The 72089-nt window shown below is 38.3% G+C and overlaps 1 pseudogene; it reads right to left on the minus strand.

Moving 5' to 3' along the window:
• Positions 1-48987: 48987 nt before the first annotated feature.
• Positions 48988-50755, minus strand: LOC140651460 (uncharacterized; annotated as a pseudogene).
• Between the last annotated feature and the right edge of the window lie 21334 nt (positions 50756-72089).

Genomic DNA, 72089 nt, shown 5'->3' on the forward strand with positions numbered 1-72089 from the left:
TTCTCTAGCTGGAAGCCCAGCAGCCTCAAAACTTAAGGTGGCCAAGGCCATCATAGCCTCTAAATTATCCTCAAGTATTTATTTCCACATTCTCTTGGTCATAACATTCCCAGAGATATTGAGGTGTAAACAGGCTTCATAGCAGAAGCACTGGAGAGGGCTTGATCTAACTGTTCATATTAGAAAAGCTTTTGGGACTTCAATGGACCATGAGCTGTGGTCTTCTAGCATTGCTAACAGCTTGACAATTCCACACTGAGGAATGGCTTTGTCAACCTAAATTTGATGAGTTTCATGGCTAAAAATGGTAACACCGTTTTGAAGTACAATGCTTCTACTCAAAGACTTCAGGCTCGGCCTTAGGCCTGGTACTACGTGCAAAGAGGGCCATTTTCCTCTGGGGTCTACTTTACTGTAAAGCTAATGCAACCTACAGATGCAAAAGGATGGGAAGCCGCATGGTAAGACTCAACTCAAACATTGCTTGAGGGAATATATGTCAGCTCTTGATAATTTCTTTCTTCCTTACTGCGTGGACTTAATCAGAAAAAAATCAGAGGACTTTGGAAAGGCTCTGAAACACTCCAAGTCAGTAGCTGCATCTGCAATGTATTGACTAATGTATATCAGCATTATACTAATGATAATGATAATAGCATTATACTAATATACTAATGATAATGACTAATGTATATCAGCATAATGTATATCAGCACTGTTCATAAAAAAAAAATTCTGAAATTTCAATAATGGAAATATCATAGTTTTTAATTTAGAGTGTCAAGTTATTGACCCCACTTTGCCTTCTTTCCTTATTTCTTCAGATCACTGTTTATACAACAGTGGAGGTTCAAACTTGACATTAGGAAGTTCAGACTTGATATTAGGAAACTTTTCTTTACCAAGAGGGTAGTCAAACACTGGAACAGGCTTCCTAGAAACATGGTTGATGCTCCATGCCTATCTGTTTCAGAGGCATTTGGACAGTGTGCTTAATAATATTCTTTAAATTTTGGTCAGCCCTGAAGTGGTCAGGCAGCTGGACTAGAAGATTATTGTAGGTCCCTTCCAACTATTCTATTCTATTCTAGCCTAGTCTAGTCTAGTCTAGTCTAGTCTAAAGAAATTATATCTGGGTTTTATTTTTCCCTGTTTTAATGTATTTCTTCACTGCAAAGTTCTTAGACCTTAGTTGAATAAGATGACATACATAAATAGCTGAAGAAATGCTGTTCTTTTGAGATTAAAAAAGACAGTAAACACCCAAAAACAACCAAAAAAGAAGAATTAAAAGACATAATTAGTTGTTTCTCAAAAATATGGAAATGTACTTGAAAATTTAATCAGAAATTTTGGAGTTTGACAAACAGAAAGAATTTTAAAAAGTTTTTTACCTTGAAGTAGAGAATAATTTTTTTAATCAAGAACATTTTGTAGGCCATGTACAAGTTTATCAGAAATAAAAGTTGAAGGCAGCTTTTAAATATGGAACAGTTGAAAAGACTATCCAGGTTCTCTTATCCAGTAACTTTTAACAGAATATTGTCAGTGAACAGTATACTGTATGTGATATGAAAAAGTTTGTCTCCTGAAAGGGAGAAGGTTCACGTGGTTTCAAATTATCTTAGAGGAAGAAAGCAGCATCAGGTTGTCACAGTGTTTCAAAGATATGAATACAGTGACACTATACTTAATGTTTCTAGATTGATTTCTAATGATTTCTAGGCACATCTTTAATGTGACATTTACAGTGCTGTTTCACCCTCTCTCTCAAATGCTTGTGTGCAGTTTATTCTGAAAAGTTACTCAGCTAAAAAAATACTGCTCTATTTGATCAGAGGAAAATATAGAATCATAATTGTAAACTTTTTTTTTTTTTTTTTTTTTTTTGAGAGAGAGGGAGATAATTCCAGCTATGTGCAATCAGGGAACTCAGTGGAGTTATTTTATATTTATGCAGGGACATATAGAGACAGAATCTGGAATCACTAGTAGAAGAAAGAAAAAAAGTTTATTTATATACTAAATATTATGTTTTCTGAAGGCCTACTGCAATAAACGATATCTACTTTTAGATGTCAAAGTCATTGCTAGAAAATAAATGACTGAAATACTTATTAAATCTGAAATACTTCTTTTAAATCATATTTAAAAGAAGTGGTGACTCTGGCCATAACAGATTTGAGCTGAGAAATTGTAATGATTTTGCTGCAATGTGTAAAAAGCAAAGAGGAAAGCCTCACTTTTTCATGCCCTACCTTAATGATATGATGTAATATTGCTCACTTTGTTGCCTATTATGCACTAGATGTTTTAGACTGGCCATTTCTTGATGAGCTGATGATAAGAGAAAGACTTGTAGGAAAGAATTGTCCTTTTTCTTTTTTTCTTACTACCTTCTCATGGTATTACATATTCCATAGTTTTTGCTATTGCTGTAAAAAATGAAAACTTGAGAAAGGATTCCATCAATCCATATAAAAAAACTTCATCCTTACTCCCAATGAATGTCAGTTGCTGATCTCCCACAACTCACAAGTGAAGAATTATCTCAGTCATCATCTGGAAACCGTATGCACCAGAAAAAACAAAAGTCAGCCAATCTCTGGGAGGTGAGATTTCATATATATTTTTAAGTATATACATATATATTTAACTGAGATAAATTTTTTTTTCTCATCAGCAGTGCCCGTATGTAAGAAAACCATACTTACTGTAATTTGTACACAACAAAAGGTCAATCTGATTAGATAAAATGGAACAAGCCCAATACTATATTCTAGTAGACCTAACTGTTATTATTATAGTAGGATGAAAATTTATTTACTTACCTTGTTTTAAAAGCCAGGATACCTACAAAAATCATAGTTCATCTTAGTTTTGGCGTTGTTAATCAGTGGCAGATTTTGTGTTGGCTTAAGCTGAGATCCTCTCTGCAATTTTATATTTTTGTATTCCATTACAGATTATTCTTTAATTCTTTGTGCTTGAGTTCTATGCATTGAAATTTCACACTCATGTCGGTCTATTCAGGTATAGCATTTAGGGTACTGTATAGTAGGTAAGATCAAAATCAGTCTCAAAATATATCTGACTAAATGGAGATATATGCCAGCTCCATAAAGGTGATTTTGGAATATTTTTCATTAATACATAGTCTAAGGTAGCCTTAGCCAGTATTGTATCCTGCTGCTTTCCATCAGGTCCAGAATTAATATGTTTATACTAATTTATTTGTCTTTCTGTCTGTCAATCTGTCTCCCCCCCCACCCTTCCACTCCTAATAAATAAAACAAGGCATGTTCTGTTTTTTGGCCCCAAGAACAAGTGCATGGCAAGGCTTCGACCAGTATGGGTACATTCTTCCATTTCCTGAGGACAGGTTGGTCTCATCTGCACTGCTATTCGAAGGGATCCCTACCATATGCTGTCACACAGCCATGCCTGCAAGTTATTTGGGAAGTGAATGTTGGTGAGGCTACAGGGAGATGCCAACAATTAAATAGTATGGATAAATTTGCTTCTGTAGAAAACAGCCTAAGGCCCCAGGTTGGACCATTGGCTCTGCCACAGTCCTGCCTCTTCAGTGTCCTGAGAAGGTGAGACTCAAGCACATTTCCCATAAAAGAAAACCATAGACCTGATTTCCAAATTCCCTGTACCATACACAGTGATTCATGTTGGTGTTTTACATTCACTTTGCAGTGGGGCACACAGAGGAACCAGTCGAAATGTAGCAGATTTATATAAGGTATATCTATCCTCTTCCACACTTAGATTTGCATTTGGTTTACATTTCTTCATTCCTTCGCTATCTTTTTATGCATATTAATTGCATTGTGGGACATGAAATTTGGTGAAAACTGAGTAGAAAGGAAAAAAAGTGAACCAAAATACTTTCAGACATGTTTATAGCACCTGGAGGTGTGCATAACAATGTTCTAATTAACTGTTAATTTCGAAGGAGATAGGCAGGGAAACACTGTAGACACTGAGGAAGTATTTCAAGTACATTAATCTATAACAACAACTCCTTTTAATACTAGAGCTTTGGAAGTTAATCAGGGAGCTAAAATTCAGGAATTTTAGTAGAGGCATGATAAAGTGGCTATCACCAGAAGAATAAAATAAAAGATGAATTAACTATAGTCCATACTGACTCTTCATTCAAGAAAAATTCTAAAATGACTACAGAGAGTTTTGACTAAGAACTGCCAGATTTGATCTACAGACAGCAGTAACTTTCAGTGAGAAACGCTAACTTCAGCTTGTGGCTTGAAAATATATTTACATATATTTTGACTACCTTGTAGGTATGTGTGTACGTACAGCAGAGGATCTTGGAAACAGCAGGCAAACAGATACGTATTAGGAGTAGGGATATTTTTCATGAAGTAACAGGCTATATTCTCATTTTCTTTCAGTAATGGGTATCCTCACCCTTTACTGGTATTTCATTGTCAGCAAAGTATCCTCAATTCAGAGCACACGTTTTGCAAAAGAAATTCAAGAGAGAGAAGATATATGAAAACTCATTCTTCCTCTTTCTTACTGGCAGGAGCTTTTCATGTGGTTTGCAAGGTCAACAGTCTATTTTCCTAGCACAGGTCATTCTTTAACTTTTTTTCCTTAGAAATAAAGAATTAGATCTATTTTTTTGAGATAAACACATGCACCCACACAAGTCTGAAGCTGACTGGATGAGATATCTCCACATAAAAAGAAATAAAAATGCCACAGACCAAGGGTGCTCATCAGGAATAAGCAATGTATGGTATGTATTAAGCAAAATACAAAGATCACAACTTCAGAGTAGCAAATCTGTTTGAGACAGGAAGGTTTGTGGTTTTTTAGGGTGAAGGAACCAAATGTCAGATACCTTGCAGAGGGAAAGGAAATGGACCAACAAATTCCACTAATGTCAACGTGAAGCTTGTGAACAGGTGCAGAAACTCAGAGGAAAATGTTAGGCCAAATTTTGGTGATGCTGCTGTGATTCACTAGTGCAAGGAATCTGCACAAATTTTACATGTGGTATAGAGTGATTATAGGGTTCAATGGCTATGAAGTAGTTGCACTCCATGTATTTAAAACTGGTGTTTACATTTGTGTTGACCTGTTGGTGTTGTTGATGTTTCAGTTTGTGCTTTAATATATGTGAAATTCGAGATCTAAAATATTTCCATAATGGGAACTTTATCTCTACAACCAGACCATTCACAGGTCTACCATACCAGTGGTTTGCTTATCATTTGAGTTTTTTTGGCATTCTCCTGACCCAGTAGAGCAAGTATTTTGGCCCACGCTTGGAGTAGAGAGTAGATTTCATTATGTTTCTGGAGTTATTATGGTTATAACCTTGATGGGAAAAACAGACCTTAGGAAAAAAAAAAATCAGGAAAGGATTTTAAAGTTGCCACTGGAAGTGAGCTGGCCAACTCCTACACATCTTCACAAGGTCATTTATGTCTTTTGAGTATTTTTCTCTAAATTTACATTTTGTGAAAGCCTAGAGATAAAAATGTGAGAAGTGTGAGTATCATGCGATGAGCCAATTCTCTGCAGGTTGAATGTCCGTGGACAACAGGCTGCAGTTGCTAATTTATTTCATTACTAGAAGGAAAAAATCTAATCAATTAAAAATATTCCACTAGTACAGAGCCATGTGTTATACCAAACACCTGATCTCAATTACTGATGGGGGATATTCATCTCTAGGAATAAATGGTTTAAAGATGAAGAACAAATGGCTATTTTATGAAGGAAATGAAACATTTTCTATGGTTAATAATAAACATACTGACAGGGATGTAAGAGGAATAGTAACAATATTTCATTGATCTGTGGAATGAAGCATTCTGATACTAGCATGGTTAGAGTCACTTGACAAACTACTGTAAGAATTAATATTTATCTTCTTGCACCACCAGCTGTTTATGGGGTCAACAGTGTGAGCCATGCTTTTTGTGCTATTATTCTTTGATGTACTGAATCTTGAATGCAATGCATCTAGAAATAGAATTTCAACACAAAAACCCCTTGATTGACTAGAGCCAGAATGTCATTTTCATAAGTACTCCACTCTTGTGAATGCACAAAGAGTGCATATTTTTACTTGCAAATTGCTTCAGCAGTGTACCCAAGTTTTATATGTATGAGCATACCCTGTCATGTTTTGCTGCTCATTCTGTTGTTATATTCTTAACAAAGGAAGAGATTGCGAATTGCAAATCCTCTAGTTGGTCTGAGAGAAATCAACTCTGAATACAACTTAGAATACAAGTTAGAGGAACCACACCTAAAATTTATAACAGAAAGCTTCAAGTACAGTTCTGAGAAAGAGTATTTTCAATAAATTTCACAGACCAAATGAAGTATGCAGTGCACACCCGCCTCTCAGGATTAATTCTCAGGTTACAGTGAGCTTGGAAAATTGCTATTTCTTGACCTAAAAGGAGGTTAAAACGTTTTCACTGGAAATCGATTCACTTTAAAGTATTTAGCACTGTTCATATTTTGTAGAAGTATATATGACAGGGCTGGTTTCAATTGATACTTTATGTAGTAGTTGTGGGAAGCCCATCATACATAGAAAGAAGCCTGAATGAGTGTTTAACAAGATGGGCCATTTTGTTATTTTTCTTCTAAAATGCTAGCTGAAAGAGGAGCTGAGAAGTACAGATGTGCTGCATGTCTGGTGTTGGTGTACATGACTGCTTCACATGCTGAAGGAAAGGGATTGTTACAAAACCCCTTTGCTATTAACCTTGCTCTTTAAATAAACTTGACTCTCAACATCATCAAATACTATTGCACGCTGCAAAACATAGGATGCATCTTTATTCTTCATGTTATAGTTCCAGTGAAACCATGGTTGGATCAGGACAGTTCTGAATTTAAGTGATATACCACAGACTCAGAATAGAGACCAGAGAAAACCAATAAAAAATTTAGACCACTCCTTCGCTTGAGGCAGGGACACTGAACACATAACATTCTTGACAAATGTTTGCCTAACCTTAACCTCCACTGATAGAAATGACCGTTTGTGTAGTGGTATTATCGATGGAATTATTCAAAGGTGTGCAGAGAAAATTAACCATCACAACTAGAAGCAGAATTGGACTATATAAATCCTCTGCAGTGCTGTACCTTACTTAAAAGAGGTGAAACACAAACTCAATTACACCCACACGTCCCTTGACTTGCAAAAAGTAGTATCCATTGCTATTTTACAGGGAGGGTAAAAGTAATGGAAAAAGGGCCCTGCAATACTAAATTTTTCATATAATTAACAATTCTAATGCCTGTCTGTTCCTGTGGCCATGTTTACATGAAGAAGCAACTTGGTGCAATAGGAAAGGATCAAAATTGGAATAGGTTGCCCAGAGTAGCTATGGAGTCTTTGTTTTTGGAGGTTTTCAAGCCTTGACTTGGGCAGGGCAAAGCCCTGAAAAGCTTGGTCTTAATTGCTGAATCTGGTCTGAGCAGGAGGCTGGATTTAGAGATCTCTCTTCCCACCTGAGTGATTATCTGATCAGGAGACTGGAGTAGCTTGTGCTGAGACCCTGGCATCTGTACTGGGTGCTGGTTAGAGATCTTACTTGAGATCGTATTTAGTTCTGTCTGCTGGACCAAACGTTGCTATCAGAGATATGTTTTGAGACTCTGTAAGGTTGAGTTACAGCCCTGGACCGCTATGGGAGGCTGGATGCATTTGGTGAATGCCTGGAGCATTCAGTGTTAGTGTCCTCCAAAAGGAAGCTTTTTCACACATATAAAAAATGAACCAATGAGCATTCACTAGTTGCATAAAGGGATTCATTTCAGAGTAACATTTTTCCTCTGAAACAAAGTACTAAAGTAGGCACAAACTATGTATATCAAACTAAATTTGAAAATTTGGCACTTAGTACCGTGGTGGGCTTGTGCTGTCTGTCTTCCTCACTCTAGTCAGCAGTGATCTTGTGGAAGTCTTCCTCTCAGCCTAAGGAGTACTGCATAATCTGAGGTAGACTCTTTGAAAGGACAAGGAGTTTACTAAACTTTGGGTTTGACTGGAAAATTATGCATTAACTCTAATTCAATTTTAGCTGTGATTTTATTGAGGTGGTTTTTTATTATTTATTATGAAGAAGAGAGGGAAGAAACTTAAAATTATATCATATAACTCTATTTTATTGCAGCATTTACCTGTTCTTCCGTTTGGACCTGTAATTTTCTTGTCGTTCTTCCTCAGCCCCTGAGCACTGACTGACAGGGAGACTTTTGTTACTCTAGTATCACTTAAATAATTTTCTGAACACTTAGAAATGAAGTGATAATCATCCATCCCTCTCATGTACTCCTGAAATATCTGAGACATAATCAAAGTATAAAAGAGAAAAAGTCTTCCCTACTCTAGAAACAGAGAGTCAGGATGCTCTTTGCTACAAACAGGGACTTTTTCAAAGCAATCTTGCTTTGAAATGTAGAGGAAGAAAGGCAGATACAGCTGTTTGAACTGCCCCTTGGTAGAAGAGCCATCGTCTGCAGCAGCAGAGATTTGACAGTATCTTGCAGTAGAGAAAGCTTGCGACAAGATATGCCACATCTATTCTTAAAAAATTGACCCAACTTTTTTTCTCTTTCCCTTGCATTCCCATTCAAGTTTTTCAGTATGAGCCACAGTTTCTAACTTTGGGTGGGGACACTGCAGTCATTTAATCTGGCCTCCTACCTCGCATAAACTATCAAAACTCAACTGATAATTTCTGTGGCAGATCCAGAGATGCAAGAAACTCCATGTCTGCTCTAAAACTATTCATTACCATAAGGATGGGAAACAAAAGAATACAAGGAACAGTTGGAGTGAGATGGAAAGTGCACTAAGGTGGCAGGGAAATTACAGCTATACCCACTACCTGCTGGTTCTAAATCAAATGCATTATTCCAATGAGAAAGCAAGTTTTGGAAATCTAAAAAAATGTAGTCAAGACTTTGCAAGTCTACATTTTGTCCCATGAGCCTGAATATTTATAAATACATGACGGTCTGTGCAGAGAACCAATAGGGATGGAAGATCAATAGCAATACTTGCTGTGGTGGGTTGACCTTGGCTGGATGCCAGGTGCCCACCAAGCCGCTCTATCACTCCCCCTCCTCAGCTGGACAGGCGCAGAAAAATATGAGAAAAGGCTCCTGGGCTGAGATAAGGACAGGGAGGGATCATTCACCAATTACTGTCACAGGCAAAACAGACTCGACTTTGGGAAATTAATTTAATTTATTGCCAATCAAATCAGAGTAGGATAATGAGAAATAAAAACTAAATCTTAAAACACCTTCTCCCTAGCCCTCCCTTCTTCCTGGGCTCAAATTCACTCCCGATTTCTCTACCTCCTCCCCCCGAGTGGTGCAGGGGGATGGGGAATGGGGGTTGCAGTCAGTTCATTACATGTCTCTGCTGCTCCTTCCTCCTCACTCTCTTCTGTTGCTCTGGTGTGGGGTCCCACCCACAGGAGACAGTCTTCCACAAACTTCTCCATTGTGGGTCCTTCTCCTTCCCATGGGCTGCAGTTCTTCATGAACTGCTCAAACGTGGGTCCCTTCCACAGGGTGCAGTCCTTCAGGAACAGACTGCTCCAGCGTGGGTCCTCCATGGGGTCACAAGTCCTCTCAGCAAACCTGCTCCTGCATGGGCTCCTCTCTCCATGGGTCCACAGGTCCTGCCCGGAGCCTGCTGCAGCACAGGATCTCCATGGGGTCACAGCCTCCTTTGGGTGCATCCACCTGCTTCAGCATGGGGTGCTCCATGGGCTGCAGGTGGATATCTGCTCCACCGTGGACCTCCATGGGCTGCAGGGGGACAGCCTGCCTCACCATGGTCTTCTGCACGGGCCTCAGGGGAATCTCTGCTCTGGTGCTTGGAGCACCTCCTCCCCTCCTTCTTCACTGACCTTGGTGCCTGCAGGGCTGTTTCTCTCACATATTCTCACTCTCCTCTCTTTGGCTGCTGCTCTGCAGCAGGTTTTTTTCCCCCTTCATAAATATGTTATCACAGAGGCGCTGCCACCGTCACTGATGGGCTCCGCCTTGGCTAGTGGCGGTTCCATCTTGGAAACAGCTGGCAATGGCTCTATTTGACATGGGGGAAGCTTCTGGCATCTTCTCACAGAAGCCACCCTGCAGCCCCCTCCCCTGCTACCAAAACCTTGCCACACAATCCAAATACACTTGCATGGAATATGTGCCCTGTATTCAAAGACAAAGGAACATGACATCAGAATATAAGGAGTGGGTGAAGTTCCTTGTGCCACATGTGAAAAAGTGTATTTCTCAAACCAACCCATGTCAGATTGTTTCTGCACATAATTTAAAAAAAGCAAAATATTAGTCTGCCTGCTGTGATTCCTCACAAGCAGCAGTTGCTGTTCAAAGTTCTCCTTCCTTCTCCTGAAGGCTGATTTTTTTTCTCCTTCCTTGTGTATCAGCTTTGGAAACGTTGCATTGTATTGTATTGACAGTAGTCTAGAGGCATCTCCAAAGACACATACATCCCCTTTTGTTTTTCTAAAAACCAGGTAGTACTTTAGATATTTTTTTAAAAATGGCAAATTGCTACTTTCCAAGAAATCTGCTTTGTCATTGTAAATACGAGTTTCAGACAGTCGCAGCATTGTCATATGAAGTGAGGTATTGGTAATTATGATGGCTCATAACTGGTAGTTTCCTAAGACAAGGATCTCTTAAGACACTTAATGTTTATGGGTCATTACCAGGCTGGTTGGAAAGTCTGACATAGTTTTCTCCCACTCTAAAAGAGCCATAGTGAGACTTTTCTCTAAACCCGTTCTGAGCCTGTTAAAGTCCTGAGTTACTTGATAATTTGGTCATTTTATTTTGAAGTTTAGGTGTTTCAGCCACAAAAATAGGCTGTTTCCCTAAGCACCGGTAAACACAGAAGCAGCAGACAAGATTCAACACTGAGACCTGCTTCTGAGGAGCTGTCCCAAAGGCATGGAGTTCCACAAGGAGTAAAGTATTCCTCTCACCTTGTGCTTTTGAATGCATCTGTTGACTTCAGTGGGATGTATACGCACTTGAAGTATGCAAGTATTGAAGACTCATGATGAACTGGATTCTAAATGAAGAGTCATGAATTAATGATGCCATTTTTAGTCTTTTTTAATGAGAATTTTCTGTGACAATGATTGCTTAAGATATTTGATGTTATCCGATATAGCATTTATAACATCTGTTCTATGGCCAGTGACAAATGCTCTGGGTCAGCCACCTTACTCTGGATGATTTAGGGTGCAATCTTCTGTTTAAATGATCCAGGTAATTCTGTACCTTAACATCTGACTTCAAAGAGATTCATTCTCCTTTAATTTGTTCCATATCATTTGTGACTAGAAAAAAATGTGGTAAATGTTCAAAACCTTTGGGAAGCATTACATGGTGTAGACATAGTACCAGCTTCAGCAGTTTTGGAAGGTACTTAAAACTACAAGCAAGGAAACAGAATTACCTTTAATAGCTCTTGGATTAAAATACCATTGTATATTTAGGATATGGTTTTGACTGAATTTGCTCTAGCTTTACAGCTCTTCAGCTCAGTTGATATAGTACTGATCTAGACTTGCAGAAGTGAAAGAAGAAATCAAATTCTTAATGGATCACTAAATGTTGGTATTGTTGATTTCAATGGGAAACATAAGGAAATACTATTTCTAGGGCTGATGTGTTGCTAGACTCTGACTTTTAATACCGCTTGGATAAAGTTTTACTCGTAAACTTAGGAATACAAACAAGTAAAAAAATCAGTAAATGTATAAGGAAAACAATAGCTATATCCTTCCATTTAATCAAGAATGCATGACAAAGTCAAAAGTTAGTACGGAGTATCTCATAAATTAGTGTTCTTTTTTAAGTGGTCTGGTATCTTACTTGTTTTTACCCTTGAAAAAATGGCTGCATCTTTTGATTTTCATCCCATAAACAAATGTCCTGAAATGAAGATGTATGAAAAGTTTTTCCTTCAAAAGACACTTCTTAAAATGTTCCACACAATGGCTCAGCCATGTCACAATTAATTTCTCTAGCCAGTACAGGGAACTACTGTGGTGTCTCACTCAGAGCTTCTTGCAGCTTTTGGCAAATGTTGACTTTTTAAGGGCAGTCACTGTATTAACATTGTAGCAAAATATTTAAAATGTACATAAGAATTTAGGGGCTTTCCTCCAAGTTTTAAAATATTAGGCACTTAAACAGCTGTTTCTTATTGACTTTTAACTACATTTAAATTCTGATGTCTCAGTCTGAACTGAAACAGAAACTAGATTCATGTGCAGACAAAAACTCTTTCTCTAATTAAGTTGATATTCAGATCCTTACAAGAATTTGCAGCTTTGTTTAGATTTAATTAAAAAACATTTTCACATTGTCTGGTAAGATGAAGAAAAATATTTTTCTCTTGACCCTTTTCACTGATTTACTATTCTGTTCTTTTGACTGACAGCACCTTTGACTAAAGTCAAAGGGTTTTCTGTACCATTTGAATGTTGGGTTGAACAAAGTGATGAGTCAAATGGTTCCAAATGATTTTATTTTGAAAGAATTTATGTCTCTTCAGAAGGGAAAAAAAGATCATGAGTCAGTCAGTGACCTCAAAGGAAAGCAATCTAGACAAAGTCACCACAAAACCTTACATGTTTGAGTCCCTTCTCACTAGTGTTAGGCATGTGTAACTCCATTGACTACAATAGTACAACTGATTTATAACAATATAAATGAGAAAAAAATCAGGCCTAATTTTTTTTTATTCTTAGAAAGAGGGAAGCAGCATACACATGCACATACACACACACAAATGTTGCCTGAACTAAATTGAAATTTCATTTCTGAACATGAGATGAGACTTCCATCAATCAATCACCATTAATCTTTAATATGGGGAAATCTTTATGGATTGCTCTATCAATTTATAATAAAACATACAAGAAATGTACAAGAAAAGGGTCTCTTCCTAAAGACACTAGGGTGTTCCTACTTTCTTATTTGTGTTTTCTTCACAAAGATCCAGGAAATTAATGAGTTGCTCAACTATGTGAGGCATTCATATTGTGTTATGTTCTCCTGAAAGGATTTGATATTCCTTTGTTTTATATTAAAAATATGAAGATTCACAATTAATGGTGTTGTATGAGAATTGAGGCTTTCCTTTAAAAACAGAAAAATAAAAACAAGTCAAAGGATCTTGTTCCTTAGAGCATAATGTGAGAATGTAGATCAGAGAGATATGACATCACAGAATCACAGAATGGTTGAGGTTGGGAGAGACCTCTGGAGGTCATCTTCCCCAGCCCCATGGGCTACCCAGAGATGGTTGTCCGGGACCATGTCCAGATGGCTTTTGAATATCTCCAAGGATAGATGCTCCACAACATTTCTGGGCACCCTGTGCCAGTGCTCGGTCACCCTCATAGTGAAAACGTGTTTCCTGATGTTCAGACGGAACCTCCTGGTTTCAGTTTGTGCCCATTGCCTCTTGTTCTGCCACTGGCCACCTCTGGAAAGAGCCTGGCTCCATCCTTTTTGCACCCTCCCTTCAGGTGTTTGTACACATTAAAAAGATCCCCCCTGAGCCTTCTCTTCTCTAGGCTGAGCAGTCCCAGCTCTCTCAGCCTTTCCTCACAGGAGAGATGCTTCAGTGTCTTCATCATCTTAGTGACCCATCACTGGATGTTCTCCAGTATGTCCATGTCTCACTTGTACTGGGGAGCCAAGAACTGGACATGGTATTCAAAGTGTGGCCTCACTGGTGCTAAGGAGAAGGGACACACTGCCTCCCTCAGCCTGCGGGCAACACTCCTTCCTAGTGCAGCCCAGGCTGCTGTTGCCTCTTTTTTGCCATAAGGGCACACTGCTGGCCTGTGTTCAACTTGGTGTCCACCAGGAACCGCAGGTCCTTTTTTTGGGAAAAAAACAGCCCCTGGAAACATCTGGATGTTTATTGGATGCAACAGCAGGCAAAAAGCTGAGCTCGCTGCACCTCTGTACTGCCTCACAATGACATCAGGCAGCTCCCTCAGTACTTGTGGGTGTATCTCATCAGAGCCCATGGACTTATGTAAGTCCAGTTTGCTTAAGTATTCCTTGACCTGATCCTCTTCCACCAAGGGTACATCTTTCTTGCTGCAGCCTTTCTCCCTGGTCTCTGGGACCTGGGATTCCTGAAGGCTGGTCTTGCTAGTAAAGACTGAGGTGAAGAACGCATTCAGTACTTCAGCCTTTTCCATGTCCTGTGTATCCAGGTCCCCCAACTTGTTGCACAATGCCCACAATTTTCCTAGTCTTCCTTTTGTCACCTAAGTCACCTATGACATAAGTTATTTTACATATTTAGCACTACACAACTTATTAAACCACAGAACCAATAGAGCAAAGTACTAAGGCAGGAAGTACTGAAGATGAATTCAGCTTTTAGATCAGAAGCTGTGGGGACAAATAAAGACTTCAAGGTTATTTCCAGGGTACTCTAAACTCAGCTGACAGAAAAAGCCCCTAGCCCCCAAAACAAAACAAAAAAGCTAGTAAAGAATTTACAGCCATAAATTACTGTAAGACTCAATCCATCAAGAAGCTCAAAGGCTTTACATCTTGATGTAGGTAGTTTTGTTTTAGTAATCCTATGCTGTGATTGGCCTTTTTCCTTCTGAGGAGCTGTAAGACTTCAGTGTGGATTTCTTCTTAGTTTGGAAAAACTGATTAAAAATAGGAGCATAGCCAAAGGAGCTATATGGTTTAACTTATGCCTCCATGACACTTTGGCTTTTTTCAAATGAAAGTTTATGCCCTGCTTATACTTTAAGATACAACAGAGACAAATTTAAAATAGCTTTTGGAAAACTTTAAAATTCATAATTTCATATCTTCTTACTACTTGTTCATGTTGTTCTATTCCATCATACAATAGGTATGAGAATTGAAACTTTAATGCTGTAATCAAACCAAGTACATCAAAATTAGGAGTAAAATATTGTTGTTAAGGTGAATGGGTGTGAAATTTAGTGCTCTCTGAAAATCTCCAGGATGAGTGTTACATTTGCCTAGAGGACCAGACAAAGATCCATCCTATAATAGCTTATGGAATGATGCCAGCTAGCTTAGATGCAGTAGTTGGGAGTAAATGTCCCACGAAAAATGATATTTCATTTAAAAATAGGGCTCTTTTTTAATCCACTTACTGAGTGTATATAAATGCACTATTGATTTTTTTAAGACATACTTACTTTTGCTGCTAACAATAATTTAGGAAGCCAACAAAAACCCAAAGCTTCCCTTTTTAATTTATCAAGTTTCACTGAAAATATAGAAAGAAATGACAATAGAGAAAAAGCTGTTACTTAAATTTAGAAATCTTAGTTTAAATTTGCATAAGGAAATACATCAGGAACCTGAAGGACTGAAATAAGAGCCTACACAGTATTTCACAGAATCTTACCAGAACAAGATCAAGAACAATTTTAACAGAGGACTGTTCCAAAATAGACAGAAAGGGATACACAGATGATTTTTAATTAAACACATCTATTTTCAGATTGATTTATCTTACTCTCTGTAGACTATGAAAAGAGACAGTGTTCAGGCAGGCACTATTTCCTACACTTTTGTGTCTGTCCAAAGACTTGCCATTTTATTCTATTTTGCAATTTTATGATCCTGCCCTAAGTTAGGACAGTCTGGGGGTTTAGATTTTAGTCTTAGACAAAATCATTCATCTCTTCCTGTGTAAATGGTTCATAGGAGACATTGTAAAATTGATGATTATGCTCTGTTAGAAAGCAACATGCTTCGAAATAAGTATTTTAAGTAAAACATCAACTACAGTATGTTGTTCAAACTACTTACATAATTATAGTCTGGAAGTGGTATTAAGGTTCCTATTTATATGACTGATTTATAGTTACACTTTAGTGCAAATGTTCCTGGTAATTTGTTAATCCTTAAGTGAATTTTTCAATTAGAGATATATCAAATTTGCTAGTAACTCACTTATATTTGGAAATGAGGTTACTGTAAGTAATGAGGTGGCAGCAGTATGTATTTAAGATCCTCAAGTGGTACAACTCTGTGTGTATTTAAACATATATAGAAACAATTGTGTCAAAGTCTCACTTCAGCTGTACATTGTCTACATGCTGACAACATTATAGCTTATAGCAGATTCTGATCCTAAGGCATGCAAGGGTGTTTTTCAGTGTATCATTCAGTGTTCAATTATTATCTTTCATTATGTGGTGTAAACATGATTGGTGGTCTGTTCATAGGATTTTTAAAAGAAAGCTCAACTTGGCTGTTAGCAGAAATAACTTTCTAAATCACACTGTTTTCATATTTTTCTCCAACTTTGGGCAAATTTACACTTTACAGCTTACTTTGGATAAGAGGATACAAAATGTATCCCAAAGCCAATCTGTTGATCAAAATTGGGGAAATGTTACTGCATTTTCAAAATGCAAAACATCTGCAACACAAACTGAGCAATAAATAGAGTCAATGGCAGAAATTGACAACTCTGGAAACCCAAATGGAGACAGGAGATAGCAGTGTGTGCTTGGTCTTTTTCAGGCATCCGTTTAGGCTCCAGGAATCAATCCTTGGTGATTACAGGACAGCTGAGATGGTTATCTGACTGTAAGTCTGAAAAGTCACTGTTTATCTTGGCCTGCTGAATATAGATAATGAGGAAGGAGCTTGCAAACAGCAGAAGTACAGCAGCGTTGTTTGGAATGTTACATGACTGATCCCATTCACTGGGTCTGCAGTATTTGGAGTAAGGAAGTATACTGATTGTGCTGGTTTTGGCTGGGATTGAGTTAATTTTCTTCACAGTAGCTAGTATGGGGCTATGTTTTGGATTTGTGCTGAAAACAGTGTTGATAATACAGGGATGTTCTAGTTGCTGCTGAGCAGTGCTTACACAGAGTCAAGGCCTTTTCTGCTCCTCACCCCACCCCACCAGGAAGTGGGCTGGGGGTGCACAAGAAGCTGGGAGGGGGCACAGCTGGGACAGCGGACCTCAACTGACCAAAGGGATATTCCATACCATATGACGTCATGATCAGCATATAAAGCTGGGGAAGAAGGAAGGGGGAGATGTTCGGAGTGATTGCATTTGTCTTCCCAAGTAACCGTTACATGTGATGGAGCCCTGCTTTCCTGGAGATGGCTGAACACCTGCCTGCCCATGGGAAGGAGTGAATGAATTCCTTGTTTTGCTTTGCTTGTGTGCGCGGCTTTTGCTTTCCCTATTAAACTGTCTTTATCTCAACCCACGAGTTTTCTCATTTTTACTCTTCCAATTCTCTGCCCCATCCCACCAGGGGGAGAGTGAGCGAGTGGCTGTGTGGGGCTTAGTTGCCAGCTGGGGTTAAACCACGACACTGATATCAGAGAGGGTGTTTAGTCACCAAACACTTCTGAAGCATGGAGCATTTACTGAGATGCTGAAATATGGAATTATCATCCCTAGCTTACATTTGCTTTATTGTAGTGTGTGTAGCTTTCAGGTCGGTGATCAATAAAAAGCTGCTGATGCTACTGGTCTTCTTGCCATGAGTTAGGGTACTTTGTGGTGATGCAGTCATGTAAAATGCAGAAAAACCTGAAGCTGGCTTTTTTTCTGTTGAGCAAGAGAAAGGAACCTGCACCATCTCTAGCAGCCACAGGTAGAATGACCCACGTTCAGAAGTGGCAGAAGCACAGGAAGCTCCCATTGCAAATATCAAACTTTAGTCCTCAAAAACATGGAGCATTTTGGAGTATTCCCAACTATAACAGCTCCTCTGACTGAAAAAGCAGCACAGAAAGGTGCAGTATGTCCCAGTCCCCAAATGCAGCTCTTGTCTATCTGCCAGTCTATCATGAGTCAGCTAACACAAACTGCCACCCTGATCCAGAGCAGCTGTCTAATTACAATTTTGTTATTATTAATTACCAAGTAGAAAATCATTTGTAATTAGCTCAGACTAAATCGTAGTTTAAACAGCCAAAAATTACATTACAAACTAAAGTGTAATTAAAGCACTACACTAAAGTGTTTATTTAAACCCAGTTTAGTTACTGCAGATTTTTCAATCAGGTTCTCAGACTCATACGTAGATGTAATTAGTCTCTAGTACTGACAGCATACTGCATTTATTCATTAAGCATCAATATTGCTGAACAAATGTAAATAAAATTTAGACAGGAATTCTTTAAAGGGACAGTCATAGAAACATCTGGGTAAGATAATGAGGCTGGGAATGATGTGAATGTTAATGAGCTTTCGGTGCTGCTCTGGTACCCATAGAATTTTTGAAGGCACACACTTTGAACTCCCACTATTTGCTCTGGTGTTTGCAAGCACCTGTGATCCTATTTTTACTGGTGTGTGGTTGCTTATCTAGACTGCTTCAGTGGATCTACGCACTCAGCATCCAGGCAGATTCCCACCAAGCACACAGGTTAGAGTTTCAGGTGCTTCATACTTGAACACTGGGAAGGAAAACAGCACACAGCAACACCACTGACATTTCTTAACGCAATTCATTTAATGTAAACAAAAAGATCTTAAAATATACAGTAAGACTATTATAGATGAAATTTGCTTCTTCCAGTTGTTTTTATGTGGAATGAAACTGACATATCTCTTACAGAGTGTGTCACAGTCATTTCAGAAATCTGACATCAGCTATACATTGCAGGGAGTAACTTCTTTCTGAGGTCATGGCTGAGAAAACAACTTTTACCCTTGGAACAGTGGCAAGAAAAGCAACCTTGCTAGAGAGGTGAACATGCTCTGATATCAAGCTTTTGCTTCTGAACATCCTCACATTCCAGGATGCTCATGGATAGGGTTTGGTGGTGGGCAATAGCAAGGAGTGAGGTGTAGCACATTCACTACAGACAGAGTGAAGGTGATTTTCCATACAAGGATATGGAGACTACTCTGAAATAAGTATCAATGTTGACACAAAAATCCTGTATTAGTCTGGAGAGCTATCTGTTACAATGAAGATAGTGTTCTCCATGCTGCTTCAGCTCAACTATTGACACCACAGTACAAACCCCTGAACAGCCCAAAATTTTGTTATAGAGCAAGTGTGCTAACAGTGATGTTACAGAACAAGGTAAACTCCTGCTATCACGCTATTAGCTTCAGGGGTCTAAAAAACATACATTCTTTTTTCCAGTCCTATTCAACATCTGTATGCTTAGGATCAAGGGAACTTCTCAACGGCTGCAAGAGCTTTAACGTACATACTCATCCCATCAAGTAGGATCTCTTCTTGGATTAATTCATTGCTTGTTGCAGTAAGACCTGTGCTTTGGTATCAATAAAAAAACCTTGTTGCTAAGTCTGGAACAATGATGGTGGTCCACAGTTTTGCCTCTCAAACACAGCAGAGCTCTCCATCTCCACCACCTCATTGAAGCTGGAGCAACCTGGAGGTCTGGTTTGAGTTTTGAGCCTCCAGAGAGATTAATGACCATCATTACATTTTGTTTCTAGTGCGGACTGTACCTCTTCCTACTAATCTTCACTACTGTAAACACATGGCAGTGTAAATGTATTTAATAAAATTGAGTACAGTCACACTAAAATAAAACAGGATGAGAATATAAGTTATGGCATTTAACACTTTCCTGGAAGCTGCTCAGGTACAGCGTAAACAGTCATGCAGCAACATTTGCAGAAAGCATAGTAATATGTATGTGCCATAAATATATTTTGAAGAAAATACTTAGATAATATAAGTAGTTAGAAAATGATTATTTTTGTCACATCATTACCTGAGATATCTTCCCATTAGCAAAATAGCAACTTGCAGTTTTTAATTAAACAATAACATCATTAGATTTTTGTGGCAAAATGGAGACTTAAACTAAGCTGAATGATACTTAGAATGTTAATTGTATTTGTTTCTGAAATGTTGCCATATTATCTTTTGGTTTTATTGTTGTTGTTGTTGGTTTTTTGTTTGTTTTATTTCTTTTTGAGAGAATCAGATCTGTTATTAAAACCTGCAGCAGCTTGCAGCAAATCAGATGCTTCATGTCTAGTGCTGTGCATCTTGCCAGTAGACTGTTAGAAGCTGCCTTAGCTTGGGGGGAAGCCTGTTTAAAAAAAAAAATAATCCAGAAGTTTTTAAAGCCTGTTCTGTTTTATTTTAATCTTGCAGCATTCAAAACTTGGCTTTCCTAAAAATAGGTTTAAAAAAAGTGCTCGAAATAATGCCCAAGTCTAGCAGAGGCTGTTTATAAAGGAGTTCTGTTGAGCTTGCATGAGTGCACTACACATCAGCTTCATAATACAAGGGAGTGTAAGCAAATGAATTGCCATCTGAACTAGTGTTCCTTTGCTGTTTTGCTAAGATATTGCTTATGTCAACATTGCAGTCACTAAAGTGTGTTTATAATTTGTTAGATATGATGGTGCTCGTATCCTGTGGTTCTCATTCATGTCCTCAGCTCTGTCCTGTAAACAACCTCTGACAGGACTTTGAGAAACAATGCACATTCTTTACACTTAATACCTCTACCTCCAAACTCTTGACCTAATATAAAATTCCTTTCCTCCTTTCCCCGTTTATTGAAACGGGCTCTGTGACAGCCTTGAGTTCCACACTAATTAATTCAGTGACCATCCACTAATAAGACTTAATGAAAAGAGGCCTTTACCTATATCACCGTGTATACTGCAGAAGTTGGCTCCCTTGGTGAAAATCTGAGCACCATAACCAGAAGGCAGGCAAGGAAAGCTTTGCATCTGGAGATGTTAAAGATTTGCTGGATATAGGAAAGGCTCAACAAAAGTGATATCAATCCTACTTGAATAGGTAGTTATATTATTTCAAGAGTGTAAAAGGCACCAAGTTAGGTGTCTAAAATCCTAAGTACCTGGGGAAAGTGAACTGTCTGGGTCTGCCTATCAGCCATTTGAAATGTTTTGGCTGAAATATTAACAGTGCAGAACAAAGACCCCTCAAGGCAGTAATGAGCTTCTTTTCCCTCAGTGTGTGGGCAAATCTGGGCTGTTACTAGGAAGCTTAGAAAAGAAGCCTAAGAAAAGTTTGAAGATATCCTAGTAGGGAAATCTGTTGTTTTAAATGCAGGTCTGTCCCTTTTTCATTTAAGTTCCAATAACCTCAATTTTGTTTATGCTTCTGTATCTCCTATTTTCTATCTTCCTACCCAAAGTAGGTAATAAACAATGTCTTGGATGGCTACAGTAAATTAAACTAGAGTCTTAGTCATCAGGTTGAGTAACTATATTTTTTTATGCAAGCCTTTTTTTATGCAAGCCTGTATGAATCATAATATGCACAGACTCCTCAGTTCTGAGCAAATGCAGGCCAGTTGTGAACCTTATGTGAAGAATGTGGTCTTAGTTTTGGTAGAACAGTTGATTTGAAACCATGATACCTGTCTTTCAAAGTGAAATCAATTACATGCTTATTTCAAGCCTTTGTTGCAACAGAGTACTTAAAATGGATGCTTAATTCCATCTCTGTTCAACACTATGTGCATGTTTAACTTTAAGCACATGTTGAATATATCTTTTTAAGAGGAAATTGTATTTTCTTCAAGGAAACTAGCAACCAGATGTGATATTTGGTGTTTTTCTTTCAAGGTAGGGAATGTTTATTTGCTTTCAGATGACACTCTCCTTTCAGGTTCTTTCAGGTCTCTTGACTAAAATGAGATTGCTACAGAGGAGGGTGTTCTAAAAATTACAAATAATACATAGGGGACTGAATAAAGGAAAGAAAATTTTATGTCTAAAAATTTTACTGGGCTTCTGCCTGATTCAAATTTTAAAAAGAATATTTGGTCTATCGACTGTTTAGGGGTTAAATAAAAGCCTTGTTATTGAATTATAAAGACTTAGTTGATTATAAAAATCTATACAACTTTAGGCCTTTAAATGCAAACAGTAGAAATAGTGCTTCTCTCAATATTCATCTTATGATGTGTCTGTTTGCTGATGTTAAAGTGAATTTGACATAATGGTAAGTAGTTCAAACAATCTATATTCCTGGAAGCTTTCCCTCACAAACTATTGATTTTCCTACCCCATCCGCAGCATGCTCAGAAACACTTCCCATTCTGTTTACCATTCTGTACAGCTAGAATGCATCATTTCACACTGTCTAATGGAATTAACCAAACCTTGGAAGGCATTTTGCTGGAAAACTTGATATATCTATTTGTAGTTCAGCATAACAGGGAGAAAAACCTTACTAATTTAGAACCAAAACCACAAGAAGTTTTCATTTTGGTAACCTCCTGTTTTGTCTGGGGAGAGGCATTGGTGTTAGCAAGCAAGGACCATATTTTGCGGGAAGCTCAAAGTACCTTCACTGCAGATTAAAACTGAGTGAGTTCATCATGTTGATGAACAGTTGTCATGAACATGTCATGAACAGTCAAGGTGAGTGGTGAGACTCAGTATGTTAGAGGGTGATATGGGTCTACAACAGAGGATTGTGCAGGATGGGTGTCCTACCTGTGATGTTAAATTGCTATGGGGTAGGGAAGGAGTTGACCTCGGACACTTGAGAAAATCCACAGGGAGTGTGCGTTCTGCTGTAGGAGAGGGAAACCTCTTGAATCACTTGCAGAGCACATTCGGAACCATTCGCTCTACAGATGACATGGATTTAAAGAGAGGTGCCACAGTGACTTTTGATGGCTTGGCTGTTATTGTTAAATCTTTGAATTATAAATGTATGAGGGTTGTAAAGTGTGAGAGAATGTAAAGAAGAAATGCCATTTCCAATAAATACAGTTGTGTCATGGCTGAGTTGCAAGTGGGATTTGGTTGGAAGAGCTATTATTTCTGCTACTTTGCCAGACCTTTTAGAGAGGGGGTGGGTTGTTTTGGAGGCCTAGTTTCTGCCACACCCACTTGGGCAGGCTGGGTATTCATGAAATGTTCTAATAAATGTTCAGCACGACCTTGTTGTTTGGCTATGAACAGATCGTCATCTCACTTAGATGAAGCATTACCTATTGCGGGTCTGCTTTTTTTTTCCCATCTCTCCTCGATGCATTGAGATTTTGTGCACAAACTTGTATGAATCTTGCTTTCTCTGAGCATCTCTCTCAACCCCATACATGGATGTGTGGTTTATCCTGTTGGGAGATTTCCAGGAAATGAAAAAAATAGGAGTTTCTTGATCCTACACATGCGACATGTTAAAACTCCTCAGAACTTAAAGCAGAGTGAGGCTTTGATCCTGGTGAGAAAAACAGACCAATGGACAGGGCTTTTAGAGCCACATGCCCCAGACATGTCTGAAATGGTACCCATATGATCAGTCCTGCTTTGTTCAGTAAATGAGAAAACAGGCTGATGACAGGGAATGTGAGTGCTGCAAAATAAAGATGAAGAAGACAGCTGCTAAAGCACTTTAAAACATTAAAGAAGACTTTCAAAAAGATCTCCTGTCAACTTTTCCAGATGCTTTTGGATGACAAAATAATTTTGTAATGTTGCTAGTATACTGCAATTTTTTTACAAGGACGAGGGAAGGGTGTCTGGACAGACAACTGAAGTGGTTTTTCCATTTTCCTTGTGTTTTGGGTATGAAGAAAAGAGCATGTTATAGTGTGATTTTCTTCTTTCAGGAAAGATATCAATGGCAATATTGTATATCTGTGTTATTTATATCCATTCATTTGTTTATATCTATATTTTCCATAGCTGTGTGATTTGTTGTACTATTGCAAATTAATTCTGATCTATAAATAGGAATATATATGCACATATTACTCTTGTTGAGGTTTACAGTGGGAAAGAAGTAATTGCCTAGTGGGTTGAGAAAGGGACCATTAAGTAGTATTATTGCCCACTGGAGATCAGTATTTTAACCAAACAGAGCAATGGTTTTACCTATGAACCAGAAACTCTAGTCTATGTATGTTTTATTATACCTTTTAAAAATGTGTTTTCCTGTAGCTTCAGCTACTTTCTACTTAGGCTTCTTTCTTTCAGCTTGCTCACAGCCCTCAGTCCTACAGGCTGGCAAATGTTTTTCATCCTTTACACATTAATGGGGATTATAGGTAATACTAGCCATTTCTTTTATTTTTTTAGTATTTATTTTAGCTATTCCTTCAGATTAAGTATTTTAAAGATGAAAAGGAAAATACTGATAAAGTGTAAAGATAAAATCATTGTGTACTTTTCTTCATGATATCGTTTTCCCAGAATCACAGAAATGCTGGTTGAAAAAGACCTACAGGGTCTTCAGACCAAACTCCTGCAGGATTGTCACCAACACTAAACCAGGACAGTCACAGTGTTGTCTAGCTGAATGTGGAAAAATTCTGAGATTCCCCAGCCTCTGCAGGTGGACTCTTTCTGTGCTCTGCTACCCTCCAAGTGCAATGTTTTTTTCCTGATGCTCTACCTGAACCTCCCAAGTCACTATCTGTGGTAATTTCCCCTTGTCAGGTTGTCTGACACTACCATTTCCTACACAAATCAATAAATATTGTATGAGTAAATAGGAAGCTGTGTAGAAGAGCAACTAGCAAAAACATCCATGCTCATCCACGTAAGCTATAGAATCAATATCCTATTTTCAGGAAACTCACAAGCTGCGCTTGAAATTCAGTAGGGTACTCAGAACAGTAGAAACAGAGAGCTGACAATGTAACTGCTGCTGTAGTGCTTAGAAAATAATAGACTCCTTGACTTTGTTATTTACATGAGGTCCTTCTGCACAGACATGATGTTTCTTATTTCTCAGCTATTTGGTGTGTGTTCACAAATAATGTTGCTGGCAATTACAATGATCCTACCACTCCATTGTCATGAGTTGCTGGCAAACTGGAGAATGTGAACGTTGTCTTCTACCATTTGAATGCAGAATAAACTGCAGTAGGAGAAGTTGCTAGTATTACCAGTAGAAAGAAGATTAGTGGTTCATTTAGTGGGTATTTCCTGGGCATTTGAAATAATAACTCTGATTAGACAAACCTTTATGAATAGAAATAATAGGACTAGCTCTTAGGAAAGGTGGGAATATTTTTGATCACAAGACTAGGGCCATGTGTGGAGTGAACTTTCACCCGAGAGTCTTTGAGTTGCATTTCCTTGTAATGAAATAAGTGATTTTGATGAACATATTTAGACTGTATATCAGTTCCTGGCATGTTCTGATCTAATTTGGCATATATATATATATAATGTTTCTCTGAAGTAAGATAGTTATCAGATTTCCACAATTGCTATATTTAGCAACCAGTATCAGTAGCAAGCCATAAAGTTAATTTTGCTTAATATGATTTGTCATACTCCTGAGAATTAGCTCTAATTATATTCATTATCCACACTGGATGGTGTCTTATTCAGAATAGATCATTTCATCATTCAAGCTAGAAGAAAGTTGCTTCCCTGTGCTGATCAGCACCGAAGCAAATTTTTTATGTGGACAATTTTTTTTTTACCCTTAAACATAAAAAGCTAGTGTTTTTGAGGAGAAAGGAAAATATAGAACAAACATTTCAGTTTTGTTCTATACTGAACATTAAAAAAAAATTTCAAAAAAAAAAGAAAAAGTACTTTTTAATATAAGTATCTTTCATTAGCAAAAACCTTTATGAAAACTATTGTTATGAAGACAAATAGTAAGTCTCCTGAATCTTGAGCAGACACTAGTGAAAACAAGAAGAATTAAAGGTAAAAATGAGTAAATTTTGTCACTTAACCTGCAGGCACTATTAAAAATAACAACGGAGTGGAAGAATACATTAAAAATGGTTTGTCATAACGGGTTTCAGAAGAATAAGAACCAAATGTCTGTTGTATGTCACAGCTCATATTTTTTTCATCTGCAATTGAAAGTACCATTATATGCCTGTTCTCAGAGTAAGTTCAGAATGGATAGATGTCTCTGTGTTGGGAACTCACCGCTACAGGACTATGGGGACTGGGGTAAATTTACTAAAAAATGCTCAGTGCTGCAGGGCAAGTGTATGAAGTGAATAAATTAGCTGGGAAAAACAGGCACTAACAAGAGACATCCATGCACAGCAAGCAAATGGAGGCAGTATACAGTTGTGCTTATAGTTTTGCTTTAAACACTGTACTAGCTTTTCTTGTACACACACTTTTGTGGAGAAGCCACTCCTCAGCTCAAGCTTGGAAGCCGGAAGTAGGAACACTTTAGACCAGCTGATTTGCATGTTAAGAAACCCCAGATTTGTCTAGAAGTCATAAAAGATGGAGTATGAGAAAATATCCTGCATATCAAAATACAACTTCATGCTTCCACCTAGGTTTATAAACATAAAACTTTTTTACCACCCTCTCTTTTTTACCAACCAGTTTCTTACATAGTCATACACAAGTGAAAATATACATTTTTGTTTTGATTATAGCTGGATCAGATGTTCAATGGAATTACTTTTCACTTTTCATTCTTTCTGTCTCTAAAGGTATAATTAAGGTCTGATGTCAGATTGCAGCTCAGTCTTCATCAATTCCCTCCACTTAACCACTTTTGGGAAGACAGCCTCATGGCTAAACATGGATGATAAACAAACCATTCACGGACTTGTGTGTTAGTACCTTAAAAACAAATAGCTGATAAACTTCTGATACTGATGAGATCCAAATTTGCTCTGGGGTCATGGTAGCAATCTTTACACATAGACTTATCTTCAAAAACATAGAACAGCAAAACTGTACATAGCCACAAGATGAGCATTACCAGATACCAGTAAGATCAGACTTAATAAAGTAGGTCTATTTTGCAGAATAAGCATTTCTGCTTTTAAGTTCAACAAGTCAGTGAGGAACATGACAGGAACCGATTTAATTTGATGTCAGGAGATACAGGATTTGTCTGAAGTAGCTACCCTGCTATTCAAAAGGAATAAACCATTACCATAGCAACTCCGTATAACCTGACCCTCATACATAGACTGGGCCAGATTCTGATCTCAGTCTTGTCAATGTAAATCTGAAATAAACCCTATATGAATGACAAATGAGTGCGTATTACACAGAACATTGTAGCTGGAGACAGCCTAGGCCATCACATACAATAAGTATGTTGCCCTCTAGAACAAATTCATATGATATATTTCAACAAGCCAATGTGTAAGGCCTATTCTTTTCCAGGAAAGCATGAGAGGGGATAGTAGTAAAGTTGGTTATAAAACCATTATTATTTTAACAGATCTCAGAATGTACTGAAGTTTTTCTCAAATAAATAAAACACGAGCTGCACAACAAGGGATTTGCAAACAAAGGCTCTGATCCTGCACAGATATTTGTACATGCTTAAAACGACGTGCTTGCGCACCTCCCTGGACAACTTCGTATAAGCTTTACAGAAAATAGTCTACAAATCTTTGGAGAACTGGGTCCTAATCTAAGATCTGACATAACGAAAGAGAGTACCATGACTGCAGGAAGAATTAAAGAAAAGAGAAACACTTCAGCATGTATTTCTTTTCTGATGTGATCTGATTTACAGGAAGAGAGGGCAGTGGTTTGCGTAGCCTGTATTGTAAGTCGGGGTGGAGCAGAGTGGTGATGGAGCTGGGGGAAGGACACCCTGCTAAGACTGCATTGTCATAAAGCACAGCCCATGAACACAGTGTCTGACACGTAAGAGGAGTGTATGTATGGACTTACCATTGTAGCTACAGTAAGTGGCTGCTCAGCCTGGCTGGTACAGCCCTGCTGCAATCCCAGGGAGCTGCTGTTGGTGCCCACTGACTGCCCATTCTAGATACACCTGAGCTTCAGGGTGCACAGGAAGAGAGGCGTGATAGAGAGAAGCTTGGACATGAGCTTCACCTGGTCCCCACATCTGCAAACATTCCAGCCCTGGCAACTTGCTAACGCTACACTTTGCAGTAAACCTGAAGAGCAGGTGGTCTTCCCTGGAAAGGCCTGACTCTGCACGACAGACAACACAAAAGCAGCTGGGTTTTGTGAGGAGCCTGAGCCTGGTCTGCTCTTTAACATGTTGGTACAAAAGTCTGAGTCCCAGAAATCCCTCATACATAAGATGAACAAGACTGAATCATGGAGTGTAGTGAAGTGAAGTGAAGATTAGTCCACTCCCTTTCTTGGGTTCTTATAGAGTGCAGTCACAGCAAAAATTACTCAGGTACTAAATACCCCCCTATATTTTGTAGGCTGTAGCTTTTAGAGTGCAGAGTAAACAGCCAACTAGTAATAATTATATTGGGTGACAGAGTAGGATTGAATGCCAGAGAGAGATGAAATAGGTTATGAGGCATCAGACTCCAAATACAGCCTGGTATGGCAGCTGTCCCATGAATAGTCCCATTAACTCCCTCTAGAAGCACATCCAGGAGTCAAAGAACCAGCGATCAATAGGGATATCCAACTGAAGTTCCTGTACCTGTAGTAATAGAGAGCTGTCTACACTGCTCTGAAGGTCTTTAAAAAGAAAGACCTCAAGTTTGGCTCCCTTTGTGACAACAGAAGCTGCTGAGATGGTTCCCTTTCTTTTTGACAGTCCTCTTGAAATGTTCATGCCTCTATATGTACTTATAGTACAGAGAGAGGAAATACCCAGGCAGATCTATCCTTATGTTCAATTTGCTCAAAAGTTTTTAGATCCTGCCTTGGTTCTTGACGTGCATGTGTGTGTAGGCAACCTTAACAGCACATCCGGAGCAGTAGGTGCAGGCCTGTGGCTTCCAGTTTCCACATAAAACTATGCACACTTAGAGAAGGAATTACCACATTTGGCTCCTCTGTAGGCAGTGGTGCTTTCCACACTGCATTTTTCTCCTAGTAATGAGGTCCACTCTGGTTAGTGCTGCCCAGGTGACAGGATAAAAAAATGTTGATGGATGATTGAAGATATGACGACTTCCCTTTACTGCAAATATGCAGCCCATGTACAGCCAGCAGCTCCCTTTAGTTTGCAGCATGTTCTGAAAATATGATTGGTAAACAATCGTTGTGTGGCTTAGGTGCTTTCTTTCACTATCGTGTATTTTAATATTGGGGTGGAGCACAGTCCTCAGTCTCTTATTTTATTTGCTTCCTTTTCAATCCTACTACATACAAAAGTACATCAGGCTAATATTTCAATGATTAACTCTTCTGACTTTCATTTGAGGCGGATAAAAAGTGCCAGTGAGTGTGCCTTTGAGAGCCATGTGAGGAGCAAACCTTTAAAGAGCTTTTATTTCCGTCCCATCATCTCAAATTATCTTGTTTACCCCCTGAATTCTGAGCAGGTACCATTACTGCACTCAGTTGTCCACATCACTCTTTTGAAGGGAAAATTAATTCTGAATTACTGGCCCTATAACTGCCTACTTCTTCACATCATCTGTCAGTAAAATAAGCAGACAAAAGCTGGCTAAGTGGATTTCTGTTAGCTGCCATTCAAAAGGAAAGGGACAGGTGTTGAATGAAGCTTCTTTTTCCAACTGCTAGTTAACAATACATATAGGAGAAGTTTAATTGCTTGCATCCACCTGCACCCTTGTCATTTCTTGGCTTTATTGATTTTAATGAAAATATTAAGTGCACTTCAGGAGCAGCAGCTAAGTGACATGTTGATTGAAATATACAGGAAAATGTATAATGGAAGCAGGCTATTACAGTTTTAATAGAATCTGAAAGAAGTAACATCTAGAGCAGCATTTTCCCCTGCTATTCTTATGCGTGTACCAAGTTCTGAGATGAGTAATTGGAAGCTGAATAAATGTTTGGTTGTTGTTAAAGAAGTCTTTCACCTTAATAACCTAATTTTTGTTGAATAAAATGACCCAGGCTTTTTGTCATGTTTTATTCCATTAGGTACCCTCCAGGGTGCCACATAAACACAACAAAATATGTGTATGAACACTATCCAAATCATGATAGTTCAGCATTGTAAACTACGACAGCTTTGTAGGGGAGACATCAACAGCAGCCTGTTTCAGTAAAGGTCTATGTGAATGGCTTGGAGTTTGCCTGAAGCTATATTCTCCACTCTTATTTTTAGAGGACTTTGGACTTAAGGGAGCAAGCAATATAAAAGCAACCACATCAGCTTTGGTTCAGGAATACCATTCAATTAAAATTGTATTTTTAGTTCTTTGTATTCAAGTTTCTTCCTGGTCATACTTAGTGTATCTGAACCTGGCAAAGAGTTAAGATACATAAACTCCTTTGAAGAAAGATTGGGTGCCTGGGATTATGGAAGTTCTTTAAGGAGGAAGGGCACCTCTTTTTCCTTAAAAAAAGTTCCTTTTCCATATGGAAAAACTTCTTTTTTATTATGCCAATGCATGTTTATCATGAAGGAAGCTACACAGGAGGCTGAGGGGAGCCCTTGTCGCTCTCTACAACTACCTGAAAGGAGGTTGTAGAGAGGTGGGGGTCGGTCTCTTCTCCCAGGTAACAAGTGATAGGACAAGAAGAAATGGCCTCAAGTTGTGCCAGGGGAGGTTTAGACTGGATATTAGGAAATTTTACTTCACTGAAAGGGTTACCAAGCATTGGAACAGGCTGCCCAGGGAAGTGGTTGAGTCGCCATCCCTGGAAGTATTTAAAAGACGTTTGCATGAGGTGCTTATGGACATGGTATAGTGGTGGTCCTGGTAGTGTTAGGTTTACAGTTGGACTCGATGATCTTAAAGGTCTTTTCCAACCTATACAATTCAGTGATTCTGTGATTCTCATCCCCAGTTCAATGAATCTTACATGTTTTGAAACCGCAAATCCCACACAGCTGCAAATCCCAAACTAAACTATTTTACACATTTAAAAATCCATTTCTGATATTCTTCATCACATTAATTACCACAATTTTCATACTTTTAGAATCCCTAGTCAGAAACTGGTGTCCCTTGTTGTTTGGTGCTGCACAAGCACAGAACAGAAAATGCTGCTACTTGAAAGGGCTCACAATCTAGGCATAAGACAAGCAGACAAGTTGGTAGAAGACAAAGAAATAGGTCATCATAACTAGCAAAGGCCAGCATATAAACTATCTGCTTGTCTGTCAAGTTCTTTTGTAGGACTTGTGGAAAAACACAGATTCAGGGAAAGATCCTGAGATGGCCTTATCAGTGTTCATGTCCTGATACGTCCTCCCCAGGGAGAGGAATAGGATGATGGAAAAAGGACTTTCCTGAACACTTAATAATGCAGGAATGACCATACTGAGCCCACTATCCTGTCTTTGTTGTTAATAAGGATACCTGTAAGAACAGAGCAAATGCACAGTATTAATTGCCCACGAGTACTCTCCCAAAATCTGGGAAGGAATTTTCCAAGAGAGATCTTATCTGAGTATGCCTTGAATGATTTTTCTTTCTTGAACTTGTTTAATGACTATCTGAACACCTGCACATTTTGAACACTCACAATGTTTCCACAGCTTAGCTACTGGAAGAAGTACCTCCTTGAATTATCTTGGAACATACCAATATCATTTATGGTGCCTCATTCCTGTAGTGGAAGAGACATTCCCTGTCAGGCCTTTCAAAATTTTGCAGTTCTCTTCCATAGTTGAAGGGTCCTTATATAAAAATCACTTTGTGTGCAACTTTGGCTGTCTGTTACTTTTCTGTACCTCTTTTCCAGTTCTACCATATCTCTTTGAATATGAGGAAGCTAGAAGTATGGACAGCACTCAGAGTTACTAGCACAACACAGATTTAGAGAGAGGCATAAAGATGTTTTTCATTTTTTCTCTGCGCATTTTCTTAATGACTGACTCCTAGCATTCTAGTTGCCCTTTTAATGACTACTAAGTATTGAGTCAACATTTTCAAAAACCAGCTTTTATAAATTCAAGACTTTTCTTCTCAGCACTAATAACCTAAATCCAAACCAGTTTCATGAGATTTGGACTTTTTCTCCTGTACACATTACTTTACATTTATCTGCACTGAATTTCATTTGCCATTTTTCCCCATTACTCAGGCTTTCATCCAGCTCTTAGTAAGTAGCCCTTGTGCTTACCAGCCTTGAAAGTATAGTATCATTGCTGTCTTTTCCAGATCCCTTGCAAATATGCTGAGCAATACAGACTGCTGTAGGATTCCATTAGTGAGCTACTTCCTACTTTTTCTTTTCTATCTTTTATTTCATTATGTATATATAGGAAAATATTTACTTTTATTCCAAGAGTACCTTTGTTTCTTTGTCAGACATCAATGAGGGATTTTATGAAATGTCTTTTGAATACCAACTGATCTACCTTGTACCTGTGTTCAGTGCCTCTTTTAAGAAATTGCAATAGAATAGCGGGATGTTATTTCCCTGTGCAGAAGCCACATTGATGCTTTTTCTATACATCATATTTAGTCATGTATCTTATAATTATTCTTTAGAATAATTGCTATTGGTCTGTCTGATATGCACATCAGGCTTCCTGGTGTGTAATTCCCAAGATCTTCTCTATGACTTATCTAAAATTTTTTTATCATGCTGGCCACCATCTATTCCTATGACACCGACAGAGGTTTAAATGAGAGATTACATGTTGCAGTTAGTAGCTTGGCTATTTCATCCTTGAGTTCCTTTAAAGCTCTTGGGTGAATACCATCTGGTCCTGGTGATTTGTTATTGTTCATTACAAGCAAGTGGGATGTGCAGGTTGGACTGAACATCTCAATAGTGAAGATGATAGAAGGGGAATATGTTGGGAGCAATGGAAATATCTTAAATGTAAAGATAAGCAGTTTATGGTTGACATAAAAGGCAATGGAAGGGGATTCAGTGAGAGGGATATGGTCACAGAGGTGGTTTTAGAGAATGATCTTTGCAGGAAAACTTTGAATTGATCTGATCTTGAATTGATCTAACTGGGTAAAATTTGCCAATGGTACAGAAAAGGACACAGAAAAATACAGATGAAATGTTAGCAGAACCTGGGCAATGAACTGCAAGAGCATACTAAAAAGACTGTGTTTATAAAAGCTGTGGGGAAAAATTCTGCATATGAAAGCTTGATTGACCAACCTAATTTGTGAGAGTTTGAGTGTCAGAACCTGACCCATAGGGAGAATTGGATAGCCGAAAGGGTAGTGCCTTGGTTTTGTAGTCTGTCTGCCATTTGCTGAGATTGACAGGAAAAGGAAAGGTTGTAAAAGAATAGGGACTGAAGCACAATAGCTTGAAATGAAGGAGGCCTGTCTGCATGCAGAGTCATACAGAATAAAGAAAACTCATGACTGAACATGGGTGGGATCTCCAGGGAGTCCTAAAGAAAAGTTAATTGAAAGTAATGGACATTGCATTTAGTAGTGCTGATCTTGTGCCTTATTTGTCAAGTACTATTATACTTCGAAATGCTTTGCAAAGGCAGTTTGCTCATGTCAGTCATAAGTCTTTTGAAAAGCTGAATTACAAAGGAGGAGCTTCACCCACTTCATGTGGTTCTGGGTAACTGTGAATTTAAGCTATGTAAGAAAACTGGGAAACAGGTCCAGGACAGCTGTACTGTATGTTCCAGCTGTTGAAAGGGACAATGGATAATGGAACTGCAACTCAGAAAAAAACACTGAGGATACAAGAAAGTGTCTGACTATGCTTTAAAATACAAATTACTCCTGATATCCTTGTGGTGAGTGATCAGTAATATGTACTCATCCAGATTCTGACCAAAAACGTCATCTTCATTTTCTTTTCTTCAAGTAGACTTAATAAGAAAATGCTTTATCTCAGTTCACAAGTAACTGTGCTTCAGTATAGAAAAAAATATTTTACAAACTTGGTAGACATTGTCATTTATACTCAGTTGCCTCTCACTCATGCTAAAAATCCAACTATGTGACATGGGAAAGAAGAGGACTCCAAAAGCCATATGACAGTTAAATAACGCTATGAGGAAATGCAACGTGAACAAACAGGAAGAGTTGCCATGATTGTTCCATGCAAAACCCAAACTTGAATAAGAAAGTATGAGAAAAGTAGAGGGGACATACAGGCACAAACAAGACAATTCTTGCAAAATGACATAAAAAAAATATTATCTTTTCCATACATACCAGTTTGTGGAAACATTCAAACACATACACTGTCCTTTTCACATAGTCATTGAAGGGAGAATGAAGAATTTGTTTGCATATAACTAAATCCTTTTGGAAAACTGTGTGCTCTTAATTTGTTTCCCACAGCTAGATTCTTCTGCCTACATAGGGAAGTCTCATGTAAATGAACTCTTTAAAAAAGTATGAAGCCCTAAATCTTTTCATCATATAATTTCCTAAACATCACTTTCACTTATTACATTGTCAGCATATTACAGGTGTTCACATCGTCAGATTCTAGCTGCATCTCCTGACAACCTTAAATAGAAAAGGAAGCAAATCTGAAAGACAGAGAAATGTTTTTACTAAACACATTAATACTTCTTTTGTGTGTGGAGGCTATTGTATTTGAAATGATAATGTGAGAAAGAGGGTATTTTATTTAGAATAATAGTAGCTGAATTTATAACAAGCATGACGACTTTGGGCATAGGCAGATTACTAATTTTGAAAAGAATATTCATTTAGTAAATCTTGAAACAAAATGCAGTCTATTATGTATACTAAAGACATTCAAGTTTGGATATGATTCTGAATAAATTTTTTGTCAGTATTCACACTTTTGGATTGATTTTTCTTCAGTATTATTGGTGGAATCAGCTTTTCCTTTTTCATCTTCCCTTTTGCAAATGTTACTTTTTCAAGTGACATTTAATTCAGATGGTCAAAAAGTTTTTGCATGTCTATTGCCAAATGAATAATGCATGTCTTAAAAAGACGAGGCAGCTACTAAGAAGAAAAACATGCAATAATATAATTTATTTAGAAATACTTATTTAAAAGGATAAATATTTCTGACATTCTAGTTGTAATGGATGGCAACAAGTTTATGTTGTTTTTAATAGTGAGCATAGCATTATGGGCTATATTGTTTTTGCTTTTTAGTGACTTTGTTAGCACTCAAGGACTGTGGTAGGTAGCTGAGATGCAAAAAAAGAAAAAAAAGCTAAGATTTTGAAAATTCAGAACTTTTATTATTGTTTTCATTGGTAGTATAGCTGACAAGACTATGTCTGACCCTGAATACCCTGGTCATCAATGACTATTCTAAAAGGAGCAGATTCTTAGCTCCTGATATGGTGTGTTGGTACAGTGTCCTCAAAAATGAACTATTCCTTACAAGCTTAGAATTGTCTGTTTGCGAGTTCAGACCATTTTCTTAGTGTGTTTCACAGGGTATTTCTTATACACTGAAGTTAAATCAGTCCATGCAACAGATGCGTAAATATTTGATTAGGATTTGGAGGACTTATTTTCCTGCATATTTTCTTTTTCTCCAGCTGTTATGGTTACTTTAATCTTGTTTTTAATCTGGAATTAATTTTACTTCTTAGGAAAGTCCAAGGTAGTAATTTGACTCAAATAGTCTCATGTAAACCTCATAATATTTTTAACTCCCTCAATGTTATTCTTTTGTTAAATTCAGGACAAATAATGGCTTAGCCAGAGAGGTATAGGGGATCTGCTGTCCATTTGGACTGGTGATTGGCATTTTGAAGACAGAAGGGGAGATGAAATAGAGTTCTTATTCCTAGTTTCTTGTGCAAGTGTGTCCAGCAATGTGTGGGGTCATCCATGGTATCAACCACAACCTTTATTCACACCCTGGTTAGCAAAGATTATCTGCTCCATCAATGGGGTAATAAGACGCTTCTGCTTCTCCAGACTTTGATGATGCAGTCAGCATCCAACTCTCAAAGTTTAGCCACAAGCCATCAAAAGATTTACTGTGGACAACAAACTTTCTTATGAACCTAGGTGAGTTTATTGGGTTGAATGTTATAGGATAAGAAATATCAAAAGCAAAATCTTGAAACAGCCTGTATGCTCAGCAAATAAAAATTGAACTCAGTTCATGACATTTTGGCAGGATGTTATTTAAGCTCATGTAAAATACTTTCTGTAAATCTCTATATAAACACAAGACATGTAGGTATTTTGATTTATAGCTATATCTCACTTGGAAAAATCCCACTGCTGACTGTGCCCCCAAATTTAAACACACTATGTACAAATGTGAAGAAGGTCAATTAATGTCTGTAGGTTCTGTATATTGCATTATCACCTCTAACTATTCCTATGTGTTCTTTAACTCCTAAACTCAGACTAGAAACTGATATTTAGCCGGTTTTAATTCCATGTGATTTTTTCACTAATGAATTTATTTACAGAAATCTTTGGAAAGTAGAAAAACAGTAGTTTTAAACAGTTGCATATATATCTCATGTCTCATACAGCTGCATTGGTTTGCCAGATTTTTCAGTAAAATAATAACAAATACTAATTACACTCAGCCTGTCTATTGCAAAACCTGATGTTCTGCAGAAAAAGAGAAAAAAAAAAAAAAGTGTTGTCTGTTTTTCAGCCCTGAAAAGCAAAGAATTACCAGCTTTATCTGCCAACTTAGCTGCTGGTTCACAAAGATTTGACATATACATTTTACAGTTAGGTATGCATGAAAAAGATGGGATTTTGGGTCTGTTTAATGACTCTTATCCTGTCTAATATTAATTAGTAATAAGATATGATTCTATCAGACATCTGGTATCTAATCTACTGTGCCTTAATCATGCAAGAATATATCTGTGTGCTAAAATTGTGACACTATTAAATATCGTGAGTTAACAATTAACACACTGCAAGTTATTTTGTTTCATTTTAATGAGTAACATTAGAGAAGGAAAAGTTAGTCTTAGTAAATACCTTTTTGCTAGCTCTGGAGAAGATCAGCTAGAACAAGCAAAGCACTTTCATGTGGAAAAAAATAAAACAACCCTTGAAGTGTCCGATGAATATTTCATAACGCTTGTGACTTGCAGAGTGTTCTAACATGTCTCTTTGTACTCTAGTCAGCACTGGGTTAGAGAACGTCATCTTTACTCATATCAGTAAACATCAGTCACATACAAAGGACTACATTTGAAATTGAAATGTAGGCTACACTTGAACCCTATATATTCTCTTTACCTTTTGGAAAAACAGCAGGGACTTTTAGAGACCAACTTTACAGAACCTGAAATGTCTTGTTTGTCATTTTTAGGATAAAAAGGCAACCATTTAAAGAAGTTTTTTTGTCTTCTTATCATTTACTTCAATTATAAATCAAATCAAATATTATTTATTATACTGTACCCAGTCTATCTTGGCATTTCGTAATTTCCTTTCCTTTCCAGACTGCCTCTTTTCAATGTGTGTCCCATATATTAAAACCATCTTAAATTGGAGTAAAGTAACATGTCACTAATTTACAGAAAAGTAATGTTATAGCAAAGTTATAATGACAATGTTTTTTAAGGAAAAAATATAAATTCAGGGAGTTTTAATAGACAGTTAGGAAAGATGAGGTATAGAAATGTACAATTAATGGAAGGTGGAAACCTTAAATTTATCCTCCAGTCAATGATTGTGTAATAATACTAATACAAAGTAGCAGTTGTAGCTTTAGATTAGATTAAACTGATTTTTAAAGACAAATAAGAACAAAAAATTCTATGGCTGTCTGAGTAAAAACTAATTTTAAAGAACTATGGTATTAGGAAAAGTTCTTTCTTATGAATTTTGTGCAAGAAATTCTCTAATTTTGAAATAGGTCTGCACAGGGGAAGTGCAGCAGATCATGCTTAAAAAGGAATAGGGTCACAGAAACAAGGTCACATCACATATAATTTGATCTCCTCTGCATCAGAAGCCACTACATTTCATTCAGGTGTTTCTTTTCTAAAGCAAGTACCTTGACTGTGATTAATGAGTGACTTCTGTACCACCTAGCCCTCAGTGCTGCCTGGCATCTGTGAGTAGGAGGGATATTTACTTTCTCATAAAAGAAAAAACTGAACTACTCAGTCACTATGCTATGAATTTCTGAAGTTATGAGGGAAGAACCATGATGAAGATTCAGCTGCTATGCTGATAGGTAGAAACAAGTTTGGATTTTATTTGCAGCTAATTTTTTTTTAATATTGTTTACATGTGAAGATGAATCCTGTCCAACAAATACTGCTAACATCACTAATTCAATAAGAAAAATTATTCAAGTAGTTTAGTATTCAATTCTGCCCAACAGATGAATTTTTAAATCTTATTGTATTGAATGAAACACAGCCACGCTGTGATTTTAGTTATGGAGAAACGCAGTTGGAAATCAATAAAACAGCATGTTTTCCCCAACACAACAGCTTTCTAGTCAATAAAAGCATCAAGTTATGTGATGTCAAAACGTGGTATTTAGGTAGATTTCTTGAGAATGAAAGGCTATTTTTTTTCAGACAGGGTTTATGGATAATACTTTTCCAACTTGCTTCCCAAAATGGCTTTTAATTTGATAATGCTTAAACGAAGTTCTGAATCAAGATTACAGATGTGTCAGACCAAAACTACCTGTCTTTTCCCCAGCATTTCCTAGTGACAAATCTCTATATAGCACTACCTGTTCTTGAGAAGATTCAGGGTGCTGAAAATTTAGCTTTCTTTACCATTACATAAAAGTTGTCAGTTCTGAATGTGAGTTATATGCTGTCTCACAGAAGAAAACCCATTTTTTTAAACTCTCCTGAGTTACAACTTATTTGTGTATCTGACTTGAAAACAAGGATTCTGTTTCCCAACTATTTTTTGAGGCTTTGAAATGTGGAATAATTTCACATCAGAAAGAAAAAGAGTATACCCTGATAGTCCTCATGGGATCAGCCTGCCTCTTAAATTGGAAGGAAATACCATTGCAGAGCTGGACAGCCTGAACAGCATGTTTCTTTCTTGAGTCCTTTATGTGTGGCAATACTGAGCATCCTGCATGTTTGACTATGCTTGTTTATATATACACATTGCAAGACAGCACCTCAGCTGGGAAGTAAAGGGAAGAAAAAAACTCAAGTTGATTTGCATTTGCCAATGAAATAAGAATTATATTGGCTTGGGTAATGCTGCTCTTGAATGTCACTGACCAGATTGGCGCTGACTGGTGCCATAAAAAATAGGTATCTTGTAAATACTGTGTCCTGCAACAAGCTATAATGGTTCTTCCAGTGCTTGCCCCTCACAGAGAGAGAAATTTAGGGGAAACAAGGACTGTTTGTGTCATGCATTGCAGTCAGTCGCAGTCCTGGCTGTCCTGTTACTGTCGTGAGAAGGAAGGCTCCTTTCCTCACCCCACTCTGCCGCATTTTCTTTTCAGAAAACGCTGCCTTCAGCATGGGTCTGAGATTTTATATATTATGTGTGTGTACATACACCCATTTACACGTACGTATGTTTACCTTTATATACACCCACTGTGTATGTTCACACACACATGCTATACATACGCACACCCTCTAACTATATATAAATAATGGAGCATATGTGAGGGCAGAGCCTGTAAATCATAAATGAGACAACTGCTGACACACACTGACAACAGTGAACAAGCTGAACCATTAAAAGGTGTAAGTCTGAGCCTGTTGAAAATACTGGCCAGGGAAAGTAGCACATAGATTGTGCTATTCCCAGTCATGCAGGGAAAATATGAAGGAAAGAAGTGACCTTGCACATATTGGTTCTGCCTGAGATACTCTAAGTGTGTGGGGGAAGAGCTGAAAGGAAGAAAATAAAAGATAGGTTGTCTGTATGTAGCTACAGTAAGCCCAGCTGGATCAATACAGTGGGTCCCAATCATCATTAGCTGGGCCTAGAAAGAGAGCTGTAAGAGGCAAGGTTGCATTAAGAAGAAATGGGTACTTCCTTTTAATGGGGATGGATTGCGAGGATGCTTTCATTTTTGCTTTCATGCCTTAGAGCATCTCCTCCTCACAAAGGAGGGTGGGTATTCCCCACGCTCTGGGCAGTAACTGGGCTGTGCTCAGCCCCACCTCTCATGAGCAACTGGACCTTCAAAGCCCACACTTTTCTGGAAGTTACAACAGAATCTAAAACTCCCATGGAACTTCCACAGTGAAGAGATTATTGCACTGACCTTAACCCCCCTGAAATCCTTTCAGCTATAAAATCATTAAGCACCTTTGACATCACAGAAGCACAGAGCCTCAAGGTGTAATTATTTGTACCGAATTTAATAAGCCCAGCTGAGGTGGGATTCAGGGCATAGAATGTTATTATCACGGTATGTAAAGCACACATTTTAACAAAAAGATGCTTGATAACTTAGGAAGTCTGTGTAGTCTAAATACAAGTCTACTAGCTGATTGAGGTGTCTCTCAGACTTCACTGGGGCAGTGCTCATTCCTGGAGGTGCTCCAGCAGGCTTGTACTCCTTGTGAGTTTTCTGAACACCTTGCTGTTTTCTGAACAGCTTTGCACTGAGGCTAGTGATGATGTCAGAGCCAATCCTCTGGGAATTCAAGGTCTACTTTAGCGCTCATTTTTGAAACTTCTGTGAGTAGCTGGTTTGCTTAGCCTTTTTTCCCCCAAAAATTACTCCACTGCACTCCCTTGCACAAATAACAGAACAAAAGAAAAATCACTCAGGAAGTGAAAATAGTAGGTACAGAATAATATGTGTGTGACATTACCCATCAAAAGGCACACTGAGGGAGATACAGATAACATTTAGTGTTCATCATGTATTGCTTTAGATAGCTGAGTGTATTGGCTGCTAGTGCTTAGCATGTTGGGGTAAATAAAAATGTACTACCTGGGTTTTTCCAAAGCCATTCTTTCCATCCATACTCAAATATAATCCTTCTCTAATGAATGTAAAAAGATAATAAACCCAAAATTTTTTTTCCTGAACAACTCCAATTTGAATTTGCTTGAAGAATATTTCTTGCTGAAACAGCAAGCTATACTATTTCTGGCACATACATTGTTTCCAGTAACAGATCATATAGTCTTCTCAGTTATACATAGGTGACTTCATTGCCTTTACTCTTTCTTCATTTAATGGTGTGTACAGAGCTAACTGGGGACAGAATTGTCTCCACCGTGGAATCCCCGAGAGCAGTTCTGTTGATGACAGGACAGACCCACTACATTTGTGCTCTGTCTCCCAGAAATAAATGGACTCTATCATACTAATAGAAGTAAAAATGTATTCAGAGCAGAAAAGAAAGAAGCCATTATGACTTTAAATTTGTATATGCAGGAACAAATGTAGATCAGAAGGAGCTGAGGAAAGGTTTTTTTCAGAGCAGAAGAACATTTGAGTATTTGCTATTCAGCTTAGGCTTCAGAAAAGGGGAGCATTCCATGTAATCCGTGAAATATAAAATGAATTAGGAAGGCTTGCACTGTGATTTTCAATGATATGTGAGATCTAGGTATTTTCCTTTAGCAATTCCTGTGTCAGCCTTCTCTGGTCTGCTTGTGAAATCCACCCTCTTACACGCATGTGAGAACTTGTGAGAAATCACAACAGACCTTTTTACTGAGTTTAAAAAGTATTAGGTATTCGGGAAGATGATAAGTCTTCAGAGAGCATCAGATATGACTATGGGAACTAATAAGAAAGATGATCCTTTGATAGCACTGACAGACAGGAAGAACACAAATGTGTAAACCTCAACCTTTGGATCCTGATTCTTCACTTTTGTTGTCTCTGCCTAGAAACTGAGAACAAGCAAACTCAATTTTATGTGTAGTTATGGTGCAACAGAGAAATGTTATTTTGAGTGACTCTTGTTCACTCTTACATGTTTTGTCCATAACTTCTGCACTTCTGTGGCTAAATAGACTGTGGTGGATGATCCTGTAAGATTTGGTCTTGGCAGAGATTACAGCCCACAGGATGGGGGTGAATGCATGAAGCACTTGTGGAGAACAAGAATGATGCCTTGTCGTATTGTTTCCACCAGCTAATCTGATTGTTGTAGTGTTGGCTAGGTGACTCGTAAGGGATAATTCCAGCAAAAGCTGTCTTAATCACCTAGTTTCTACTTGTTTGACAGTTTTCTGCTTCCCTGAGCAGGCTCTTCTCATCACGTTCAGACTCTAGTGTGAAATAACATTCACTGATGGCCAGTATTTCAAATTTCAGATATATCTCATCAACTCTTTCTACCATTGCACAAACACTTTCTAGTATTATCCTGACACTTCATTTCATGTGTCCTAAAATTTCATTTACTTTCCTCATGACTGCACTCTGAGAGAGTGATTCAAAGAAACATCCATTTTTTTTCACTTAATACAGCTAACAGAAACTTTTCTAATTAAATCCAGTGTGCATCACTCTGTACAAGCATACTACAAAGCACAGTTGCTGTTACTCCTGTATTCAGGGTGACTTGAAAGCGAGTGCATTGCGCAAAAAAACACCCAGTCATCTCCCATACTGATGAAATCTTCCAGCACTATGTCGTCATTGAAAGTTGTTGTAAGTCTCCTCTCTGTACTGAAGTTATTATTGAAGCTAATTTTGGTTCCAGAGCAAATAACTCCTCTAGTCAACTCCCTCTAATCAAATAATTCTTCTTCGAACAGGAACATCAGGTTATTTTCAGACAATGTATATTTGACAATATGGGGTTGTATTCTTATTCTGCACTGCATTTCATGTCATTACCATTAATCTTTTTTTTCTTTTTTTTTTTTTTTTCCTGAAACATTGATGTTGCATTAGCTGGTTATGGCACTGCAACAGACATGTCTGCTATCCACTTTCTCCCCAGTTTATTAATGCAAGTGCTATGTTAACACGTTGTATAGCCATACAGAACACCACCCTTCCCCCTTCCCTTAATAATATCCTTCCCTGTGTTAAATCCTCAATATGGAACAATGTGAGACATTCCTTTAGAGAACACTTTTGCCTATGCACACCTGAAGATGGGCTTGTGCACCAATACCAAGTATTTTTTTTTCTTTCTTTCCAACTATATCAGTTAATATGAAATATTATGACTTCCTGCAGTTCTTGCCAGGTGTATTGATTTTGGCTGGGATCAAGTTAATTTTCTTCATAGTAGCTAGTATGGGGCTATGTTTTGGATTTGTGCTGAAAACAGTGTTGATAATACAGGGATGTTTTAGTTACTGCTGAGCAGTGCTTACACAGAGTCAAGGCCTTTTCTGCTTCTCACCCCACCCCACCAGCGAGTGGGCTGGGGGTGCACAAGAAGCTGGGAGGGGGACACAGCTGGGACAGCTGACCCTAACTGACCAAAGGGCTATCCCATACCATATGACGTCATGCTCAGCATATAAATCCAGGGAAAGAATAAGGAAGGGGAGGACATTCGGAGTGATGGCATTTGTCTTCCCAAGTAACCATTACGTGTGATGGAGCCCTGCTTTCCTGGAGATGGCTGAACACCTGCCTGACAATGGGAAGTGGTGAATTAATTCCTTGTTTTGCTTTGCTTGCGTGCTTGGCTTTTGCTTTACCTATTAAACTGTCCTTATCTCAACCCATGAGTTTTGTCACTATTACCCTTTTGATTCTCTCCCCCGCATCCCACTGCAGGGGGGGTGAGTGAGAGGCTGCGTGAGGCTTACTTGCTGGCTGGGGTTTAACCACAACACCAAGCTGTGTCCAAATCCTGTGGGGACCACCTTTTAGAAGAGATAAAGAACCTCAGTCCTGGAAGAAGGAAATACTTTAGATAGCAGAAACCTTACCAACAGAAACTTTTTAAAATTATGAGTGCTTTTTTCCTACTGTTAATCATTATAGCAAAGTTTTATAGTACAGTACATTATAGTAGAATACATTACTGTACTATACGCTGTTTTATGTTATCCTGCAGGTTCAGTGGTGAGGACGCAGAGCCCCATGGTAAGACTTGCATGCAGCAGAGCCCACAGTGTGTCTGCTGGGGAGTCAGGGTGGGCAGGCAGGGATTCCATGAGGCACAGTGGCGGCATTGATGGCTCTAATGCAGAGGCCATACAAGTGAATGACTGAACTCCAGAGGATTATCTCCCACTGAAATTGAATATATGGGGTTAAGAGCCTTCCTATCTCTCTCGAGTTCTGTAAAATCAGCCTTTAATTTGAGAACTTGCTGTTCCATCCTTTATTCTTTGACACACTCCTATTTTTAATCCCTTACCACGTGATGCAGCATATTGTCCAGCAGCCACTTAGCAAGATTGTTGAACTCCTTTCATATGTGGTCTGTGCTGGATGATGCAGCTCACATTTCTTTAGAAATAAAGAAAAAAAAAGAAACTTTGAGTGATTCACAATGACCCGAGGTTCCTGTGTATACTATAAATACTAGCAAGGGCAAGACTCATCATTGTATAAAACTGGAATAAAGTTCTTCCCAGTAGATTGCAGGAGGCTGAAAGGAACCAGAATGCATTAGGCTTGACTTTACAAGGGCTAGGCAAGAGAATACTTCAAGTCTTCTAGGAATGGTGTCTCTCAACTGGAGAGCTGCCCTTGTATTGCATTTCCTGTTCCCTGCTGTCATTTGCTGTGCACTTATGATAGGGAAACAAAAGCACTGCTTATGAACACTACACTATATTTGTCCAAGCTACTGTATCCTGTCTGTATCAACAACACATGATGTATTTTTATGATGTATTATTATGTACATTTACATAGACCATAGTTATATGGTGAAGCATGCCAGGCTATGGATAAAAGCTTTTCCTGTTATTCTCTATCCACAGGACTTTGCAGAAAGGAGACAGAAATACATATATGTATGTGTGTGCTTATGCACTCAAATACAAACGTGTACTCTGTATTAGTATTAAATCAAGGACAACGTTTTTAGGGCCACACCTCTGTCTTCTTCATGTTTTTTGAAATAATATGGCTCAAGTAACTGTAACACTAATTAATTTATAAGAATCAGAGTCTCTTGAAAAATCTTTCCTATGCATACTTTTCCTGCACTGAAGTCCTCCTTTTGGAAAGTAAAACTTTTTTTTAAGTGTCAGAGGGGAAAGAAGACTTTTGTAACATTTAAAAAAGGAGAAAGAAGTTGAGAAAGCTGGTTTGGTTTTGTTTCCAGTTTCACTGAAATATAAACCCCACAAATATTGGTGGAAGCTACTAATATTGATGTGCAAGTATTTTAATGTATAAAAGGGACATCTTAAAATTTTTCATTATCTCTTTTTAGAGCAGAGAGTGAAGCAGACTTACTCCACACTAAAATCTAGTTCTTCCTCCTCTTACCCTGTGCCTTCTTTTTTTCCCTTTATTTTTGTTGACAGTCATTCCCTGGGAATAAGTACCTAAAGGCTTTATCTGAAACTTATTCAAATAAATGGGAGTCTTTCCATTGACTTACATGTACTTTGCACCCGACCATATGTTTAGTTGAGTTTACAGAAAAACCTGAAGGTCATCTAAAATGAAAACACACCATTCACTACGTAGGGAACCCACTGTACAGACAAAGGACTGGCTCCTGCTTGTGTCTGTTAACATTTCTGTAACTTCCAGGAGAACAACCTAAATGCAATAAGACCTGATTTTCCATTGCCTTGCATCTTGTGTAGCTATTTGCATCTCTACCTTGTGGAAATTGATTCTTAAAACTACTTTTGTTATTGTTGGCAATACAAATTATTACATAGTGTTTCATTATTCCTGCAAGAAAGGCAGAGAAATAACGCCAGGATACCGGTAGTTGAAAACAGATTTATATTTTTTTTTAAAGTTTGCTTTCTTGTTCAGCTCTTTCTCTCGCGTAAACAGTCTAAACAAAGACACAGGAAACGTAAATGCTTAGAATTAGATTTGTCTTAACTGAACAGGTACTGATTTAAAAAAGTTGTTCCTCAAACTGGGCCCCTTTTGTATACAGCTTATATTGCAGAGCAACAGAGAAGCAAGATCAGTATCTGTAAAATATTGATGACTAGAAAAAACTTAGCTATTGAGATTGTAATTATTTCACAAGGAAGCTGCAGTGATTTGTTTGGTCTAATGTCACTACTTTATGCAGTTTCTACATGAGAAGCAGGAATTGTTTGTTTTGTTTCATTTGTTGTTGATTGCTGCATAAAGAATTTGGTAAATTCAGCTTTGTTCTTTTGAATTCATAGCAAACCATCCAGAATAAATGTATTAAACAGTAGCTTCATCATGAAGGGTTCTAGGTGACTAGGAACACAAGAACAATTTGGAAAATAAATATTGTTATTTGTGCATTGTTTGTCATTCACAATCAAAACACATCATAGTCTGAGAGTCCTTTAATTTCCTAAACAATTGAAAACACTGGACACTGCAACAGTTATCTCCAGTAAGTGATGTTAACAAAGGCATTATTAATTATACAATCATCAGTGGCCTTTGCAAGATCACTTAGAATAGCAAAACATTAGGTGTTACTTTCATGGCTTTGAAGGCTGATCATTCAGGATTAACAGAACAGCCTCTGGGAGTTGAACACTTGATATTTCAGAGAAATGTTAAAGAATTTCTTTATCTGTTTTCAGATGTCCATCAGATATATGCATGGCATAGGGCTGAAACCTTATCAAGTGGATTCTCTCCTGGTATCCCAATATTTGCTCATTCCAGTGATTGCCACCAGTATTTTAGGAAAGTGAGACTAAAGTTTCCTATCCAAACTATGATGAAAATTGATGTAAGTAGGATATAAAAGAGGGTAAGTACTGAAGTGATCTGAGGTTGTTTTAGCAATAAATTTGCCAGGACGTCATTTCTGGGATGAAATCGTGGGTCAGAAAGAGAGCCTGCATCCTAATACTCACTGAAATAATCATTCAAGTGTTCCTTTACACCCAAGAGCCTCCTACAAGATCTGACTTGCTCCCAAAGTCTTTGTGCTGCTCAGGGATATCTGTAGCTCCCTCCCTATCCACTTCTGCACTCACACTGTGCTTGCTCGGATTTGCTCAAGCAAGTTTGCCACAAAAATATTAGGCTTTGTTTCCATTTTTGCCCACTGAATGGTATACTCCATTTACACATCTTTCTTCTGTAACTGTTGTAATGACTGCCATTTTTGGAAAAGTTTTGTGTAATACTTTGATATATTGACCTATGTCATATTATGTTGTTTTCACTGTGTATCTTTGGGTATTTTTTCCTCTTGGCAAGTGGTTGTACCAGGCCAAGTCCCGACCTGTTGCATGTGCTAAGTCTTTGTTATAAATTCTGGTTGTCTGGATGATGCTAAAAAAGTTGTCCTCAAAAGGGAAAGAAAAACAGGATAGACAGGAATTTTTAAGCAGGCAACAAAAGCAGGAAAAAAGTAGTTTTTGCCATTCTGAATATATGTTGTTTGTTTGTTTTAGATTTGTTGTTCAGTTTAAAAGCTATCAGATACATGCATGACTGTGACTTGCTATTATCACTCTAATCTTCTCCCCTGTGATTTTTGCTAGTCGGAAGATCTTTGGAGAGACATATTAAAGTCCATTTGTGTCTATTAGAATTTGAAATTCATCTTTTCTATAGTCTCTGTGGGTTTCGTTGTTTCTGTTGAAGAGATCGAGCATTATATCTAAAGCTTGGTACAGGCTTCTCTGTTTATTTGTGCTCTAATGGGGTTGCAGAAAGAATAGAACTGTTTATTTAGTTTCTTCCATAAGGAAAGGGTATTTTATTATCATTTTGTAGTGCAGTATTCCTTATTGCTCCATTGAGCCAAGTATTGCTAGCACACATAATTAAAAAGGCAGCCCTTGCTACGAAGAGCTTGCAAACAAAAAAAACCAGGCAGAAGTGACATGGCAGAGGAGCTGGGCAGAACAGGGTAAGGATGGAACCATGCCTTTTAACATAATAATCAGAAGTCCCAGGAAAATCTTGCTCTGACTGCTAGCAAACATTTACTGTCTACTACTGCTCTAATGGCAGGATCCATTTCTCAGGAGACATCTGAGTGAAGAAGACTATGGCAGAAGACTTTATGAAGACTGGAAGTTACATATTTTTGCTCCACATATGTTTATCAGATATGTTTATGATGGCTCCAATAGACAGGCTGTTCTGATTTTTCTTTTTGGTGAGAGGAACCCTTGGAAAAACTTTCGCCATTTTGTCATTTTATTGTAAAACTTGTTTCAGTTGCGCCTGGAAAGCACTGGAATACACTTGTAGAACCATCTAACTGGGAGGTGTGTGCTAACTGCTCATTACTTTTAGTATAGTTTGACCTCTTGCTTGGATCAGTCAGTGTAAATTAGTTTGAAAGCCATAATATGTGTTTATTTCTGAGTTCACATGCAGAATGGAACTAGTGAAAAGGGTTAAGTAACAGGATCTTAGTCTCAGACTTGGACAATGGTTTATGTCTAATGGAATTATCTATATAAAGTTTATAATAATTAATATTGAGTAGCTGCATAAATTAATAATATTTTATTAGTATTAATTCAGCATGCTATCAGTCACTTACCGAGGATCTGTCTCCAGTAAGGGATATCTCCATCTTGGGGAAGGAAGGATCCCTCAGTCTCAGCTAAGGGATCTCAGACCTTGAGAGCTGTCCCTGCTTAAGGGAAGAATCACCTGGTGTACAGTCCAGCTGCAACTCAGGGAGAGCTCAAACTGGGCTCATCCTGATGGTAATATTTATAGAGTGAAGTAGTTGACTGCTAGTCAATAGTACAGACAAGATAGATGTCTTTGTTTTAGCTTTGCTATCTTTTTCTGTACTTTGGTTATCTTGCATTTTTGGGCTTCAAAACCACCTTTCTGAGCCACCTTCACTCCTTTGTACGTAAGCCAGGAGCTTTCCAGCTCACAGTTTCACCACACGGCATGAGGCCTGTTGCTCCTTAGTCAGCCTGAACCAAAGTATGGCTAGGGGTCAAGTGTATCCATCACACTCCACCCTATGACTACAGTCAACTTCATGTCATAGAGTGGTGGTACAGTCACCTCTTGCCTCTATGCTATAGACATTTGATATACCATGTTGGCATGCTTGCAGATCCACAGTAAGCAAACAGCCTTTAGTGTAAAATATTGCTATCAATTGCATATTATTTTTGTACATTATTGGGTGATTTCACATGATGAACATGGAGTATTTGCTTCGGTACCTACCAAACCTTTACACACAGAATGATTATAAGTAGTAAGCACAATACTGTTAGAGGTAACAAAATCACAACTGGATGAAGCATTAGATTCAAAGTTCTTGTTGCTGTCGGTGACTATCCGAACAAGGTATCCTACCAATGATGTTCTCCATCCTTTTTCACTCTTTCCAGAACATAGTGTATTTCTTTGCATAGTGATGAATGGTAATCAGGGTTCTTTGTCCATTTTCTTGAACTTGTTTCAGCAGTTGGTAGAGATCATCATGCTGTAATAGCTTTCCTACCAGTGTAAGATTCATTCCAATGGAGGTAGGTAATAAATTGTGATACGATGTACAGTTGGATTGTAATAATTGATGAGATGTGACAGGAGCTGAATAGTAAAAGTCGCATCCCATAATTTCAGAAAAATTACAGATACAGATATTTGAATGATTGTTTATATCTACAGTGATACTGCCTCCAAATATAAAATCACAGAGGGTTCTCATATGAACACATCCATTTCCAATATACGCAAATACAGTTTCAGAGGTTTCATCAGGATATATCTCAAAATGGCAAATGTTTTGTTCAGTGTCAAGGCAAATGCTTTGTTCATTGTCAAGACAAATGACTTGGGCTTTAATGGTATTGCTTTCACAAATAAATCCTTGTTATTCTTGCACAACACATGTATCGACATCAACAGTCTGCCATTTGTTTCCATTTTTTTCGGCCCATACTCTGTATTCCATTGGAAAAAGTACTGTTCCATTGTGATTTAACCCCAGCACAATGATTGGATATCTGGTATATACCTAAGCATTGTGTATTGTTAGAATAAAAGCTGTGGCTTTACTTCCAGTAGGGTCATAGGTAGAATTGACTAGACGCCACCAAGATTGGAATTCCCTTTCAAATTCAGCTGTGTTATCCCAGATTACCTTCCAAATTTCAGTGGGTAAGGTGTCCTCTTCACCTTCTCTTACAATTGCTGCCACAGTAGATTGTACCCACATTTGAGCTTGAATACAACTAAGAGCAAGGGAGACATTAATTTGGGCTGTGCCTAGTGTGTTCACAATTAGTTGGTGGTCCTTTTCATTAATTCTTTCCCACTGGGGATATCAGATAAGAGCCATTGGTTAGTTTCCAATGCTGATAGAGAAGATTGCAAAGGGTGTTCTAATGTGTGTAAATAACTTGTTGCTGAGCTTATTTTATTTGCTAAAACTTCAGCGTCCATGCTATTTAATACTCCTAATCCTGTTCCTAAGATACCAGTTACATCTTTTCTTGATGGTGTTGGAGAAGTGAAGGTTTGTCCATGCAACCATGCTAACCATCTTGCATAGGACATACTTAAGAATGGTGAGCAAGTAGGTTTAATTGCAGAGATATTGATCTGCACTGATAGTTCCACTCGTTTGAGGGACCACGATAGATTAAACAACATTCACTGTTGGCCTGTGTATTTAATAGCGTAAGGTCCAATTTCAGAAATTTGTGGGGATGGATTTTCCTTATCTTTTACAATTGAGGCGGATGTTGAGTGAGGATTGGCAGATGTTGTTGTACTAGGCTCAGTAATGTCTATTTTAAATTTAAATGATAGTCCCACGTCCCTGCGAGCCCAGAGACAGATTACAAAACCAGGTTGTACTAAGGTAAAATTGTACCAACAGTCTAATTTTTCAGAGGCACAACGTTTTGTATCTGTGGTGTTTGATGTAATGTTGTGTACAGAAATCTCAGTTGCTTTCCCATAGGTAGACTCGTTGGTCATCTGGCATCCTATTTTAATTTCTTTCCATGCTGTTCCCCGAAGCTGGGAAACTTTATTAACATCAGTTTAATTCTTATCTCAGCTCTATTCATTTTCTAAATATACTTCAGTTGCATGCATGACCATGGTGGAAAGATTTAAATCTCCCTTACTAGGGAGTGTTCCCACAGTCCTGGTATACTTAACACAAGCTTGAGACCATGGCCACTGGTCATTGTTAGGATTTGAAATAGTAACATGAAAACAGCATTTCCTTTTGCCATCCTGTGGAGTGTTAGGTTTGAGTGCAGCATCTTTAGTAAGACTCCTTAGTAAAACTAGGGAAGTATTCAAAGCAGGCACTGACATTGCTGTGCTAGGTTTAGTGATTGAGAGAGATTGTTCCTAGTTTTATGTTGTGTCCCTTTAGAGTCTTCTATCTGCATGATACTTCATTATGTCCCGTCACTATGTCATGTGTTGAGCAATGACTTATGTTACAGCATTTTCTATATGGTGTGTAAGAGTTATTGTGAATAATCATAAGATATGTATCTCCCTTATTAACAGGTGGTCATGTTTTACAAGTCACGTTTATATTATTGTCTGTTAGTAACAAGATGGGTGGCTTATCTGTATTGACACAATCATGGCTGATTTCTTGATTGACAATTAAGTTGAGACAGGTGGGTGTTCATGGGGAAGCAAGTATTATCGAAATCTTCAACAGCAGTAGGATGATGTATCTTACTTTCGTCTTGGAGGAGGCTGTAAGACGAAAGGCTAAAATAGCCTGGTCTTGGTGCAGTTTTCCAGACAGGTTACCCCATTAGAAAGAAGGAAAAATCCACCATGCACTAATTCTATATCTTCACCACTGCTATCAGTAGCTTCCCAGCCAAGTGGGCCATGAGGTTTAGTTAGAGTCATAGGTACAGTTCCAATTTGTGGTAAATTTATCTTGACAGTTTGTGCTAGCTGTAATGCTATCGGATGTTTTCTTTCATCAGAAGGTGGAGCATCAAGCTCAGGTTCTGCAAAGAATGCTCAGGTCACAGGGCTCCCAGTGGGCCCATACTGATTAGTCCATTGGTGAAGTACTTTGGAAAAGTCAAGTGTCCCACTGGGACTGGGACACTCGTTTTTCAATAAGCCATTAGTTCTTTCCACCATCCCATTTGATTGAGGATATAGGGTGTGGAATACCCTTTGAATTTCTTCTTGTTTTGCCCATTCTTGCACTTCCTTGCATGAGAAGTGCGAACCATTATCACTTTGGATCACATCAGGAGTAGGTAGACTTGAGAACCAAAATGATAGCCCTCATTCTGTATTTCATCTGCCAGCTTTGTAGCACTTAGTTTCCATAAGCAAGCCAGAGACTACTTCCACTCCTGTGAGGATATATTGATATCCCACAGAGGGTTTGAGTCCTCTGATATAATAAATTTGCCATGTAGATCACAAAGTTTTTCCTTGACTGATATGTAGGGGTGGTGCTTTAGCAGGGTGATGTGTCTGTAATTTTAATCTACATTGAGGACATCCTGTGAGAATAACTTCACAAGTTTTCTTCTTTTGGGGTTAACCCTTGCTCTGTGCAGCAAAGTAAAGCACTTCTTTACCTGTGTGACCTAATTTTTGATGTAGCCATTCTCCCAACTGATACCACTCAGATTTTAAGGAGTTCCCTATTTTTGTTTTCCTGGTTTTAGTCAATTCATCCACCTTTTGGTTCCATTTTGTGGCTGGTTTATTGTCCTTGGTGTTAGCTTTCACCTATCCCATCTTGAATGGCGTTTTTCTGGCTATATTTATTAATAGTTGCCAATCCTGAGTTCTCCAAACTGGAGATCTGTTTACTTCCCAGTTCAGGGATTCCCATTGACAGAGCCATTGTGTGGTGCCAGCTCACACAGCATAGGAGTCTACATATATGATTTTTACTCCATTCTGTGCTGCTAAAACAACTGCTCTTAATTCTCCTACTGGTGCACTGCCTTCACCTTTTATTATTTTTTTTGCCAGTAGTAATGTTTAATGCAGCAGCCTTATATTGCCATTTACTGTTTATACTTTTTACTGAGGCATCAGTGAACCAAACATCTTCTATTGGTGTTCCCTCGGTGAGGGGAGGTGCATTTAAAATTGGTAAGGGTTTAAAAGGTTATTGTAACACTAATGGATCTGCATTTATAGGCATCTGTAATTTGGAAACTTTAGTATGTCCTTTGGTTAATTTTATTTCCTCTGCAATTCCTGTCAAGTAGGCATACCATTTTCTGACCATAGGTTTTTGTGCAAATCCTTCTGGGGGAGTAGTCCCCTTTAGGATTGCTGCTAGCAAATTAAATGGTCCTCTGGTTTGAACAGGTTGTCCCTGGTGTATTTTCTCAACTTGTTTCACTGCTTGGACTAAAGACAAAAGTCCCTTTTCCCATTTGGAGTATCTCTGTTCTGTTGCTTTAAATGCAGTCAAGTTGAATAATAAAGGTCTCTTTGGTCTGTCAGGGCCGGTTTGGAATAGGTTACAGTAAGTAACCCCATTCAGCTATAATAGGGTCGTGAGGGTATACTGGTCCCAAGGATTGATATGTTTTTAATTCTTCAATCAGAGTTTTTATCGCCTCCTTATGTTCTAATTTCCACTCCCAGGGTTTGCCCTTCCGTAAGAGTGAATATAATGGATGAGCAATGATAGACAATCCAAGTACATGCTTTCTCCAATATCCTAAAGTTCCCATTAACTGCTGTAACTCTTATTGGGGCATTTGCAGCTGTTCCATTTTTCTTAAGGTATCTGGAGGAATCACTGCACTGCCTGCTATCCACCAAGAACCTAAAAACTTTACTTCTCTGCTTGGTCCCTGACATTTCTCGGGTGGGATCTCAGCTTCTGCTTTATGTAGTGCTTGCCACACTGCTGCTGCCACTTCCCCCACCTTTTCAGGGGAAGTTCCTCCGATTAGAATATCATCTATATATTGGTACAGTTTCGCATCTTGAGGGATTGAGACTGTCTGTAAAAGTTCAGCAAGTGCAGCATGAGCAATTGTGGGTGAATGTTTATATCTCTGTGGGAACCTGTTAAATGTGTATTGTATCCTCTCCCAGGTAAAAGCAAGTTTCTCTTTATCTTCATCCTGTAAGGGGACCATAAACAACATAACTTTCACATCTAGCACTGCCATCCATGGGTGCGCGGCTGCTTGTAGTGTGGCTGTTAAAGTTGCAATAGTGGGTACTGCAGCTGTTAGCAGGGCTGTGTTGGCATTTAAGCACTGATAATCAACTGTTAGACACCATCTCCTGTCCGGTGTTCAAACTGGCCAGATTAGTGAATTGAACGGGGAGTTGATTCTGGAAATATTGTGCTGTTTTTCCAAGTCTGCTATTACCTCAGAAATTCTGTTTTATGGCACAGCAGAAATCAGGTATTGTGGTACATTAGTAATCTTTGAATCAGGGATTGCAGGGGCTGTGTGGAGTACACACACTATAGCCTCCTGATTTCTATCAGGGTTAGGGTCAACATTTAAACTGAAGGACCACACGTTGCCACCCGGCAAATGCCAGGTTCGGCCGTTCAAAACATAGAAACCCAAAATATTTTCATTGTGATCTTTAACTGCAAAGTCAGTAAATGACGTGCACTTCTCACCTGGGAGCCAAAAATTAACTTTTGCAGTTTGGCATATAGCACTTGCTCCAGTCACTTTGGTAATTTTAACTCTTTGCTGTCTTGGTTGTACACCCAGCATCTTGGCATCCTGTTGTGTTAATATTGAAATTTGTGCCTCTGTATCTATTAGGAATTTTACCAATTGTCATTGAGGACCAACTGGAATCAAAATATATGGGCCATTATTGTTTATCCATTGATAAGATTCCACTTGCAGGCAGGCAGGCCCAGTTGCCGTCCTGGCATTACTTGATTTTGGCCTCATGCTTTGCAATCCATCCCTAAGCGGGAGGAAAGGGTTATCTCTCTTTCTTGGATCTGGCAATGGCACCGGAGTGTTTGGAGTATGTGCTCTCCTTTTGCCATCATCGCGTTTCTGGAACGCTTGAATTAGACTCAGGATAATGCCAGTGGGCTGTCCCTGAATCATGGCTTTGGGAATGCCTAGTGCCAACGCTTTCCTCCACAGTTCATTTCTCCACTCCCGAGACTCCGCTCATGGGTCTTTAGGCATATTTTCCCTTGGTTTAGTTCCTGTTCCCTGTGGGGGTGTTTGTTTTACTAGTTGCACTCAATGATCTCCTACTCGGGATCTTGGGTCTGACTTTTTGGCTAATGGATCATCCCACCCCATTTCATGGGCATGGTTTACAATGTTGTGCATTAATTCTGCCCAGGTAGGGAGTTGGTTGTGGGGGTCATTATCACCTAATCCCTCATTGCGTTCTGTGTCTCTTTTAATTTCATCATGCTTTGCAATTAAGTAGGGTTTAAGAACTGCCGGGACTCCTTTAAGTAGTGGTTTTAGCATTGCATAATCAATCGTAGCAGCTATTGGGATATCATTGGATTCTCATTTATGTATGGCTTGTATGCAGGCAGCTTTTGTGATGGCTGTAGAGAGCTTGTTAAGAGATCTTATGGGGATTATGGAGGGTTCACCTCGCTCCATGGCACCTGTTCCCCCAGCCCAATAAGCTACCCTGCTGGTGATAGAATGGGGTCCATTTGCCAGGTGGGGTCCTAAATTTAAGAGAACTCCTGGACCCCAAAAGCTGTTTGCTTCATCTCCACTCAGCAGTATTCAGTCGCCGCCACTTAGGCAGACTCGCCACAACTACTCTGTTTCAGTTTCACCTGGCTTTCTGCCATATTTTTCTTGTAAATTTGCCAATTGTAATGGATCCAGGGAGTAATTCCAGGGAGTATATTGCAGAACACCACCCCGAGACCCTTCAGACTGTTCTGTTTTACTGATGGCTCTTCCTTCAGACTGTTCTGTTTTACTGATGGGTCTGGTTTCATATTCAGGGGGATTTGAGGGAAACAAAGAATCATCCTCCCCTGGTTCGTTATCGTCGGGGTCACCCGCTATGTTCCCATCCTGTTTTCCAGGGAATACAATTAATTTCCTAATCTGTATAATGTCAGGGGGGTGGGGAGCCCATATAAGCATAATTTCGACCTTTTCTTCCAACTTTTGTTTTTTCTTCTTTTCTTCCTGTAACAGTTTCTGCAGCTGCTCAGTTTTCAAAGATGGTGTTAGTTCAGCTGCCTTTCTGCTTTCTGTTTCTTCTTTTAGGTCCTGCTCTTTTTTATTGTTATTCTTCCTATCCTGATCAGCAGCTTCTAAACAGGTACTTAGCATTTTGTAAATAATTCCTTTCCTTTTTACATCCTTTATATGCTCCCAGCCAGTTTTAAGTGTTCTTCCACTGCTTCCCAATCATGCCAATTGTCATGAGCCCATTCTTTTGAGAAGCTGGGACTCAGGTTTATTCCATGCCTCCATAAATAACTGGTGATATTACTTGCCATCCTGTCGACTATGCCATTTTGTCGCGGATGAGTGGAATGCACCTCATTCAAAAGAAAGAAGCAGCAATAAGTTTTATTGAGGTAAAATAATAATTTGACAGAGTTCAATAAATTCGATGGAATTTAACAAAGTTTAACCGTGGTTTACCAAGGTTCAATAAGTTTGATAGCAAGGTTCACCTTATAATTACTGCATGGAAGAAACATATAAAGGAAAATTGAGTTAGAATTGAGTTAGAATGATTCACACAGAGATCAGAGATGCAAAGGGTAAGGAAGACCCTCCTGTTGAGTCACAAGGCTCAGAGTGGACCCCCTTGCTTTCTAAACTCCTTATGGAGCCTAGGTGTGGCTAGGTCCAGTCTTAGTCTCAGGCTTGGACAATAGTTTATGTCTGATGGAAGAAATACAGAGTGTAAGGAAGACTCTCCCATTGACTCATGAGGTTCAGAGTGGACCCCTTTGCTTTCTAAACTCCTTATGGAGCCTAGGTGCAACTAGGTCCAATCTTAGTCTCAGACTTGGACAACTGTTTATGTCTAATGGAATTATCTATATAAAGTTTATAATAACTAATATTGAGTAGCTGCATGGATTAGCAATATTTCATTACTATTCAGCATGCTATCAGTCACTTACCAAGGATCTGTCTCCAGTAAGGGGTATCTCCATCTTGGGGAAGGAAGGATCTCTCAGTCTCAGGTAGGGGATCTCAGACCTTGAGAGCTGTCCCTGCTCAAGGGGAGAGTCACCTGGTGTACAGTCCAGCTGCAACTCAGGGAGAGCTCAAACTGGGCTCATCCCGATGGTAATATTTATAGAGTGAAGTAGTTGACTGCTAGTCAATAGTACAGACAAGATAGATGTCTTTGTTTTAGCTCTGCTATCTTTTTCTGTACTTTGGTTATCTTGCATTTTTGCATTTCAAACCACCTTTTGAAATATTTTTCTGAGCCACCTTCACTCCTTTGTACGTAAGCCAGGAGCTTTCCAGCTCGCAGGTTCACCACAGGCCATGAGGCCTGTTGCTCCTTAGTCAGCCTGAACAAAGCGCAGCTAGGGATCAAGTGTATCTGTCACAGCCTCAAGCTTTGCATACTTTACTGCTGATATGTGGTGTTTATATTGTTGTGTATGCTTTGCTGTTTCCATATAAGAAACCTTTTCCCCTCTTTCGACAAGATAAATTGCTATGGAAGCAACAGTTACTGAGATGGGTGCAATGCACAGATTCTCATGCGAACAGTAAAAAATTAATTTCTAACACATAGCCTGAATCACAGAAGAGAGTTTGTGGGAGGGTTACAGTCAGAAGGAAACATGTATATACTACAGAAGTGTTTTCTGTTTTTTTTCCCAAGCATAAAAGATATCCATATGAAAATATTTCATTATTACTTTGTAGCAGTTTAGTCTATGTCTCTTCAGTTTCCAGCAGTTTTCTGACTATAGAAGCTCAAATGCTCTAATGGCATAAAAGAGTAGATTCAGCTGGTTACCATTTATTGTGAGGAAAAATGTGTGCTCTCTAGGGCCTATGGGGTTTGTATCCTGTATTCCAGACATTCCATATGTTTGCGTATTCTTATTTTCTTCTCCATGGTATATATATGTTTTAGCTTCTTCTCCCACATGTCCTGCCTCAAACAAATAAACGCAGTGCTATTATGTCCGTAGAAGAAAACAGAACTCTCTGAAAACCTGTCAGACAAGTATAGGACACCTACACAACACAGTATGAATCTCTTAATAAACACACACACACGCCCCCCAGACTTACTGCAGCCTGCTGATACAGGTTGTCTCTGGGTCCCGTGGGAATGCTTTCACACTGCTGGAACATTGCTCTCTTTGCTCTGATTGACTTGGCCCATAAGGACTTGCTTGTTGTTTCAGTGCTATGTCTTTAAAAAAAAGCTCTAAGAAGATTAAACATTCTTAAATACCCTGCTGGACTCAGGGGGATTGCTCTTGTCTGGTGACTTTTGTTTGTCCAAAACGAGTGCAAAAGAGATGTAAAACCAGTCAGATCAGAAATGCTGCATTTTACTCCTGCTTTGTTTGCCACATAAACTGATCCGTAAGACCCCAGTTATGTAAAACATGCCCAGATCTCAGGTTGAAATGTAATTAGAATTTTGTTTAAATATAACTTTCAAAATGTGTCAGTGTTTATTACATCTGAACACGTGGGAAAAAGAGCTCAGCACAGCCAAGGCAATTCTAAAAGCTGTGCCATGTATTAAGAAAGGGTAGTGATCCATGGGTAGTAAGGAAAGAGGTGAGACCTTCCAGTCTCTCACTGCCTCTGTGCAAATTGTTTTACCTTACTTCTTCTTTGTGGTCAAGCAAAGGCTGTAACACTGCAGTCTATTGCAGTCCTAATACATCGGCACAAGAGTGATATTCTTTGTTGGGAGACAAAGTCACAGAGACAAATACATTAGACACAAGTTATAAAGATTTATTTTTATTTGATTTTAAATTACAACAGACTTACTACTCTGCTGCAGAGTACTGTTTAAAAGTTTTTTCTGCATACATAAGTTTTAGGATTGCAGGCTAGGGATACTTGGTTCCTCCATATAAAAAGAAGTCTAGATCTCTTTAAAGTGTAGTTATCAGTGTAATTGAGAAGAAGGAGTCATACGCATAATGCTGACCTTTGAGGCTCGTGGGCAATTAGGTATTTGAACAAGACCCAACAGAAGAAAATGGTTACTCAATAAGTCTTGAGAGATTACATTTTACTTGGTGAGTCTGGAAATGCTTCTGATCTCCTGGGTCTGGGTGTACACCCATGCTGATGGCAACTGCGTATGAGGGTGATATATGGGCATGTTGCCACCTGTGTCGATCAATTCGCCAATTTGGGTGCTATTGTGAGCAGGATCATAGGATGAGGGCACACCAGTAAGACTATCACTAGAAACAGATAGCAGCACAATTTCAGTGAATGGGAGCACTGCAGTAAAGGACCTCTCTGCCGAGAAATGTGAGGTACCAAGTGAATTAGAAGAAAATGAGAAAAAAACCCTCTTCCTGCTCATTTCTGTTCTAAATTAACTGCAACAGCTCAGTAATGTGACCTTAGGTGTCATCAAGAAAAATTCTATGAAATTATCTTTGTTATGTGCAGTGATGGATGAGGGAAATAACTAAACAGAAAAGAACAAACCCAACAATGTATAACTGAATATATCTGGGATAGAATTGAATTAAGATAAATACAAATAATTATATATAAAAATATGGTAATGTCATAATATTAGCATAAATTGTTGCAAACTCAACAAGTCAAATCAAAATAATTTTTTTTTTTGCATGAATTTTGACACATGTTACAATTGAGACAAAAGAATAGGCAGAGGAAAGAAGCAATATAGGAGTTTTAGATTTAATATTAATTACTTTCCTTTACAAAGACCAATGATTAGTTCTGATTTTTGGTTTACCCAATAATGCTATACCAATTAGCAACTCTGAAAAAACTTGTAGTTTTTTTAGGTTTAAAAAGAAAAACTTATTAGCAGCAGAAAAAAGGTTATCATTTAGCTTATTTTGAAATTGATATTTAGAGAAGTAAAAGTGTGGAATGATGACATAACTCAGCCTGATTAATCCTGTGATTTATGAATGACATATAAAGTGAGAAAATAGCAGGTTCAAGATATAGAAAGATATATAAAATGACTTGTTGTTTCAACATTTTTTTTGGTCACAAACCTGTTATTTCCATAGTCTCTAGGTTGGCTGCTTGTCTCAAGCTGAATAATCTTCATGGCTAATATTTCTTTTGGAACACCTTTTGCTGCCTCTAACTAGAAGAATTACAAATGAACATGAGTAGCTTCAAGATTGCCTGCATTAATTCATGCTAAATTTGTGTAAAATAAAGATATCAAAAACTGATCATCAACATAAAAGTTTTGAAACTACTCTCATTCTTATTTTTAAATCAATTTGCTACGAATCTGGACAGAACCGTCCTCGGAATTTCTTGTAAATATCTGTTCAACCAAATTTGTCCAGTAGGAATGATCACGACCTAATATTCAAATCCTTTTAGAAAAATAATTCAGGTTTTAAATTTTAAATGACTGTTCAGATTTTAGATGACCTTTGGAATCTGAGGCGTCCTCAAGGGGCCTGTGCTCTTTTTAAGAGGCAGCTACAGTCAAGGTACACCAAACTATCTGAGATGCTTAGGCAAAGAAATCTCACTCAGGAAACAGAAACAATATATCACAACATACGCAACCAAGTGCAACTTAAGGAGGAACTGGAAGGAATGTTGTGGGTGCCTTCATAGAGCAAGGCAGATTAAAGCCTGTACAGCAACTATTAGGATCATCTATTATTCTAATATAACTTTCTAAGTCCCTTCTCCTGAATGATGTATGTAACAGCTGCCAATGCTTCCAAATGCAGTGCAAGTGATAAAGAGTCATTTGGGATATGGAAACCTAAAAAAATGCATAATTCTTCTTACTGTTTTCTAACTTCTGGTAAAAACTCTTAGAAATGACTTTATTGTGAACTTTGCTATCTGTTTAACATATATTCATTCAGACTTTTATTTACAGAGCTCAGGTTAATACAATTAATTTATGAAAACATTGTGGAGGTCTATGCTTGGAGAATTTAGTGTGTGAGAAGCACTTAAAGTCAGCTGCCAGCACTTCTGAGGACCAAGTTGCATATATGCACATGGACTTTAACTTCTGATGTTACTTTTCAGACAAGAGTGGTTTTGTATGTGTATTCCACTCACTTTGGCTATATAACTACTTGCCAAATGGAAGTAGCAGTTTCATTTTTATTTGCTTTTCCCTTTAGAAGCTTTGATTGCATTGCATTTTCATTGTTTTCAAATACAAAACCTGACAACTCCACACACTTACTAACAGTAACATGCAACCCTGTCTCTGTTCTCCATCTACCATAGAGCGCTTCTCTGTCCTGGTGAGAAAAGCTTTATAAAACGTGCAGAGAAATTGATTCCTTGATTGCAACAAACTTTCCAATCCAACAGTTTCGAATGCTCAGGGATTTGAACACCAAAACAAAAATGAAAGTAGCATGCATTGATTCCAGTGACAATCTCCAAGCAGTCTGCTACCTGCTGCAGGGTAAAACTTCAGAGCTCTTAACCTTAGCCCCCTCCCCATTAGTTGTCCATCCATGCCTTATTACCCTCCAGTAAGACATTATAGTCATAGACTCTGAATAGAACACCATCTTACAACCCCTAACTCTAGATATTGTAGTGTGATACAATTATTTGATCTCTAGTAATGAGTTCAGAAGTCTCATACATGTGTTCAAGAAATATTAAATAGATATATTAAGTATAAATAAATAGATAGAAAAGATTATGAAGAAAGAACATCTGAAAAAATGCTGGGAAAATGTCAAGTCTGTATACACACTCCTGAAGTGCCAGTTGCAGAAAGCTCATTGCTAGGCTATGGGGCACACTAACATAGGACTATTCATTTGTAGAAAGGTGGAGATAGCAATCTTTAGTTTTATTAAACATAAATTGCAAAGACAAATAAAACAGAATGAATTTTAGAGACTGCAGAAGAAGCTGATGTGACGAAAGTCCTTAGCTCTGAGTATCGAAGGTGGTCTTTTCCCCACCAATACTCTTCTTGTTCTTGAATAGAACAGCTTTTCTTTCTTCACTGTTTCTCAGATATAACAGTTTTTCCATATCCACCTTTTTGCATAATTAATCTCAGGTCCAGATTCATCAATCAGGCTGGTAAAAGTATCAGATGGATGTTTTTCAAGGACATCGTTATCCACAGGGAGAGGAATCCACCCCCCTACCCCGATTCTTTTTGAATTGCTACCTCATAAGTGTACTGACCTTCATCTGGTCCCTGTTAGTCTGCCTTGGTTCCCATGTGGAAACACTAGCATTGTGCTAAATGCAGTCCAGCAGCATCCCGTGTATCCAAACTGTTTTATCTGAGGCATGTACTGCCCAGGAGTCCAGTGAGAGCAGGGCATGTTGCAGCCCAGCTTTCCATGCCTCTGCACTCAGCTGGCCATCTCGCCTGTGTGGGGCTGCCACTCGATAGCAAGATAAAATGGCTAGTGCTTCTACAGTGTTTGAAAAAGTCAGACAAAACATCTGGCTGAGAAGTACATTCATCTGATCGATATTTCCTCTCTGAACCAGTAAAAGGATGGGCTGTTTTGCATTGGCAGATATCATGATGTATGGCAGGCTGTAAAAGAAGTATGACACTGACTTCTGAGGGGAATGGTCAAGCACGCTCTTGGCATTCCTAGCTTTACCAGTGAAATAACAGACAAGAGCTTTTAAGTGCAAATACTGAAAAATTAATGATGTGTGGGATTTGATTTGTTTTCGGGGAGTATTCTGAGCTCTGTCACTTTTTAAATTTCAGGTATTTCTTTCCTATATATCCTCTTCTTCTGACTCCTCCATCCTCCTGGTGATCTGTAACAACTCCTATTATTATGCACCAAGTTTTTTTGTACTAAGACCCTTCAAATGTGTCATCAGTGGGTCCACCCAGAAGATCTGTGATTTGTCAGAATGCTAAGCCACATAGAAGTAGAAATTACTCCTACTCTTGTGCCTCTTTATGAGCTGTTGCTGTGAGAGAACTGTCATGAAAAATTTGAGCTGAATGCTTGATTCAAAGCGTGGAGAAGAGGAGAAAGACCTTTTTGCTTGAAACCTGCCTCTGTGCCTTAAAGATGTATAAGCAACTAAGAGATGGAAAGATGAGCTGCAGCAGCTGTAAGACACTCCACGTAAAATGTAATATGGAACTATTAAAAGGGATAAGGGAAGAGACATGAAGAAAGGTTACAAGGCCTGACTGAATGTCGCGGATGGAGTGAGCGTGCACTTCACTCGTAAGAGAGAAGTAAAAATATAGTTTATTGATACAGAATAGGGAGTTAACAAAGTTCAATGCGACAGTGTTTTAACAAGATTCGATGGCGAGGCACACTTTATTATTTACTGCATAGAGGACAGGGTCAGACAAAACTGTCAGGGAGACCCTCCCCTTGAGTCATGAGGTTCGGAAGGATCCGCTTGCTTTCTAAACTCCTTCTCAGAGAGGAGTCTAGGTGCGGCTAGATCCAGTCCTAGTCCCAGACTTGGTCAACGGTTTATATCTAAAGGATTATATATGCACAATCAATCCTTTATATCACTTAGCTAAGATTTCAAAGTTTAGCATGCTATTAGTCACTTACCGAGGATCTGTTGCGGCAAGGAATCTCTCAACCTCGAGGAGTAACCTTGAGAGGTGTCCCTGCTCAAGGGGAGATCCTGGTGTGCAGCCCGCTGCCGTGCAGGAGAGCTCAAAGGGCTCTTGGGCTGCTCCCTTTTTATGGGGATAAGATGATTGACCCATAGTCATATTTGCATGCCGACCACAGGTTTTAATTTCTTCGGTGGGCGCATTGCACAATAGCCCTAGGCTATTGTGTTGTTATCTGTCTCCTGAATTCACTTTGAGCTGATGCAGCCATCGTGACCAGATGCATCCATTACAATCACCGCTGGTGGTTATCACCTAAGCAGGGTTGCAGGAGATAAAGGTCGGGGGCAGGGGAAGCACACCGTCACACTGAATAAATTAGAAGGAAAGACTGAGATGTGAGCTGAACATTATGGAGAGGAGGATTGGTTGCTCTTTGACGAAGGAACCAGTCGAATTAATTGTAGTAGAGAAAAGGAAAGATGAAGGCAAAGCTGAGATGGGTGTTAGGGTCATAAGTCCAATGAAGAACACAAGCTCTCACCATTTCATTTTTCACCATTTCATCAGAGCCCCTATGACTTGACCCTACTGTGCATATCATGTGCAAGTCCTCAGGACCCATGTAGTAGAAAGTGACTTGCTGGTGGTCTCTGGTCAGTAGCTGAGAAACCTGTTAGTGCCTTCCTGGGTGTAAAGTGTGAGGGAAACCTCCCAGTGTCTTTAACTATTTTATCTGTAGTCTGTTGGCTAGTCCAAATATTAGATGGCCTTTTTCACCTGTGCCAGTCACAAACCTTTCTGTATTTGCTGCCTGGGTAGTTTTTTATAACTGTGACTCCATCCTTGGCAGAAACACAGGTTCTGCTGGGAATAGCCCACTTATGTTTTTATGAAATCTGTTCAGCAGTATAAAAATACATGGCATATTCTGTAGATTGAAGGAAATTCTCATTTTTTTAATGAATGAAAGGGTCATTAGATCTCTGCAGAAAATAGAAATAGAAAATACCTAAGAAATTTTCATGAAATAAGCACACTTAGGAGTATCTGTGACAAATTTTGGTTCTACTAGTTTGCTCATACACTGCTTATCATGTATATTTGCCTGCAAACTGATTGAGATAATAGAAATTATGCCATCCACTTGGCTGTTTCTGGTGAACCAAAACATACTGCCAGTTTTCTTTCAGCCTTTTCTCTAATAGAACGGAAACAAGACAAGGTGAAACACCTTGGACAAACACTGTCTCTGTGTTGACTTTTCATTTTCAAGTGGATTCTTACCCCAGACATAGATGCATTTTTCTATTTTAAGTATTTAGAAGAACAAAATCCTAAATCAAAATTTGCATTTTCCTTAGTAAGCCTTGTGCTCTGTCTTTTTAAGCAAGTGGACATGTTTTGACAAATAACGTTCCTTCTCTAGCTCATGTTATTTCCCTCTTCAGGTCTTTACTCCCCACTCACTTGGAACTTTGCCTTACTAATAATGTCGTGCTCCCCAGCTAGAGTGGAACTCCTAAACTACCAACTGATTTAGTTGTGAATGCATATTTTACACATTTTGTTAACAACCATGAAAGACAAAAGAAACACCCAACCTTGTTGTACCACTTTGTTTTGTGGAAAAAAAGCATACAGAAGACTGCAAATATTGTGGCCTCCTCTGTAGTTGTCAGACACTTTTGTAGCCTGCCCTAAATCATGATTTATTTAGCAAGCACATCTATAAGGTGCCGAGTAACTAAGGATTCAAAACCAGACATACTTAGTGATAATAGTTCCATCCAGTCCAGTATCCTATGTCTGGCAATGGTCACTAGCAGATAATTTTGGGAAATATGTAAGAACAAGACAAAGACATGGTTGACTGACTTGGTTGGGACTTTGTGTTTAATGTATCTAGATGTATTTTTTTTCTTCCAATTGTTTTTGAATCCTTAAAAATTTTGGTATCTCCATTCTATGACAGTAAGTTCCACAAATTAATTACATTTTATGTGATAAAGTATTTTCTTGACTCAGTTTTAGGCTGCTTCTTGCTAATGTCATGGAAGGCCCACAGGTTTTAAACCACAGGAAAAACAAGGAATTACAGTCCTAAGTAACATTGTTTTCAGTTTTATTCATGAATCTAGATATTGCTCTCACATCTCCTCCCAATTGTCTCTTTTCCCAATTGATTTAAACTTCCTTTCTGCCAGGCCATTTTTCTTGCTGCTATCTTTTCCAGCTTCTCCATAGTCAGTCAGTCTGTCTGTCCATCTGTCTGCCCTCCTGTTAACATGGTAGTGTCTCTGCTCTTTGCACTGTCCGGTATGATTGTTGTCAGTACATCAGACCTCCTCTGATGACACAAGTAACCACAAGCCCTCATGATCTTCCACTTACTTGCTTTTGACTGTTTCTCAGTGCCCTAGTTCTGTTACCAGAATTGACCATACTAAGTGGGCTTTGTTCCTTCTTCATCCATTAAAATGCAGTTTGCATCCACACACACAAGTGTTCAATCGATTAATGGTGAAGCTAAGTAAAGGAATGTTATTTTATATCCATGATAATGAATTGATATAAATTCTTACTCTATTCTATGTGCATCATTGTTAGTTTCTTAAAGAAAACATGATTTCAAGTTCCACATTTTCATTTTCAGACCTGATTTCCAATAGGTATATGCATACATTTAAAAAAAAAAATTGGAAATTTACTGTTAGGATAAAGAAAGGAGTTTTATATATATATGCAAGTACATAAAATCTGTGGGATTGTAGTTTTTTACTTTGTATAACAACCATTTTCAGTCAAAATCAGTTGTACTGAATAGTGCTTTTTAAAAAGTTCTCATTCTTTACACAACTTGACCTTTCAGTTCCAGTTCTGCCAAAACTGTCGCTTTCATTCTAGTTCCTATTAAGAAAATATATAGCTTTCTGCTCTCATTCTAGTTCTCATTCACCAAAATAAAGTTCCAAAGTGACTCTGCTTTTGAGGGATTAAGCAATGATTGAGTCTCTGTCATTCCCGCCTCTGATGTTTGAGATCCAATGTGCATGTGGGTGCTGGCTCTCCTGCTTAAAAATGACCCCTCGCCATAGGAGAAGTGTCAGGGAGGCAGCCATCAGTTCTGTTCCACAGCAATCAGAGCTGGTGAACCTCCTGCAATGTTAGAAGCACGTCACAAGGATAAATACATAGGAGGACAGAAAACAAAGAAAAGGTGGAAGTGCACAGTAGAGACAAGAAGAAGATTTGCAAAAGTAGGATTTTTCTGAGCCCCTTCACCAGTAAATAATGATACGAGGTTGAGCACAGGCCAACACACAAATATTGATATGGATTCTGTATGGTTTCTTCAAGATATTTAGATTTTGCTGCACACTACTTTTTTTGATGGAAATTTCAGTAACCTTTTATTCCACTTCTTGAATTTTATCCCCTCTCTAGTTGTGAAATTAACTACACCTACTCCATGACACATTTTAGGCTCGGCCAGAATGGTATTCAGAAGGCTGCTTTAAGATAAACTTTCCTCACTTGGTGTTCAGAGCAGGCATTTCTGTCTTTTTATTGCACTGTGTTCTGATATGCATTGCATTTGCCAAAGCATCACCTTCTGCTGCACAGGGAAGGGGCAAGCAAAATACTTGAAACACTAGAGCTGATCTGTAATTATGCCCCAGTCCCTTTATGGAATGCTGATAGTAGAAATGTCCTGTATTTAAAAAAAAAAAGAGGTCTGTATTTTGTCATATTCCTGTGGTTGTTCATGAAGCTGATACAGCCCTTGAAATTTATTTTCCCAGCCCCCTGTCTCCTAAGAACATAAGTCTCCACATTTTCTGATGCTAGTGCATTGCATGCTCTTAAAAAATGGACATAGGAACCACATGCTGGGTCTTCAAATGTCAAAATGAAGATAATGAGTCTCAGTAAGTTTTCACACAATGGAACTGAGCATTACCAGTTCCCTTTTGGCTCTGGATCTTTGACTCCCCCCGTCAAAAAATAAATTTAAAAAATGAAGTTTCCTTTCCAATGCCCGCAGTATGCTTTTCAAAGCAAACTAAAATAAGTGCAAATGCACAGTGAAGTCAGGCACAGTTTCATGTGTTGAAGATAATATTAGTAAAACATATTTAATGTATTTTTTATCTTTCAAATGTCTTTTGTAATAGGACCTTGTGAGCCCTAAGACTTCAGGTTTGTTGTTGAATACTGTATTTATCCTTTCCCAGAGTGGTGACTATTTTAAGAAAGTGCTTTAAATTTTTTATTCTACTTTTCTCTGCTGTTTATTCATTTGTAGCTGTGTAAATTGGACTATTACCCAAACACCTTCCTCTACCATAGCCAACCCTCATGAAAATTTCCAAGTGTTTTGTGAGCAGTCATCCATTAAAACCTGCAACATTCTTGTCAGGTAGGTAAGTTGTGTTAGATGCCATTATAATACCCATTTTTCAGCTGAAAATCTTTAAAATCTTGACTCAGAAATTGTGCCAGTAAAAATGTATGCATTTCCTTAACAGTAACATATTTTTCTATGCTTGGTTTGAAAGGAGCTTGTAAAGGGATACTGATGCATGTAATGACTTGATTACTGTATACAAACACGTAACCTCATAATCTCTGGATGTAAATTACATGCCCATATTTGAAAATGTGTAATTTAGTAGTTAACTCGAGATCAACTGAAAAACCAAGAACATAATGCAGGAGACCTCACTTGCAGCCTTTTACTGTGCTATCACCTATAGATTATATTGACTAACTTGCAACAATTTTTCATCCCTCTTAATTCCTCTATAATCTGAGTTTCCTGCAGTCTGGAAAGTTTGCCATGATGTGATCAGATGTTTCTCTAATTAAAAAAATCTAAGAAACAAATTAGCAAAGTACAAATTTGATCTGAGTCCAGAGAATCTATCCACGTATGTCCCCAAATGTGCTTTTTTGCTGAAAGGCATGCAGCTTTTTTATACCATTAGAATTCTCTAATCTTGGCAAGATGTAGCACTGTTTCATTTCTTAGCTAATCTTTATAAATTACTCTTCAACTGCTAAACACTGAATCTTGACACTGAATCTTCATGGCAAAACATGACAGTTTTGCCATGAAGAGACAGAAAGACAGATGGATAAGGGTCAAGAAAATCAATTTCCTATTCAGCATCCATATACAGTATGAGTAAAATATAATCTACAAGATGCAGGCTTAAAAAGTTCCCTTGATTCTGATGGTAGGGCATACGAGATTTCCTATCATTAAAATAGGTAATACTTCTAAGACTTCTGTTGGGACTGAAAATGAAAGAAACTTTCAAAGTGGGGCAACTAGTTACAATGAAATAGCCAAAAACATGACTCAGGAACTGCCAATCTATGCAGAGAAATTCTCTGTATGTCCTTCAACTTGTTGCTGGATTTTGGTTAGTTCTGTAAATCAGCTACATTCTCCATAATATTATTATATCTGTACTTCCTGCACAGTTTTATTTCCCCTAATACTGTGTTGTAGATTTTATTTAAACTCTTTGAAAATTGTCATAATGTCCCAAATAAGCTAAATTCTTTATCAAAATGATAGTTTAAAAAATATATTCTATTAATTGAACTTTGTATATTTGCAGTGAGATAATCTCAGATGTGTGCCACAAGTGCAAATGTTCACTGACTGTAACTGGGCCTTGGACAAAAAATTTAGGAACTACAAATTTGTGAGAAACTTATTGCCAATGATACCTTTTGTATTTGTATTTCGGAAGTTGGGGAAATGCAAATCAAATAATTATTTCTGAAAAGAAAGCTTGGAGCAGAATCCATGAGAGCTGCTTTCTCTCATCTATGCAAGGCAAAATACTGTTATCGATCAGCCTATAACCATGTTGTAATATTCTATTATTGCAAACCTACCGCTGGGGAAAACCTAGAAGAGGGTGTTGTCTGGGTTCTTGAATTTGCAATGGGCTGCAACACTGATAGCCTGAAATTCTAGGGAAGATGACAAAACAGACAAACCAGTAGATCATTGGTCTTTCCCTGCAAAACAGCTCAAAGTCCACCTGACTTGATAGACTCAATGCTGATCATAGAGATGCTAACTTCTAGCATGGGGACACCAGGTGAATTGGAAAGTGTCTGTGAGTGCTTAAGAAGATTGCTCAGATAAGAGAAATTTGAGTTTATTAGGAGCGAGGGAGTCTTTGGAGGACGGAAGTATCTATAATATAAGGAATAGTCTCTACCATAACCAGAAGGAAACAGACTGCTGTAATGAATATTAAAAAGGCTTAAACTATGAGCTGGGGAAGGCATACAGCAAAAAGACAATTCAGCTAGGAATAATAGCAATACAAATGAAATTACTTTATGTATCCAATAACTAGAATTGAGACTGAAATTCAATTGCTTGGGTGATATGGGAGCAAAGAGGAGAGAAATCCAGTAAGGCAACAGAGGTCAGTGTAAATGATCCTTTCAAATCCAATAAAATAACAGGTCAGTAGTAAAGAGGTCAATGAAAATGACTTCATGAAATTAAAAACTGCAGACACTTATGAGTGAAGGTTCCAAGACTATCACAGTTAGCACAGCTTATATGAAAAGAGAAAGTAAAAGGGGGGAAGACATTTTTTATTTAGGCAGAGATGGAGAATTAGGATGGAGATAGGCGAGACAGGAGATAGGAGATAGGAGATTAGATTGAGATTCCTCTTGTCAATGAAGACTCTAAGACAAAAGAGTCTTTCTTCTGTTAGTTCCTTTTGCTCTCTTTCTCTCTCTCTTTCTCCCCCCTTCCTTCCTTCCTTCCTCTCTTCCTTCCTTCCTTCCTCTCTTCCTTCCTTTCTTCCTTCCTTTCTTCCTTCCTTCCTTCCTTCCTTCCTTCCTCTCTTCCTTTCTTCCTTCCTCTCTTCCTTTCTTCCTTCCTTCCTTCCTCTCTTCCTTCCTTCCTTGTCTCTCTTGCTCTCTATTTTCCTGTCTTCCTTTCCTTCTTTCCTTCCATTTCCCCCACGTAGTCCTGGAGCAGAGTAGTTTTCAGTGCTCAAATGGTAAAGCTGTGTGTGGAACAGTTATACCTACATGCAGTTCTTCACAGTTCTTCTTTTTTCTTGGAATCTTTTTACAGAGGACAGTAGTGGCAATGCAGTGTTCAGTCTGGACTGGATTTTTTTAGGAGTGTGTTGTTTTTCCTATCTTGTATATTCTTATCTTCCGTATCTTATGTATTTTGCAACACTAATTATCTACTGTGGAAAGATGGGGTGTGATCATTCCTTTGAAACGTTTCCACTGTGCTAAGAAAACAGCGTGATAACTGCATTTTATAACTACAAACTGCAAAGCTAAAAATTAACATGGATGTTGTTGAACCCAAGCCTTAATGCTTGAGTCATAGAGATGTGTAGATCAGAAAAAAATGGCTGTGGGCTTAAATTTGTTTTTTCATAAACTGTTTGGGAAAGAAATCTTTATTCACATTGAAGTTTACAGATAGAGAGGTACAAACATGGGAAAGCTAGCTTCAGTTTCTGGCAGTAAGCTTTGAGAATATTGCTCTTACCATCTGCGCAGGTTTCCATATCACTAACCTAGAATATAGTGTTTGGCAATCTTTATCTGATTTCACAAAAATGCAGGAGAAAAACCAGAGGAAAGGCAACTGACATACTTAGATCCACACCTACCTTGACCTAGGGAAAGATTAAACATTTCTGGTTCTAAGTGGATTTATGGAATTAATTAAACACTGGAGCAGGTTGCACAAGGAGCTTCTAAAACCTCAGTCCTTGGAGGCTTGGGGAATGTGACTGGACAAAGCCCTAAGCAATCTTGTCTAAATTCAGTGCTGACACAATTCTGAGAAGAAGGTTGGACTGAAAGAACCCCTAGATCCTATCCAATGTGTGTGAGTCTGGGACTGTAACATGAGATGAAGTGCTTACTGTATGAGGGAGGATATATGAATGATAAATGTCATAAGGAATGGTATGGAATAGGTTATACATTTACCTCTGTCTATTCTTTTTTTGTATTACCAGAACAAAAGTAGTAGTGTAAGTGGAAATATAAGTGATTATATGTATCATGTATATATATATGCAAATAAAAGACCACTAAAGGACAATACTTTTAAAAAAATTTGCTGTAAAGCTGAAAAACTCCCTGGTAGTAGACATTTGAAGAATATTTTTTTCCTAACTTGAAAGGATTTCCCTTTTCTGTGTGTCTTTTTAATATGTTTTTTTACTATGGTAATGTCATAAACACTTGCTTTAGGAAGTGATAGGTTAGCAGCAGGAATTAGGAAGGCATACTTCCCTTGCCCCCGCATCCCCTTTCTACAGCAATACAAATTAATGGGGCAAGTAAAAGCTGCTTTTTCTCTTCTCTCTATGGCTTGTTGTTGCTATGAAGCTGTGTAAGGTCAAAGAGTAGATCCCACAGCATTGCTGAGGGGTGGAAAAGAGAGCAGCGGACAGGGAGAAGGTGCTACATCTGTTGTATTGCTGGCTGCTGAAAACTGCTAAAGCAGAGGATCCAAGGGAAGGAATTATGATTCAGTTTAAAGACTTTCAAGGTCTTACAGTGGGCT

This window comes from Ciconia boyciana, chromosome 4, assembly GCF_034638445.1.
Source record: "Ciconia boyciana chromosome 4, ASM3463844v1, whole genome shotgun sequence".
Classification (NCBI taxonomy): domain Eukaryota; kingdom Metazoa; phylum Chordata; class Aves; order Ciconiiformes; family Ciconiidae; genus Ciconia; species Ciconia boyciana.